The sequence below is a fragment of the Pyrus communis genome, chromosome 5 (assembly GCF_963583255.1).
Source record: "Pyrus communis chromosome 5, drPyrComm1.1, whole genome shotgun sequence".
Taxonomy (NCBI): Eukaryota; Viridiplantae; Streptophyta; class Magnoliopsida; order Rosales; family Rosaceae; genus Pyrus; species Pyrus communis.
Genome location: NC_084807.1, coordinates 15,089,543 through 15,161,631, shown reverse-complemented (window position 1 = coordinate 15,161,631; position 72,089 = coordinate 15,089,543). Strand labels below are relative to the sequence as shown.

At 37.1% G+C, this 72,089-nt stretch overlaps 2 protein-coding genes across 2 annotated transcripts; both read left to right on the top strand.

Moving 5' to 3' along the window:
* The first annotated feature begins 41,787 nt into the window (after positions 1–41,787).
* LOC137734973 (TMV resistance protein N-like) lies at positions 41,788–48,043 on the top strand. Its single transcript, XM_068474320.1, has 5 exons — positions 41,788–42,693; positions 42,799–43,888; positions 44,017–44,289; positions 45,167–46,941; positions 47,075–48,043. Coding segments are annotated over exons 1-5 (3,633 nt in total). The 5' UTR covers positions 41,788–42,199; the 3' UTR covers positions 47,076–48,043.
* Positions 48,044–58,616: 10,573 nt separating this feature from the next.
* Positions 58,617–64,907, top strand: LOC137734703 (lysophospholipid acyltransferase LPEAT2-like). The gene is made up of 14 exons (XM_068473964.1): positions 58,617–59,158; positions 59,663–59,843; positions 59,957–60,016; positions 60,611–60,774; positions 60,860–60,923; positions 61,028–61,096; positions 61,230–61,331; positions 61,444–61,488; positions 62,225–62,295; positions 62,935–63,001; positions 63,690–63,740; positions 64,035–64,145; positions 64,257–64,304; positions 64,412–64,907. Exons 1-14 carry the CDS (start codon positions 58,695–58,697, stop codon positions 64,580–64,582), a joined length of 1,668 nt encoding a protein of 555 aa, XP_068330065.1. The 5' UTR covers positions 58,617–58,694; the 3' UTR covers positions 64,583–64,907.
* Positions 64,908–72,089: the final 7,182 nt, after the last annotated feature.

Genomic DNA, 72,089 nt, shown 5'->3' with positions numbered 1-72,089 from the left:
CCAACACTTGGGCTCCAAGCATAAGCTATCCGCCCTTAGCCCAATAGTGCTCCAAAACACTCCACAATGCATCCTTTCGTCAAACATGTCTTATTATCCTGAAAACACACAAAAGAAGCATAAAGGACTAAACTAACTAAAGAAACATAACGTAAATGTACGAGAACAAGCCATTTAAGTCGCATGAATATGCTCCTATCAAATACCCCCACACTTAGCTTTTGCTAGTCCTCGAGCAAAACAGAAAAAAAAACAAAATAAAACGAAACGAAACAAACCAAACACAATCTTAAACCTTCCAACGTTGCCTCAGGGATTTCCAATGCACATGACATGTTAAAAATCATTATTCCCACAGATTTTGGTTATCTTTACACTTAAGTACATACTTAATCATAGTCACCACATACTAATTCACAATTAAGCATTTAAAACTATATTTTGAATGTAGTAACATGCCTTTAGAGAATTTGCTCAATTCCTTACAAGATATGTACTCAATTTTCACTCAGATTTTCTGACTACACACCCTAATCTAGTTACATGTGAGAAGATTGATGTAAATATGAAAACGAACACTCACATATATGTATCATAAAGAGAGCAATTTCTGGAGTTAATAAGCATGTTTAGATATGATCTCATGAATGGAATGCTCCTACTTAGATGCGAGAACCAGTGACACCATATGCTCATACCAAGTTCAAACTCCACAAATTGAAACACATAACACTCAAGATAGAAGCATAAGGGTTGAAACGGAGCAAAAGGTGTTTGGCTAACAAAGAAGGGATATGGAAAACAAAGGTTCTTAAAGAAATAGGGAGCAAAGCAATTGAATTAACGTAGAATTCACTTTTGAATGAAAACTCAACTTTTGAACAAGGGGGAACAAGCTCTTTTTCCTTTCTTTCTTTTCTTTTCTGTTTTTTCTCTTTTTCATATGTTTTTCACAATTTTTTTTTTTTCTTTTCTTTTGACTCTCAAAACATACATAAACACTTAAGAACAAAACATTCTCTCCCCCACACTCATTATCTTTCATAATGTAACTCAAAAGGAATTCATTTAAGTCATGCTCACTATCATTTAAGAACAAGGGTGTGGATTGTCCTAAACTATGCTAGGTCAGGATAATGTGGTTTAACAAAGAATAAAGGCTAAACGAAGCTCAACAGGGTTAAAATTTACAACAAATACGAAATATGGGAAGTAAGGCTATTTGGCTATGGTGGCAATTACACAACTTCATCTTGATATATGTTATGCAATTCAATGTCATGCTTTGAATGAAACGGATATAAGTTCTAGCATTTAGTTCTATCATGATACAATTGCATTCTAAGTAGCAACCAAGCAAGGAATAATGAGATCATGCAACAACTTTAGAAAACAAAGAATCACAGATTATAACTCTCCAAAGAACGTTTAGGCTCAAGTCTCACAAGGTTGTAGCGTTTGTATGAGTTCTTTCCTTCAAGCATGTTACAAAAACGAATTTTTCTTTTATGATTGCATGTGAAGTCATACATTATAACCATAACCAAGCATATACCAAGAGTAAATCAATCTTTCATCCATGTTTATAACTCTTTTTAATAGTCATGCAATTAGAAACCAAATCCTTATCATTGTGTTGGAAGGTGACCTACGACACAAAAACGACTCAAAACACTCTTTTTAGGCTTTTCAAAACATTTTTTTCAAATTTTTATGTGTTTTTCGGAGTTATAAAACAACACACACTAAAACACTCTAAAACAATTTAAAAACACCTTAAAACAGCAAGGAACAACATTTGAAGTTATGGGTGATAAAATCCCACGAATTTGCATTAACAACATTAGTTACCCCCCCACACTTAAATCAAACATTGTCCTCAATGTTTTAAGCATAGATTCACACAAAACATAAGTAAACACACAAAAAAAAAACACTTAAACATACTAAACATGGCAAAATGTAATTAACAAAGAGAAGAGTTTAGGGACGCAAATCTGGTTATGGAGTGTAAATTCCATCTTCTCTTTGTTGATTGCATTGAGGCTTGATCTTGATGATTCCACAGGCTTACTCTCGAACTGGTTGCCGCCCATCGTTGATTTTCCTTTGTGCTACTCTTGATCTGGGCAGCAGGATGGTTCTTTTGGTTTCCCCCGAAGGTCTGAGCTTACCCCTTTTATCTGTTTCTTTGTTCAATCTTTGCAGGAGTGGTCCCTTCTCTGGAAGTGTATCAACCGTTGAAGATGACTACTCGAGAGCAACGCTAGGTAAGCAATCAGGAATAGATTCCAGGCAGTTGGCTCCAGATCGGAAGACTGACTCCAAGTGCCGGCTGATTGCTTCTTTTACTTTGCCATGCGAGTAAGAACAAGGACAAAGAAAAAGACAGGGAAAGAGCATGATATGAGATACTTTTGCTTTTGACCTTGATGATATGAGATACCTTTGCTTTTGAAGAAGCGGTGAATGAATCAACACATGTATTTGTTGTGCTGTTTCCTCCTGGGTCATCTGTACTCCAGGCATCTGGTATCATCTTTGGGGAAGAAGAAAGAATTGAGTATTTCGAAAGGCTTTGCTGGGAGTGCGCGCTCAGAGGTGAGGGAGAGTTGGGCATTTTCTTCAGGTTTGCCCTGCCATAAAAGATGAAGGTCGACATATATAGAGATAATATCAAGTGGTGGTACTTTTTACCTTTGTCGACAAACGTTTTGATCCCGCAAATCCGGCTTTTTGAAATAGTGGCGCCTCTTCGATCTCTGAGCAGGCGCCCCTTCGATTTCTGAACGACGCCCCTTCGCTTTCTGAACGACACGTGGTAGTGCAGATGCGGCTCCTTTTGACAAAGCTGCACGCGTCTTCTGAAAAGCAGAGAAAGCGTCGCCGAACTTTGCGCTTGTCGGCTAAAGATGTGTAGTTGCGGTGATGGCCTCCACGTGTTGTCTGAAAAGCCGAGAAAGCGTTGCCTAAATTACGCCGGAAATTCCGGCTTTTTGAATCGATGGACGCGTCGCCTTGGCTTTTTTTATTGAGTTATCGATCACCGCCAACATACACACTCTGAAGATCTCCCATTCTTGAAAATCGTCTCCGGCCCTTCGAAATTTAACTCCATCCACCCCTTCTTTTTGAACACTTTTGAAAAATGGCAAACTCATCGAACCTTAGCTTGGAATTGAGCCTTAGCAGTGATACGGGCGCGCCGCGTCAAGGTAACGTATGGCGCCCTTCTTTCTTTTCTTCTAACGGTCCTCTCACAGGTGAAGACTCCGTGATGCAGGACGCCACAACAGCTACAATAGTAGCTAGGAACCTCCTCACTCCGAAAGATAGTAGGCTGCTGTCAGGACGGTCCGATGAGTTGGCCGTTCAAGAGTCCCTCGCACTTAGTGTTCAGTGTGCGAGTTCTGTGTCCAACATAGGCCAACGCCTGCTTGCCCGCTCCCGTCAGGTGGAATCATTGATGGCAGAGGTGGAAAGTCTTAAGCAAGAGATCCAGCAGCTTAAGTACGAGAATAGAAGTTTGCATGTGCTTGCAAATAACTATTCGTCGGGCATGAAGAGGAAGCTTGATGAACTGCAAGAGTCTGAAGGTCGGATTCAAAGTGACCGTCAAAGGTTTTCGTCTTTCCTCCAGAGGCACCTTTTTCCTGGATCATCGAGCGCTTGGCCAAGTATTGATGCCTGGAATGCTCTAGCTCCGATGCCTCCCGCTTCTCTGCCTTCCGCTCCGATGCCTTCCGCTTCGATGCCTTCCGCTCCGATGCCTTCCGCTCCGACGCCTCGTACTGGGGCTTCACGTAAACATCCTTTGTGAAGGCTCCATCTTTCTCCATGTTTAGTATCTTCTTTTTTTTTTTTCTTTTTTTTTTTTTTTTTTTTTTTTAATCAAATCGGAGATCAATGGACAACTTTATTTTATTCAATGTATTGGGTTGCCTCCCAAGTAGCGCTTTCTTTTACGTCTTGCAGCCGGACGAAATCTTCATTTCTCACTTAGAGCCCACAGCATGCAATGGAATCTCCTCCATAACATGATCCTTCATTTCTTTGCCATTTGTAATGACCGTTTCGCCATGTATTTGATCAATGTGTGCCTGCGCCAAAGAATCAAGAATATCAATAGAGAAACATGAGTGATCATCATTCGGAAATTTCATAGTTTCAGAAATATTAAAATCAATCACTTCCCCATCGAATTCCATTGTTAAAGTGCCTTTAAACACGTCTATCTTAGTTCGGGCCGTCTTTATGAATGGCCTCCCAAGAAGAATCGGCAAGGATGGAGCATGGGTGGTTTCCTCCATTTCAAGGACATAGAAATCCGCCGGGAAGATCAAATTATTCACCTGCACTAAGACATCTTCCAATACGCCCTTTGGATAGGCATTAGATCTATCGGCCAACTGAATAATCACACCATCATTTTTCAATTCACCAAGGTTCATTAAGGCATAAATAGAGTATGGCATGACGTTAATTGAAGCTCCTAAGTCTAACATAGCATGTTCGAACTTAGTTTGACCAATAAGACAAGGGATTGTAAAGCTACCTGGATCTTTGCACTTTGGTGGTAACTTTCTTTGTAAAATAGCGGAAACGTTCTCACTTACCCTTACCACCTCCTTGTTTGAAATCCTCTTCCTCGTTGTGCAAAGCTCTTTTAAGAACTTGGCATACTTAGGGACTTGCTTGATTGCATCAAGGAGCGGAATGTTGACTTGAACTTTCCTAAAGGTTTCCAGAATGTCCTTTTCACTCTCCTCCTTCTTTGATTGCCTAAACCTGCTAGGAAAGGGCACGTTTAGTGGAATAGAACTTGACAAAGTTGAATTTGGACTTACCTTAGGCGTGTTGGACGGTTTTGGCACAATAGGGGGTTGCGGCAAAGTTTCTTTCACCCTTGCCGTGGCCTTCTTTGCTCGTTCCTCCTCTTCTTGTAGTAACATGTCCTCTTCTTGACTGGATTTTGGTGGTTGTGAGGTGGTTCCAACTTCCCTGCCACTTCTTAAGGTGATTGCATTGGCGGTTTCGAAACCATCCTTTGGATTGACTACCGTAGTGCTTGGTAACTTACCATTTTCACGGAATTGTCCCAAAAATTCGGCCATTTCACCCATTTGCTTCCTTAGCTCATTAACCTCCTTTGCTTGGTTCTGCATTCCCTGCACCATTGTGGTTAGTAACTGATATGTTTTATCGTCATTCATAGACGTACCTGAGTTGGTTTGGGATGATTGTGCTTGAGGAGGTGGTTGTGGTGCCATTGGCCTTGGAAAGAAACCTGGGGGTTGTCGGAATCCACTTTGTTGGGCAGGTTGTTGTGCATCTCTCCATCTGAAATTTGGGTGGTCTCTTCAACCCGGATTGTATGTATTAGAATATGGATCATTCCTTGGTTGATTTTGGCTTGGAAATCCAATGGCGTTTGCACTCTTCCACCCACCATTCTCAATCAATTGAGGGCACTTTTCTGAAGGATGACCTTGAATAGAACATACGCCACATACAATTGGACTTTGGATCTTCATTCCTTCGGCCATCTGAGACACAAGAGAAGTAAGATTAGCTACTTGAGTTTGAAGGTCGGATTGAGAACTTACCTCATTCACTTGTTGCCGTGGGGGGTCCCTTTGCCCAAGTCCTTCATATTGTTGTGCATTTAGAGCACGGTTTGCAATTAGGGTCTTGGCTGCCATAGGTGTTTTGTCCACCAATGCACCTCCCGCCGAAGCATCGAGCATTTGCCTTTCAATGGGAAGAAGGCCCTCATAGAAGTATTGAAGGAGAAGCTCCTCCTTCATTTGATGTTGAGGACATGATGCAACAAGGGCTTTAAAACGCTCGTAGTATGCCGGAAAAGATTCTCCTTGACTTTGTTGGATTCCGCTAATTTTCTTCCTCAAGAGAATGACTTTTGAAGTAGGGAAGAACTTCTCCAAGAAGGCTCTCTTCATGCTCTCCCAAGAAGTAACGGTCCCGGGTGCCAATTCATAAAGCCAATCCTTAGCCTTTTCCACAAGAGAGAATGGAAAAGCCTTCATCATCAGAATGTTCCCATCGACATTTATGGGTGTCATGCTCGAACAAACAACCTCGAACTCCTTGAGATGCTTGTTGGGATCTTCCATGGAAAGCCCATGGTACTTCGGAATGTGGTGCAACAAGCTTGACTTCAATTCGAATTCATCGGTCTTGTCTTGGGCAGCCGCGGGGTATTGAATGCAAAGAGGGGCTGCATTGGCCAAACCTGAGGCAGAAAGCTCTTTAATGGTTCGATTGTCCACGGCCATGGTTGGTACTTCCTCTTTAACCCAATCCGTGGCTTCCTCTTCTACTTCAGGTTCGGGACTAGGAGGATTAGACTCTTGCAATTTCTTGTTCCTTCTCAAAGTCCTCTCGAAATCACCGTCAAAGTCGGAGATATGCTCACGAACAGGTTGTGAGCTACGGGTCATAAACTAGTACCTACACACAAGTAAGAAAATAAAACACACACACACGGTGCAAAACAAATTAAAACAAAACAGAACTGAACAATTTAAACAAGACTCAAGACAAGGGATTAGCAACTTTGCCAATCCCCGGCAACGGCGCCAAAATTTGATGTGTGATTTATACGCACACAAATTAAACCCTCTTTTTGTCAAATTGTAGTAAGTATGTAAGTAGGGATCGTTCTGGACCGGGGATTAGGAGGGATTCCAAATCTCTTGGAAACTAACTCAAAAACGTAAAATAAAGTTTAAAACACTAAGACAAACCAAAAACTCAAAATGCTTTAAAAACACAAACTAAATTGAATTCTAACTAAAATGAACATTAAAGCAAAAGGGGGATTGAGGTTTTTACGAAAATTGAAATAACGAAACAAGTTAATAAACTAGACAGAATGTAAATATGAAATTTATGGATGAATGCTAGCTAAGGGGTTCATCTCCATACATGTTACACTTGCATACAAGATTGATTCTCAGTTGGTCTTTCGATAAATTATGAAACTCAACGCCCCGAGTTAATTAGGTCCGCTTAAATTAACCGTCAAGTTTTCCTTAAGTTAATGAATTGGATGGGTTTGCGCAACGCAATTCACAACATTCTCCAAAAGTCCTTTATGTGAACAGCACAATAAAGATACAATCAAAGATCATTAAGCATTATGAAAACTATAAGTGTTGACGAGGCATTCTTTACTATGATGAGCATGAAACTCGTGCCAAGAATTCATTTAACGCGATTGTTTATAAGCAACCTCCACTACTTGTGAATATAAGTTCATAACGATTAGGTGAAACTCACTTATATTCTAGCGTCATATTCATGCATGAAAATTAAGCGCGCATTCTCAATAAACATACATAAATAAGTTATCAATCAAACGGTTAAACAAATTGAATCCACAACTTATGAAATTCCAACGAAAGTTAATCAATTCATATTGCAAATATAAACATAGTTTCGAATCACCCCCTAGTTAAAGGGGGTTTAGTTCGTCATAACTTTGAAATCAAAGAAACACCTAAACATTCCAACAACTCAAACTTGAATTGTATGAACGTTTAGGCACTCTTCTCTTCCATTCCTCATACGTACAAAACAAAGAGAATTGAATTTAAACATTGAAATCAAAGAAACACCTAAACATTCCAACAACTCAAACTTGAATTGTATGAACGTTTAGGCACTCTTTTCTTCCTCGTTGTTGTAGCACAAGGTCTAAGGTGAGCTTTGGGGATTATGTGAAGTGTTTTGGAGGGATGGGAAGTGGTTGGATAGTGGCTGCAATGGAGGAGAAAAACTGCACAGAAATGGAAGAATATGCACGGCAAAGGGGAAGTGTTTGTGTTGTGAATTGTGTTGTGAATTGAATGAATTGAGATGGAGTGGGGAGTGAATGAATGACAAATGAATGAGAATGCAAGGGTTTTTATAGGAGGAATGGAGATGTATATGGCTGTTTGTTTAGGATGCAAGTGGCTAATTAATGATGGAAAATAGTTAGGAAAGCATGTGAAAGCTGGAAATGCATAAGGGGTACACGGCAATGATGCTTGTTGGTGCTGAAATTGCATGTGTGTGAGGTGTGTAGGTGCTGAAAATGCATGTGAATGCATGGCATTTGAAGTGATTGTTGTTTGGAAATGAATGTGAAGACATGTGAAAGCTGGAAATGCATGTGAAGATGTTGGAAATGGGAATGAAGGCCACGGCAAAGGAGGAATTTGTGGTGCAATGATGATGTTTTGTGGCTGAATTGGTGGTGGAATTATGATGGGAATGCTAGATTGGAAAGCATGTGTTTGCTGAAATTGGATTAAAGAATGGGAATGCTAGGTTGGAGAAATGATTATGGATGCATTTGTTGAATGATTTGTGGTGCAATGATGAAGAGAAGTTGCTGAAAATCTAAGGGGAAGGCACGGCAAAAAGGATTTCAGGATGCATGTGTGTGTAGGCCACGGCATGGTTGAATGATTATATGTGTTAAATGAATTAAAGGGTGCATGTGTTGATTTGAATGTGCATGTGGGTGAATGTGAAGGGAATGCATGTGAAGATGCTAATAAATAATGCATGTAGGGTTAGGAAATAAAAACATAACTTAAAGGGGAATGATTAAAGGGTGTTGAAAGGTTTTGCATGGCTTTAAAGTGATTGTGGATTGGGCTAGGGTTTAAGTACATGAAATGGACCCAAATTGCTCCCCCTTGCATGGCAAGAATGGTGTTTGTGTTAAGCCCAAGGCAAGGTGAATGTAATTGGGTTAGGGCCATTGTTTTGTGTCCTCAAGTGCTTACAAGGCCTTCAATTTCATCCAACACTTGGGCTCCAAGCATAAGCTATCCGTCCTTAGCCCAATAGTGCTCCAAAACACTCCACAATGCATCCTTTCGTCAAACATGTCTTATTATCCTGAAAACACACAAAAGAAGCATAAGGGACTAAACTAACTAAAGAAACATAACGTAAATGTACGAGAACAAGCCATTTAAGTCGCATGAATATGCTCCTATCAAAATTCAATCTCAATTAGCTAATCTCACGTTGCTTGTGTCTCAAGTTTTTGAAGGATCCAAAGTGTAAGGAAGTACACCAAGTGTGTGTGGTGTGTGCTCTATGCAAGGGCACCTCAATGATCAATGTCCTCAATTGATAAAGAATGGAGGATGGGAAAACACGAATGTCATAGGTTATCAAGGCCAAAATCCGCAAATGAATGATCTATACTCAAATACATACAATCCGGAATGGAGAGATCACCCAAATTTCAAGTGGAGGGAGCCTCAACAACCTCAACAAACTCACGGCAATGGAGGAGGATTTCGTCCACCACCTCCTTGGATATATCAAAAGCCATTCACACAATCTCAACCTCAATCACAACCTACCCAACCAAATTTAGGTTTGTCAATGAATAATGATAATGTTCTTCAATTACTAACTACCTTGTCGTAGGGCTATCAAAATTAAGCCAAGGAGATGGGAGAATTGAAGAAGCAAATGGGGCAAATGGCTGAATTCATGGGCCAATTCAGAGAGGAAGGTAAATTGCCTAGTTCAACAATTGTCAATCCGAAGGGAGGTTTTGAAACTGCCAAGGCAATCACGTTGAGAAGTGGTAAGGAGGTTGGAACCACCCCATAACCGTCCAAAACAAGCCAAGAGGAGGAAAAGTTGCTGCAAAAAAAGGATGAACAATGAGCAAAGGCCACGGCAAGGGTGGAACAAGCCTTGCCGCAACCCCCCTAGTGTCCCAAAACCGTCCCACACCACCAAGGTAAGTCCAAATTCGAATTTTTCAAGTTTTATTCCACTAAATGTGCCCTTTCCTGGAAGGTTTAAGCAATCAAAGAAAGAAGAAAATGAGAAAGACATTCTGGAAACCTTTAGGAAAGTTCAAGTCAATATGCCGCTCCTTGATGCAATCAAGCAAGTTCGTAAGTGTGCTAAATTCTTGAAAAAGCTTTGCACAACAAGGAACAAGATTTCAAACAAGGAGGTGGTCCAGGTAAGTGAGAATGTTTCTGCAGTGTTACAAAGAAAACTACCACCTAAATGCAAAGATCCGGGTAGTTTTACAATTCCTTGTGTTATTGGAAATACTAAGTTTGAACATGCTATGCTAGACTTAGGAGCTTCAATTAATTTCATGCCTTACTCAATTTATGCATCTATGAACTTAGGAGAGCTTAAAAACGATGTGATTATCCAATTGGCCGATCGTTCTAATGCCTATCCAAAAAGAGTTTTGGAAGATGTTTTGGTGCAGGTTAACAACTTGATCTTTCCAGCGGACTTTTATGTGCTTGACATGGGAGATTCAACCATTCTACACCATTGCTGATCCTACTTGGGAGACCTTTCATGAAAACAGCCCGCACCAAGATCGATGTGTTCAAAGGAACTTTAACGATGGAATTTGATGGGGAAGTTATTGATTTCAATCTTTTTGAAACTATTAAATATCCTAAAGATGATCATTCTTGTTTCTCTATTGATATATTTGATTCATTGGCGCAGGACTTTCTTGATTCGTTGGACAAAGATCCCTTTAAAACAACAATTGCTGAGGGATTGGGCTTAAAACCTAATCTGGCCGTGAATGATGATGAAGTTGGCGAGATAGTGGCTGCACTTGAGTCATCGCCACAATATCAAGGTAAGCCCTGATGCGATAATTATTCGCACACAAACTAAACCCTATTTGTGACAATTGTAGTAATGATGTAAGTAGGGATCGTTCTAACCGGGGATTAACTAGGGATGCTAAATACTTGACTCAAATAAATAAAACTAACTTTTAAAACACTAAGACAAACTAAAAGACTCAAAACAAGTTTAAAAGACTCCAAATACTCAAAAACATAAAATAAGACAAATCAAATGATTAAGACTTAACAAAATAAGGGGGGGTGATTGTGGTTGGACGAGATTAAATTAAACGGACAGATTATAATTTAAAACAGATAGTAAAGATGAATGTGATGAAAAGATGGATGATGAAATAGCTAAGGGGTTCTTCTCCACACATGTTACATTTGCATACAAGATTGATTTTCGGTTGGTCTTTCGATAAATTATGAAACTCAATGCTCCAAGTTAATTAGGTCCGCTTAAATTAACTTTCAGATTTCCCTAGATTCATTGGATTGAATGGAATACGCATTACAACCAAATTATTCTTAATCAAAGTCCCTAACTATGGAATACGCATGATAGAGACATTCAACAAAGATCATTAAGTTCAACGGAAATCATAAACATTGACGAGGCATTCGTTACTATGGAATACGCATGAAACTTATGCCAAGAATTCGTTTAACGCGATTGTTTATAAGCAACCTCCACTACTTGTGAATATAAGTTCGTAACTATTAGGTGAAACTGATAGGAGCATATTCATGCGACTTAAATGGCTTGTTCTCGTGCATTTACGTTATAGTTCTCTAGTTATTTTAGTCCTTTATGCTTCTTTTGTGTGTTTTCAGGTTCTAAGGGCAAGGTATGCAAAAGGATGCCTTTTGGAGCCTTTTGGAGCAAATTAGAGATTGGAATGGATATCATATGCTTGGAGCCAAGAGGATGGACGAAATTAAAGACTTGAAGTAGGAAAGTTAAATCCTAAAAGACCTCATGTTTAAGCATCATTGAAGACTCCTACGCATTTTAGAACACAAAAACAACATTCCTTGCAACCTTAGGACATTGTCGGGTGTTTCCTTGTGTCCCCCTTCCTTGCCATGCAAGGAAGGGCTTTGTTCCCTATTTTAAACACTTAAAGCATTCACTTATCATATCATTCACTTATCACTCACCACATATCATTCATTTATCACTTATCACTTCCACTCACTTATCACTTATCAAACCATTCACTTATCACTTCCATTCACTTATCACTTATCACTTCCACTCACTTATCACTTATCAAACCATTCACTTATCACTCACCACATATCATTCATTTATCACTTAACATATCATTCACTTATCACTTATCATACTCATAATCATCTACACATTTCAACCATTTAAACATATGCATTTCAACTCACATGCACACCCACCTCTTTCCACATAATCCACATGCATTCACACACATGTACATCATTCATTCTTCTTCCTAGCCGTGCATCCCCTTAGCCATTTCCAACCACATTCTTCCACTTCCCACTTCATCATTACACCACCTAATCCACATGCACTCCCATCCATTTCATCATTTCATTCATCACCAAAGAACCAACAACAAAGCCGTGCATTACTCATCAATTCCAGCCACATTCCACATGTTTTCACAACCTAATTCACATGCACATTCAGCCACCTTTCTCCCAAAAATAGTGCACATGCATTCATTATTCATTCACTTTGCATTCCCTTTGCAATTACACCCCACATGTCCATTTAATCATTCAACCACATTCCCATTAACCACAAAACAAATCACACAACACTACCCAATGCCGTGCATCCCCTTCCATTTTCTGCACCTTTCCTCCTTGCAATTCCACATGCATTCATCATCATAACCTAGCTATCATTCCACTCCTACCCATGCCATGCATAACCCACCTTCATCCCTTTAATTCACATGATTTCCCAACACACAAATCAGCCACTCACATGCATTCACACACACTTCACACAAACAACAAGTCTAATCCGTGCATTTCCCTTGCCATTTCCAGGTTGTCTAATTCATCATTTTCAGCCACATATCCACCCACATGCACCCTTTAATCATTCAACCATAAAGCCACATGCAATCTCATTCATCCACCACACATTGCACATGCTTTCACAAGCTTTAACCAACAACAAAACCATCACACAACCTGCCATCATTCACAAAACTGTCTTTGCCGTGGCATTCATTCTCCTTTCCAGCTTTCCTAGCTGTTTTCCACCACATTCCAGCACATGCATGCTTAAACAAACAGCCATATGTTCCCTCCACTACTCCTATAAATACCCTTGCATTCATTCATTCAAGCATCATCTCAATTTCCATTGTACATACCACAACACAAACACACACCATCTTCACATCCTGAAATTCCCTTCCTTGCCGTGGGTTTTGATAGGAGCATATTCATGCGACTTCAATGGCTTGTTCTCGTGCATTTACGTTATGTTTCTTTAGTTATTTTAGTACTTTAAGCTATTTTCGTGTGTTTATAGGTCCAAAGGGCTAAAGGAGCAAAAAGATGCATTTTGGAGACTTTTGGAGCACTTTTGGGCTAAGGATGGATAGCTTATGCTTGGAGCCAAAGTGTTGGACGAAATTGAAGACCTAATTGAAGACCAAAGTGTTGGAACCTTGTTCTCTTTAGTTTTAGGACATTTAAAACCTTTCCTAATCCCAATCATGCCATGCATAACACACATCCATTCTAACACATTGTCATTGCACATGCATTTCCTTCATTAGTTAATTCACATGCTCCATACTTATCATCACCACTCATTACTTATCACATATCATCACCACTTATCACTTATCATTCACCACTTATCATATCATACATTCATTTATCACTTATCATAATCATTCACTTATCACTTAACATATCATACACTTATCACTTATCACTCATAATCATCTACAACATCCACCTACTTCACCTACAACATCCACCTACTTCACCTACAACATCCACCTAATTCACCTACAACATCCACCTACTTCACCTACAACATCCACCTACTTCACCTACAAATGACATAGCCATATGTTCCCTCCACTACTCCTATAAATACCCTTGCATTCATTCATTCATGGAGATCTCATTTTTCATACACAACACACCACAAACACTTCCATCTTCTCCCTAGCCGTGAGTCTCTCCATTTTCTGCACCATTCCCTTCCCTTTCTCCTCCATTTCTTCCATTTCCATAATCCCCCAATCCATTCAACACACCAACAACATCCCTTAGTCCTTGTGCTACAACGAAGACGAAGAGAAGAAGGCCTAAACGTTCATACAATTCACGTTTGAGTTGTTGGAATGTTTACGCGTTTCTTTGATTTCAATGTTTAAATTCAATTCTCTTTGTTTTGTAATATGAGGAATGGAAGAGAAGAGTGCCTAAACGTTCATACAATTCAAGTTTGAGTTGTTGGAATGTTTAGGTGTTTCTTTGATTTCAAAGTTATGAGGAACTAAACCCTTTTTGGCTAGGGGTGATTTCAATACCATGATTATTTATGTGATATGAATTGATGAATTCCGGTTATGAACTCTTGATTCGTGAATGCAATTGGCTTAACTATTTGATGATTAACTTATTTGTGTTTGTTGATTGAGGGTCGACACTTAATTAGCATGCATGAATATGTGGCTAAAGTTTAAGAAGGTTTCACATAATCGTTACTAACTTATACTTGAAAGTAGTAAAGGTCGCTTGTCACGATCGCGTTAAGTTTAATTCTTAGCATGAGTAACATGATGTCATAGTTGCAAATGCTTTGTCAATGCTTATGGTTTTCATTATTCTTAATGATCTTCGATTGTATCTCTATTATGATGACATGTAGGGAACTTTTGAGAATGTTTTGGGTTGTCGAATGATGCCATCCAATCCAATAATATAAGGAAAATCTGAGGGTTAACTAGTGATGTCACGGTTAATTTGGGGCATTGTCGTTCATAATTCAATGAAGGAATAACTGGAAATTGATTCATATGCATAAATATCATGTGTAGAGAAAGAACCCTTAGCTAGCTTCCCATCCATTCATTTCCGTCAAATCCATATTTACAATTTGTTTTGTTTCCAAGTATTCATTTTAGTTTAAATTCGTCCAAATCCAATTCCCCCCTATTTCGTTGAAGTCTTAGTCTTAATCTTTCTTATTTTTAGTTTTGCTTTCTTCGAGCATTAAATAGTGTTTTATATTGTGTTTTTATGTTTTTAAGTCAATTTAGAAGGTTTTAGCAAGCCCTCCTAATCCCCGGTCTAGAACGATCCCTCACTTATCCATTCTACTACAATTGTCAAACGAGGGTTTAATTTGAGTGTCAAGTAAATCTCACATCAAATTTTGGCGCCGTTGCCGGGGATTAGCAACTTTGCTAATCACTTGGTTCTTTTCTTTTTTTTTTTTTGGTTTAGTTGTTTTCGTTTTAGTTTCTAACTTAGTGTTGTTTTCTTTGTTTGTTGTTACTTTTGATATTTGATTTAGTTCTCTTTCTTTGATTTTAGGTACTAGAGAAGTAAGATATGGATTTTGCTAGCATTCAAGCTCAATTGGCAAATCTTACTTCTAAATTGTTGCCGTATGCCGAAAGGACCACAATGCAGAGTGTCCCTACATTTAGTGCTTCATATAGGCAAGGATTTCAAGCCAATCAATGTCCACAAAGAGATTGGAGGGATCATTCAAACTCTATATGGTGGGAAGATCAACAAGTTCAACGTGAAGCATATTGGCAACCATATGAGGAGTTCTATTCAAGACCTATGCAGCCACCACAACTTCATATGCAATATGCTCAATTAAATTCAAGTTCGCCAATAGATTATATTCAAATTCTTAATGAAATAAATTCTTTGGCGCAGGGGTCACAAAATCAAGCCAAGGAGGCTCAACAAGAAGCATATTGGCAACCATATGAGGAGTTCAATACAACACCTATGCAGCCACCACAACCTCCCCCACAACAATTCCAATCAAGTTCAAGTATGTCCATGGATAATGATAAAAATTTTCAATTACTAACCTCTTTGACGCAGGACGAACAAAATCAAGACAAGAAGTTGGGTAAATTGGACGAGCAATTTGGGCAAATTATGGAGTTCATGAAACAAATTCAAGAGCAAAGTGAACTTTCCAACTCAACTATTGAAAACTCGAAGGAAGATTTTGAAATCCATAATGCTATCACTTTGGGAAGTGCTATGGAGGTTGGAGCTGACCTAAAAATGTCCAAACATAGCCTAGAAGTGGATGAAGAGCTGCTAATTGAGGAGGAGGAAGAAGACATGCACACGGCAAGGGTAGAACAACCCTTGCCGCAGCCCCCTAAGCCCTCTAAACCACCCACCACCAGTAAGGACGTCCCAATTCCATGTTATTCTGATGTTATTCCACCCAATGTCCCTTTTCCTAGCAGGTTTTTGATTCCCAACCAAGAAGAGAGTAAAAAGGACATCGTGGAAGCCTTCCCAAAGGAGCAAAATGCTATTCAAATTCTTGGTGCAACACAGCAAGTTTTAGATGGTGTTGAATTCTTCAAAGGACTTTGTACACCAAGAAGAATGATTCAAGAGAAGGTAGTGGCTGGAGAAGATGTAGAAGGCATCAAAGAGGACATATTTGAAACCACAATTCCCAAGGAAGTTGGATTTTATGACACGGGACAAGTCATAACTTTCGAAGGGGTGTTTATTCTGGAGTTCATTTTGGAGCACACAGGTAAGCCGCCTTCCCGAATTTCAATTTTCTTTTATACTAACATGTGGTTAATGATTCAGGCACCCAATCTGGAATTTAAACTATTACCGGATCATTTCAAGTATCACCGCCCATTCAAAGATAAATTCCATGCCGTTTGATTTTATTTATGTAAAAAAAAAAAAAAAAAAAAAAAAAAAAGATACTAAACATGGAGAAAGGTGGAGCTTCACAAAGGTTGTTTACGTGAAGCCCCACTACGAGGCGCAGAAGCGGAAGGCGCAGAAGCGGGAGGCATAGAAGCGGGAGGCATCGGAGCGGAAGCCATCGGAGCGGGAGGCATCGGAGCTAGAGCATTCCAGGCCTCAATACTTGGCCAAGCGCTGGATGACCCAGGAAAAAGGTGTCTCTGGAGATAAGACGCAAGCCTTTGACGGTCATTGTGAATTCGACCCTCAGATTCTTGCAGCTCATCAAGCTTCCTCTTCATGCCCGACGAATAGTTATTTGCAAGCACATGCAAACTTCTATTCTCATACTTAAGCTGCTGGATCTCCTGCTTGAGACTTTCCACCTCTGCCATCAATGATTCCACCTGACGGGAGCGGGCAAGCAGGCGTTGGCCCATGTTGGACACAGAACTCGCACACTGAACACTAAGTGCGAGGGACTCTTGAACGGCCAACTCATCGGACCGTCCTGACAGCAGCCTACTATCTTTTGGAGTGAGGAGGTTCCTAGCTACTATTGTAGCTGTTGTGGCGTCCTACATCACGGAGTCTTCACCTGTGAGAGGACCGTTAGAAGAAAAGAAAGAAGGGCGCCATACGTTACCTTGACGCGGCGCGCCCGTATCACTGCTAAGGCTCAAATCTAAGCTAAGGTTCGATGAGTTTGCCATTTTTTTTCAAAAGTGTTCAAAGAGAAGGGGTGGATGGAGTTAAAATTTCACAAAGGGCCGGAGTCGAGTTTCAGGAATGGGAAATCTTCAGAGTGTGTGTGTTGGGGTGATTGATAGCTCTATAAAAAGCCAAGACGACGCGTCCACCGATTCAAAGAGCCGGATTTTCCGGCGTAATTTAGGCGACGCTCCCTCGGCTTTTCAGAAAACGCGTTCAACTTTGTCAAAAGATTTCTGACAAAGCTAAAAACACGTGGAGGCCATCATCGCATCTACACATCTTTAGCCGACAAGCGCAAAGTTCGGCGACGCTTTCTCTGCTTTTCAGAAAACGCGTGCAGCTTTGTCAAAAGGAGCCGCATCTGCACTACCACGTGTCGTTCAGAAAGTGAAGGGGCGTCGTTCAGAAATCGAAGGGGCGCCTGCTCAGAAATCGAAGAGGCGTATTCAAAGATCGAAGAGGCGCCACTATTTCAAAGAGCCGGATTTGCGGGATCAAAACGTTTGTCGACAAGGGTAAAAAGTACCACCACTTGATATTATCTCTATATATGTCGACCTTCGTCTTTTATGGCAGGGCAAACCTGAAGAAAATGCCCAACTCTCCCTCACCTCTGAGGGCGCACTCCCAGCAAAGCCTTTCAAAATACTCAATTCTTTCTTCTTCCCCAAAGATGATACCAGATGCCTGGAGTACATATGACCCAGGAGGAAACGGCGGATTGAAGCATGTGCTGATTCATTCACCGCTTCTTCAAAGCAAAGGTATCTCATATCATCAAGGTCAAAAGCAAAAGTATCTCATATCATGCTCTTTCCCTGTCTTTTTCTTTGTCCTTGTTCTTACTCGCATGGCAAAGTAAAAGAAGCAATCAGCCGGCACTTGGAGTCAGTCTTCCGATCTGGAGCCAACTGCCTGGAATCTATTCCTGATTGCTTACCTAGCGTTGCTCTCGAGTAGTCATCTTCAACGGTTGATACACTTCCATAGAAGGGACCACTTCTGCAAAGGGGAGCGAGTAAGGCAAGTGAAAATGATACATTGAAGCATGTGGAGACAAACTTAGGCTGAGTTATCCTCCAACCCTTTTCAATACGAATTGGAAAGATTGAACAAAGAAACAGACCAAAGGAGTAAGCTCAGACCTTCGGAGGAGACCAAAAGAACCATCCTGCTGCCCAGTTCAAGAAGTAGCACAAAGGAAAATCAACGATGGGCAGAAACCAGTTCAAGAGTAAGCCTGTGGAATCACAAAGATCAAAGCCTCAATGCAATTACCAAGGAGAAGATGGAATTTACACTCTATAACCAGATTTGCGTCTCTAAACTCTTCTCTTTGTTAATTACATTATGCCATGTTTAATATGTTTAGTTGCTTTTTGTGTGTTTACTTATGTTTTGTGTGAATCTATGCTTAAAACATTGAGGACAATGTTTGATTTAAGTGTGGGGGGTAACTAAACTAAGTATATTTAATGCAAATTCGTGGGATTTTATCACCCATAACTTCAAATGTTGTTCCTTGCTGTTTTAAGGTGTTTTTAAGTTGTTTTAGAGTGTTTTAGTATGTTTTGTTTTTATAACTCCGAAAATCACATAAAAATTTGAAAAACATGTTTTAAAAAAAAAGCCTAAAAAGAGTGTTTTGAGTTGTTTTTGTGTGTTTGTGTCTTAGGGTACCTTCCAACACAATGATAAGGATTTGGTTTATAGTTGCATGACTGTTAAAAAGAGTTATAAACATAGATGAAAGTTTGATTTACTCTTGGTATATGCTTGGTTATGGTTATAATGTATGACTTCACATGCAATCATAAAAGAAAAATTCGTTTTTTTGTAACATGCTTGAAGGAAGGAACTCAAACAAACGCTACATCCCTGTGAGACTCGAGCCATTACCTTCTTTGGAGAGTTATTTTCTGTGATTCTTTGTTTTCTAAAGTTGTTGCATGATCTCATTATTCCTTGCTTGGTTGCTACTTAGAATGCAATTGTATCATGATAGAACTAAATGCTAGAACTTATATCCGTTTCATTCAAAGCATGATATTGATTGCATAACATACAATAAGATGAAGTTGTTAGTCAAGCCAAAGCCAAAAAGCCTATCCCTTTTCACATGTATTGTAGGATTACCCCTTTTGAGCCTTTTCAAGCTTATTTTCTTTGTTAACCCCTTGTTCTTAAAGGATAGTGAAGCATGACTTAGAATGAACTCCTTTTGATCAATATACTGCAGAAAATAAGTGTGGGGGAAGATAATAGGGCACGGCCAAAGAATGAAATAAAGAAAAAAAAAATTGTTGAAAAGAAAGAAAAAAAAAAAAAAAAAAAGAGTTGAAAAATAAGTGAGAATGATCTCACAAGCATTGGTTATTGAAGGAAGGGTCCAAAAGAGTGAATTTGACCCTAGTTGTTGCATGAATCTTCCCTTGTGTTTAAAAGTTGATTTCTGCCATTAAAAGTGAGTTTAAGTGTCAATTTCATTACTTCGCTTCCTATTACTTTAAGAACCTTTGTTTTACTTTACCTTTCTTCGTTAAACCATTACCCTTAGCCCCGTTACAACCCTCAACTTCTATCTTGATGTTATGTATTCAATATGTGGAGTTTGGAATTGATATGAGCTTATGGAATCACTGGTTCTCATTCTAAGTAGTAGCATTCCATTCATGAGATCATATTCATGTCATTATCGTAAATCCAGAAAATGCTTTCTTTATTATAACATATGTGAGTGTTAGAATTCATATTTACATCAATCTTCTCACATATAACTAGTGTAGGGTGTGTAGTCAGAAAATCTGTGTGAAAAACGAGTGCATATTTTGTAAGGATTTGAGCAAATTCTCTAAAAGCATGTTACTACTTTCGAAATGTGTTTTAAATGCTTAATTGTGAACTAGTATGTGGTGACTATGATTAAGAATGTACTTAACTGTAAAGATGGCTAAAAATCTATGGGACTAATGATTTTTAACTTGTCATGTGCATTGGAAATCTGAGACGATTGTTGGAAGGTGTAGGTTGTGTTTTGTTCGTTTTGTTTTGTTTTTGGTTTCTTTTGTTTTGTTTTGCTCGAGGACTAGCAAAAGCTAAGTGTGGGGGTATTTGATAGGAGCATATTCATGCGACTTAAATGGCTTGTTCTCGTGCATTTACGTTATGTTTCTTTAGTTATTTTAGTACTTTAAGCTATTTTCGTGTGTTTATAGGTCCAAAGGGCTAAAGGAGCAAAAAGATGCATTTTGGAGACTTTTGGAGCACTTTTGGGCTAAGGATGGATAGCTTATGCTTGGAGCCAAAGTGTTGGACGAAATTGAAGACCTAATTGAAGACCAAAGTGTTGGAACCTTGTTCTCTTTAGTTTTAGGACATTTAAAACCTTTCCTAATCCCAATCATGCCATGCATAACACACATCCATTCTAACACATTGTCATTGCACATGCATTTCCTTCATTAGTTAATTCACATGCTCCATACTTATCATCACCACTCATTACTTATCACATATCATCACCACTTATCACTTATCATTCACCACTTATCATATCATACATTCATTTATCACTTATCATAATCATTCACTTATCACTTAACATATCATACACTTATCACTTATCACTCATAATCATCTACAACATCCACCTACTTCACCTACAACATCCACCTACTTCACCTACAACATCCACCTAATTCACCTACAACATCCACCTACTTCACCTACAACATCCACCTACTTCACCTACAAATGACATAGCCATATGTTCCCTCCACTACTCCTATAAATACCCTTGCATTCATTCATTCATGGAGATCTCATTTTTCATACACAACACACCACAAACACTTCCATCTTCTCCCTAGCCGTGAGTCTCTCCATTTTCTGCACCATTCCCTTCCCTTTCTCCTCCATTTCTTCCATTTCCATAATCCCCCAATCCATTCAACACACCAACAACATCCCTTAGTCCTTGTGCTACAACGAAGACGAAGAGAAGAAGGCCTAAACGTTCATACAATTCACGTTTGAGTTGTTGGAATGTTTACGCGTTTCTTTGATTTCAATGTTTAAATTCAATTCTCTTTGTTTTGTAATATGAGGAATGGAAGAGAAGAGTGCCTAAACGTTCATACAATTCAAGTTTGAGTTGTTGGAATGTTTAGGTGTTTCTTTGATTTCAAAGTTATGAGGAACTAAACCCTTTTTGGCTAGGGGTGATTTCAATACCATGATTATTTATGTGATATGAATTGATGAATTCCGGTTATGAACTCTTGATTCGTGAATGCAATTGGCTTAACTATTTGATGATTAACTTATTTGTGTTTGTTGATTGAGGGTCGACACTTAATTAGCATGCATGAATATGTGGCTAAAGTTTAAGAAGGTTTCACATAATCGTTACTAACTTATACTTGAAAGTAGTAAAGGTCGCTTGTCACGATCGCGTTAAGTTTAATTCTTAGCATGAGTAACATGATGTCATAGTTGCAAATGCTTTGTCAATGCTTATGGTTTTCATTATTCTTAATGATCTTCGATTGTATCTCTATTATGATGACATGTAGGGAACTTTTGAGAATGTTTTGGGTTGTCGAATGATGCCATCCAATCCAATAATATAAGGAAAATCTGAGGGTTAACTAGTGATGTCACGGTTAATTTGGGGCATTGTCGTTCATAATTCAATGAAGGAATAACTGGAAATTGATTCATATGCATAAATATCATGTGTAGAGAAAGAACCCTTAGCTAGCTTCCCATCCATTCATTTCCGTCAAATCCATATTTACAATTTGTTTTGTTTCCAAGGATTCATTTTAGTTTAAATTCGTCCAAATCCAATTCCCCCCTATTTCGTTGAAGTCTTAGTCTTAATCTTTCTTATTTTTAGTTTTGCTTTCTTCGAGCATTAAATAGTGTTTTATATTGTGTTTTTATGTTTTTAAGTCAATTTAGAAGGTTTTAGCAAGCCCTCCTAATCCCCGGTCTAGAACGATCCCTCACTTATCCATTCTACTACAATTGTCAAACGAGGGTTTAATTTGAGTGTCAAGTAAATCTGGGCGTAAATTGAAAGAATAAGTGATTGAAGAAAGGTTCCAAAACACCAATTCTGGGCGTAAATTGTCTAAATTCTCCCTTTTTGTTCAAAAGTTGAGTTTTCATTCAAAAGTGAATTCTAAGTTGATTCAAATGCTTTGCTCACTATTTCTTTAAGAACCTTTGTTTTCCATATCCCTTCTTTGTTATCCACATACCCCAAGCCCCGTTACAACCCTTGACTTCTATCTTGAGTGTTGTGTATTTCAATTTGTGGAGTTTGAACTTGGTATGAGCATATGGTGTCACTAGTTCTCGCATCTAAGTAGTAGCATTCCATTCATGAGATCATATCTAAACATGCTTATTAACTCCAGAAATTGCGTTCTTTGTGATACATATATGTGAGTGTTCGTTTTCATGTTTACATCAATCTTCTCACATATGACTAGATTAGGGTGTGTAGTTAGAAAATCTGAGTGAAAATCGAGTGCATATCTTGTAAGGAATTGAGCAAATTCTCTAAGGCATGTTACTACATTCAAAACATGGTTTTAAATGCTTAATTGTGAACTAGTATATGGTGACTATGATTAAGAATGTACTTAAGTGTGAAGATGACTAAAATCTGTGGGAATGATGATTTTTAACGTGTCATGTGCATTGGAAATCCCTAAGACAGTTGTTGGAAGGTTTAGGTTGTGTTTTACTTGTTTTGTTTCGTTTGGTTTTGTTTTGTTTTTATTCTGTTTTGCTCGAGGACTAGCAAAAGATAAGTGTGGGGGAGTTTGATAGGAGCATATTCATGCGACTTAAATGGCTTGTTCTCGTGCATTTACGTTATGGTTCTCTAGTTATTTTAGTCCTTTATGCTTCTTTTGTGTGTTTTCAGGTTCTAAGGGCAAGGTATGCAAAAGGATGCCTTTTGGAGCCTTTTGGAGCAAATTAGAGATTGGAATGGATATCATATGCTTGGAGCCAAGAGGATGGACGAAATTAAAGACTTGAAGTAGGAAAGTTAAATCCTAAAAGACCTCATGTTTAAGCATCATTGAAGACTCCTACGCATTTTAGAACACAAAAACAACATTCCTTGCAACCTTAGGACATTGTCGTGTGTTTCCTTGTGTCCCCCTTCCTTGCCATGCAAGGAAGGGCTTTGTTCCCTATTTTAAACACTTAAAGCATTCACTTATCATATCATTCACTTATCACTCACCACATATCATTCATTTATCACTTATCACTTCCACTCACTTATCACTTATCAAACCATTCACTTATCACTTCCATTCACTTATCACTTATCACTTCCACTCACTTATCACTTATCAAACCATTCACTTATCACTCACCACATATCATTCATTTATCACTTAACATATCATTCACTTATCACTTATCATACTCATAATCATCTACACTTTTCAACCATTTAAACATATGCATTTCAACTCACATGCACACCCACCTCTTTCCACATAATCCACATGCATTCACACACATGCACATCATTCATTCTTCTTCCTAGCCGTGCATCCCCTTAGCCATTTCCAACCACATTCTTCCACTTCCCACTTCATCATTACACCACCTAATCCACATGCACTCCCATCCATTTCATCATTTCATTCATCACCAAAGAACCAACAACAAAGCCGTGCATTACTCATCAATTCCAGCCACATTCCACATGTTTTCACAACCTAATTCACATGCACATTCAGCCACCTTTCTCCCAAAAATAGTGCACATGCATTCATTATTCATTCACTTTGCATTCCCTTTGCAATTACACCCCACATGTCCATTTAATCATTCAACCACATTCCCATTAACCACAAAACAAATCACACAACACTACCCAATGCCGTGCATCCCCTTCCATTTTCTGCACCTTTCCTCCTTGCAATTCCACATGCATTCATCATCATAACCTAGCTATCATTCCACTCCTACCCATGCCATGCATAACCCACCTTCATCCCTTTAATTCACATGATTTCCCAACACATAAATCAGCCACTCACATGCATTCACACACACTTCACACAAACAACAAGTCTAATCCGTGCATTTCCCTTGCCATTTCTAGGTTGTCTAATTCATCATTTTCAGCCACATATCCACCCACATGCACCCTTTAATCATTCAACCATAAAGCCACATGCAATCTCATTCATCCACCACACATTGCACATGCTTTCACAAGCTTTAACCAACAACAAAACCATCACACAACCTGCCATCATTCACAAAACTGTCTTTGCCGTGGCATTCATTCTCCTTTCCAGCTTTCCTAGCTGTTTTCCACCACATTCCAGCACATGCATGCTTAAACAAACAGCCATATGTTCCCTCCACTACTCCTATAAATACCCTTGCATTCATTCATTCAAGCATCATCTCAATTTCCATTGTACATACCACAACACAAACACACACCATCTTCACATCCTGAAATTCCCTTCCTTGCCGTGGGTTTCTTTCCATTTTCTATCTTTCCTCATCCATTTCCATAATTCCCCAATCCATTCAACACACCAACAACATCCCTTAGACCTTGTGCTACAACAACGAGGAAGATAAGAGGGTCTAAACGTTCATACAATTCAAGTTTGAGTTGTTGGAATGTTTAGGTGTTTCTTTGATTTCAAAGTTTAAATTCAATTCTCTTTGTTTTGTACGTATGAGGAATGGAAGAGAAGAGTGCCTAAACGTTCATACAATTCAAGTTTGAGTTGTTGGAATGTTTAGGTGTTTCTTTGATTTCAAAGTTATGAGGAACTAATCCCTCTTTAGCTAGGGGGTGATTCGAAACTATGTTTATATTTGCAATATGAATTGATTAACTTTCGTTGGAATTTCATAAGTTGTTGATTCAATTTGTTTAACCGTTTGATTGATAACTTATTTATGTATGTTTATTAAGAATGCGCGCTTAATTTTCATGCATGAATATAACGCTAGAATATAAGTGAGTTTCACCTAATCGTTATGAACTTATATTCACAAGTAGTGGAGGTTGCTTATAAACAATCGCGTTAAATGAATTCTTGGCACGAGTTTCATGCTCATCATAGTAACGAATGCCTTGTCAACACTTATAGTTTTCATGATGCTTAATGATCTTTGATTGTATCTTTATTGTGCTGTTCACGTAAAGGACTTTTGGAGAATGTTGTGAATTGCGTTGCGCTAACCCATCCAATTCATTAACTTAAGGAAAACTTGACGGTTAATTTAAGCGGACCTAATTAACCCGGAGTGTTGAGTTTCATAATTTATCGAAAGACCAACTGAGAATCAATCTTGTATGCAAGTGTAACATGTATGGAGATGAACCCCTTAGCTAGCATTCATCCATAAATTTCATATTTACATTCTGTCTAGTTTATTAACTTGTTTCGTTATTTCAATTTTCGTAAAAACCTCAATCCCCCTTTTGCTTTAATGTTCATTTTAGTTAGAATTCAATTTAGTTTGTGTTTTTAAAGCATTTTGAGTTTTTGGTTTGTCTTAGTGTTTTAAACTTTATTTTACGTTTTTGAGTCAGTTTCCAAGAGATTTGCAATCCCTCCTAATCCCCAGTCCAGAACGATCCCTACTTACATACTTACTACAATTTGACAAAAAGAGGGTTTAATTTGTGTGCGTATAAATCACGCATCAGAAACTCACTTATATTCTAGCGTCATATTCATTCAAACGGTTAAACAAATTGAATCCACAACTTATGAAATTCCAACCAAAAGTAATCAATTCATATTGCAAGCATAAACATGTATTTTGAATCACCCCCTAGCTAAAGGGGGGTTTAGTTCCTCATAACTTTGAAATCAAAGAAACACCTAAACATTCCAACAACTCAAACTTGAATTGTATGAACGTTTAGGCACTCTTCTCTTCCATTACAAAACAAAGAAAATTGAATTTAAACATTGAAATCAAAGAAACACCTAAACATTCCAACAACTCAAACTTGAATTGTATGAACGTTTAGGCACTCTTCTCTTCTTCGTTGTTGTAGCACAAGGTCTAAGGTGAGTTTTTGGGGGATGAGGAGTGGTTGGAGTGGTTGGAATGAAGAGAAAATATGCAGAAAATGAAGGGATATGCACGGCAAGAATGGAGGATTTTGTGTTGTGTGTTGTGTATGAAAAATGAGATGATATTGAATGAATGAATGCAAGGGTATTTATAGGAGTAATGGAGGGAACATGACAGCTAGGAGGTGGGTGGAAATGTGGCTGCAAGTTTGGTGAATGATTATGAGTGAATGCATGTGAATGTGGCTAGGTTGGAAAGCTGGAAATCTGAAAATGCAAATGGGAATGCTGAAATGCAAAGGTGGCCACGGTTTTGAGTGTGTTTTGTGTTGGAAATGCATGTGAATGAATGTGAATGTTGTTTGTGTGAAGTGTGTGTGGGTTAAAGAGTGAATGGTGGTGTAATGATGAAGTGTGATGGCTGAAAATGTCAAGGGAAATGCATGTGATTGCACGGCAAAGAATTTCAGGATGCATGTGTGTTGGTGTGTTGTGTGATTGTTTTGTGGTTGAATGATTAAGTGGCTGAATTAAAGAATGGGAGTGCATGTGGCTTAGGTGATGTAATGATGAAGTGGGAATTGAAAGAATGTGGTTGGAAAGTGGAAGGGAAGGCACGGCACAAAGGGGGAAGTGTTGGAAATGCATGTGATGCATGCCAATGTTGTCTTTTGGTGCATGTGTGTGTTGAATGGTGTCCTTTAATTATGCACGGTTTAGGGCTGTTAAGGGGAGAGAAATGGGAGTGAATGTGGCTTAATGATGAAGGGGGAAAGCTTGGAAAGCATGTGGCAAGGTTGGTTGCATGATGATGATGCATGTGAGTTGAAATGCATATGTTTAAATGGTTGAAATGTGTAGATGATTATGAGTATGATAAGTGATAAGTGAATGATGTATTAAGTGATAAATGAATGATATGTTAAGTGATAAATGAATGATATGTGGTGAGTGATAAGTGAATGGAAGTGATAAGTGATAAGTGAATGGAAGTGATAAGTGAATGGTTTGATAAGTGAATGATATGATAAGTGAATGCTTATAATAAGTGAATGATATGATAAGTGAATGATTTAAGTGTTTAAAATAGGGAACAAAGCCCTTCCTTGCATGGCAAGGAAGGGAGACACAAGGAAACACACGACAATGTCCTAAGGTTGCAAGGAATGTTGTTTTTGTGTTCTAAAATGCGTAGGAGTCTTCAATGATGCTTAAACATGAGGTCTTTTAGGATTTAACTTTCCTACTTCAAGTCTTTAATTTCATCCATCCTCTTGGCTCCAAGCATATGATATCCATTCCAATCTCTAATTTGCTCCAAAAGGCTCCAAAAGGCATCATTTTTCATACCTTGCCCTTAGAACCTGAAAACACACAAAAGAAGCATAAAGGACTAAAATAACTAGAGAAACATAACGTAAATGCACGAGAACAAGCCATTTAAGTCGCATGAATATGCTCCTATCAAGCCCCCCATCCCAATTTAATTCCCGTTTCTACTAACAAGTTGTTACCTTCGGTGATTCAGACACCCATTCTTGAACTTAAACCATTGCCAAGTCATTTGAAGTATGTCTATTTAGGAGACAAAGAAACGTTGCCTGTCATTGTTTCTTCATCACTCATGGTAATGGAGGAGGAAAAATTGGTTCAAGTGTTAAAAGAGCACAAAACAGCCATAGGATAGACCTTGGCCAACATTAAGGGAATTAGCCATACAACATGCATGCATTGCATACTTCTAGAGGAGGGGGCTAAACCAACTCGAGAGGCTCAATGTCGACTTAATCCTCCAATGATGGAAGTTGTGAAGAAAGAGATTATCAAATTACTTGATTGTGGAGTGATTTATCCTATCTCGGATAGCCGTTGGGTTTCACCAGTTTAAGTTGTGCCAAAGAAATCCGGAGTGACGGTGGTGAAGAATGCCGAGAATGAGCTTGTGCCAACATGTATCCAAACAGGTTGAAGAGTTTGCATTAATTATAGAAAGCTCAACACCACCACAAGGAAGGACCACTTCCCTTTGTCGTTCATTGATCAAATGCTCCAAAGGTTAGCCGGTCATTCTTTTTATTGTTTTCTTGATGGTTATTCGGGATATAATCAAATTCTCATAGCTCCGGATGACCAAGAAAATACCACTTTCACGTGTCCCTCTGGTACTTTTGCTTATCGTCGCATGCCATTCGGTTTATGCAATGCACCTGCCACATTTCAAAGATGCATGGTAAGTATATTTTCAGATTTTGTGGAAAAGATTATTGAAGTTTTCATGAATGATTTTAGTGTATTTGGTGATTCGTTTGATGATTGTTTATATAATCTCACTTTAATCTTGGAACGATGCATTGAAACTAACCTTGTTTAAAATTGGGGAAAATGTCATTTCATGGTAAAACAAGGCATAATTCTAAGGCATATTATTTCGGCCAAGGGTATTGAGGTTGATAAATCAAAAATAGATCTTCTACGCTATTTACCCTCTTCTACTTCGGTTAGAGAGGTTCGTTCTTTTCTTGGACATGCAAGATTCTATAGGTGATTCATCAAGGACTTTTCTAAGATTTCCAACCCCCTTTGCCAACTTCTCCAAAAAGATGTCCCATTCAAGTTTGATGAGGAATGTGAGAAGGCCTTCAAACACCTCAAAGAGATGCTCACTTCGGCCCTATCATTGTTCCACCAGATTGGAGCCTTCCTTTTGAGCTTATGTGCGATGCCTCAGATTATGCATTAGGAGTTGTTTTAGGCCAAAGGAAGAACAAGCAGCCACATGTCATCTATTATGCATCCTGGACCTTGAATGATGCCCAATTGAACTACTCCACAACAGAAAAAGAACTTCTTGATGTTGTTTTTGCTTTAGATAAGTTTTGTTCTTATTTACTTGGTACTAAAGTTATAATTTACACTGAACTTGCAGCATTGAAGTACTTACTCACTAAAAAGGAGGCCAAACCAAGGCTTATTCGATGGATGCTTCTACTTCAAGAGTTCGATATCAAAATCCGGGACAAGAAAGGAAGTGAAAATGTGGTGGCTAACCAATTGAGCCGTATGGTGCATGAAGAAGATGTCGTGCCTATCCCAGAGACATTCCCAGAGGAGTAGATGCTGTCCATTGAGGTAAGTGAGCCATGGTATGCCGATTTAGTGAATTATTTGGTGTCTAAACAAGTTACAAGCAACCTAAATAAGCATCAACGTGATAAACTTAAAAATGAGGCTCGGTGTGGGATGATCCTTATTTGTGGAAATATTGCGCTGATCAAATCATTCGTAGGTATGTGCATGAATCAGAGTTCAATTCAATTTTAACTTTTTGTCACACTTATGCGTGTAGAGGTCACTTTGGCACTCAAAGGACTGCATGTAAAGTACTTGAATGTGGTTTTTATTGGCCTAGTATCTTTAAAGATGCTAGAACTTTTTGCATAACATGTGACCATTGTAAAGAACCAGAAATATAGGTCCAAATGACCAAATACCGCAAACACCTATCTATAGTGTCGAAATTTTTGATGTTTGGGGCATTGATTTTATGGGTCATTTTCCTTCATCTCATGATTTCCTTTATATTTTACTTGCGGTTGATTATGTGTCGAAATGGGTGGAAGCAAAAGCCACCCGTACTAATGATTCCAAAGTGGTTGCAGATTTTGTCAAAACTAACATATTTGCTAGATTTGGAAAACCAAGAGTTCTAATAAGTGATGGAGGGTCTCATTTTTGCAATCAAACCATCGAAGCATTGCTCAAGAGATATAACGTCACACATAAGGTGGCAACACCTTATCATCCTCAAATAAGTGGGCAAGCCGAGGTTTCTAATTGGGAAATCAAGCAGATTTTGGAGAAGACCGTTGGGCCAAACCGGAAGGATTGGAGCTTGCATTTGAATGTTGCATTGTGGGCATATCGTACGGCCTACAAAACACCAATTAGAATGTCCTCATTTTGGCTCATCTATGGGAAACCATGTCATCTTCCCGTTGAATTAGAGCACAAATCACATTGGGCTGTCAAAACACTCAACATGGACATTGATGCCACTAGAATCCATAGGAAGCTTCAATTGAATGAGCTTGAGGAGATAAGGCATGAAGCGTACAAGAATGCTTTTATTTACAAGGAGAAGTCAAAGGCATTCCATGATAAGATGATTCGTAGCAAGACATTTGTTCTAAGGCAGAAAGTGCTACTCTTCAATTCCCGCCTTTGCTTATTTCCAGGTAAGTTTCGTTCTAAATGGATTGGCCCGTTTGTTGTTACTAATGTATTTCCTTATGGTACAGTTCAAATTCAAAGTTTAAAAACAGGGCAAGAGTTCAAAGTGAACGGACATCGTTTGAAGCCATACTATGAGAACTTTGAAGAGCATGTCGTGGATGGTGCAAGCTTCCATGTCGTGGGCTCCAATGAAGCCTAAAAGGAGGTATTGTCCGGCTGGAAGACATTTAAGCAAGCGCTTCTTGGGGGGCAACCCACGCAAATAAAGAAGAACTAGGAAACTCCAACACTCCATAACCAGATTTGCGTTCCTAAACCCTACTCTTTATTGCTTTTACTTTGCCATGTTTGTCATGTTTGTTAGTTGTGTTATTTGGTTGTTTGTTTGTGAGTCTTTGTTTGAAACATTGAGGACAATGTTTGGTTTAAGTGTTTGGGGGGGGGGGGGGGTAAACAAGGTGTTTGTGCATGATTTTCGTGGGATTTTATCACCTATCACTTCTAAAGTTGTTACTCACTGTTTTTAAGTGTTTTGGAGTGTTTTTATGTGTCTTAAACAGAAAATCCGAAAATTTGAAAAAAAAAATCGAAAAAAGTGTTTTAAAACCCAAAAAAAGTTGTTTTTAGAGTCGTTTTTGTGTTTGTTTGTGTCTTAGGGTACCTTCCAACACAATGATGAGGATTTGATTTTTATTTACATGACTATTAAAGAAAGTTACAAACATGGATGGAAGTTTGATATGCTCTTTGGTTTATGCTTAGTTGTAGTTGACTTTTACAAATTCACATGTAATCACAAAGTAAAAAATCAGTTTTGTAACATGCTTGAAGGAAGAAACTCAAACTAAGGCTACAACCCTGAGAGACTTTAGCCTAAACTTTATTTGGAGAGTCATTAATCTTGATGTTTTTGTTTTCTAAAGTCGTTGCATGATCTCATCATTCTTTGCTTGGTTGCGACTTAGAATGCGTTTCATCACTATAGTTCCAAATACTAGAACTCATGCCCATTTCATTCAAAGCATAAAATTGATTAGCATAACAAATAATAAGATGAAGTTGTTTAGTTAAACCAGAGCCAAAAAGCCTTAACCTTTGCATATGTATTGTAGGTTTAACCCCTTTGAGCCTTAGTTAGCCTATTTTCTTTGTTAACCACATTATCCTTACCTAGCTTAGATTAGGACTATCCATACCCTTGTTCTTAAAGTATAGTAAAGCATGACTTAGAGGGAATTCCTTTTGATCTAAAAATTGCAGAAAAACAAGTGTGGGGGAAGGATTTTTGTGGGAATCTAGGAGGATGTATGATTTATGTGCCAAAGAAAAGAATAGGGCATGAAAAAGGAAAAAATAAAAAAAATAAAAAACGTGAAAAAGAAAGAAAAGAGTTGAAAATAAGTGAGAATGAACTCACAAGTGTTGATTGTTGAAGAAAGGGTCCAAAAGTTTGAATCTGGCCCTAAGTTTTGTGTGAATCTTCCCTTGGTGTTCAAAGTTGATTTCTGCATTCAAAAGTGAATTCTAAGTGTTTATTTCATTACGTTGCTTACTATTGCTTTAAGAACTTTTGTTTATCCTTACCTTTCTTTGTTAGCCAATACCTTAGCCCCGTTACAACCCTTAAACTTCTATCTTGATTGTTATGTGTTTCAATATGTTGAGTTTAAAATTGGTTTGAGCATATGGTATCCTTGGTTCTCGCATCTAAGTAGTGGCATTCCATTCATGAGATCATACACATGTTAATAATTCCAGAAAGTGCCTTCTTTGATTATACATATGTGAGTATTAGTCTACATATTTACATCAGTCTTCTCACATATACTTAGTGTAGGGAGTGTAGTCATAAAATCTATGTGAAAATAGAGAGTATATCTAGTGAGGAATTGACGGAATTCTCTAAGGCATGTTACTACATTCACAATCATGTTTTAATTGATTAAATGGGAGCTAGTAAGTGGTGACTATGGTTAAGTATATGCTCAAGGATAGGGATAACTAAAATCTATGTGAGTGGTAATCTTTAATATGTCATGTTGCATTGGAAATCCCTGAGGCAATTGTTGGAAGGTTTAGATTGTGTTTTGTTTTGCTTATTTCGTTTTGCTTGAGGGCTAGCAAAAGCTAAGTGTGGGGGAATTTGATAGGAGCATATTTATGCTACTTAGTTATGTTGTTTCCTTGCATTTAGTTAGTTAATTACTACTTATTATAGTCTTTTAAGCTATTCTCATATGTCTGTAGGTCCTGATGGCAAAAGGAGCAAGAAAGTGCATTTTGGAGCCATTTGGAGCAATTTTGGGCATGGATTGGATAGCTTAACTTTGGAGCAAGGTCGATGGACGAAATTGAAGTCAAAAGAGGCTAAGAAATGCTACAAATCTAGAGAAAGAAGTTCAAATACAAAGAGGATAAGGAAAGAGCAAGAAATAAGGAACATTAACCAACCTTATCTTATCATATCCTAACCAACTTTATCCTTTCCTAACTCTAGCATTATCCTATCTTATCTTATCCAAATCTGTTTGTGCCTTGATTCTAGCTATTTAAAAGGGATTAGTTATACATTTAAGCACACAATTCAGATTCTAGAAGCCTAATCCCTTAGGTGCCGCACCCTTTAGCCTAAGATCTTCTAGAAATCTGCCCTTTATCCCTTCTAGAAGTCCAATTTCTGCCACAAAACACATTGTTTCTAGAAACCCTGCAAAGGTGACGCCTCTCTCTCTTCTAGAAGCTCTAGAACCTGCAATCCTTTTCCCTGTCTTCCTTGGTCTTTGCCTTGGAACCCTAGTCCTTTTCCCCTAGGATTATGCAAACCTTTTCCCACCTGATTTCTACCACACCCTAATCTGACTTCCTTAGGGTTTAAGCCCTATAAATACAAGTGTTTGCCGCACCATTCAAATCATCCATTCACTCATCCATTCAATCATTCATTCATTCATACTTTTAGCCATCAAACACCATAATTCACATCACATCACCCTAGTGCCACAAGCAAGGAAGGAAGGAAAAGAGGACTTATGCAATCTGCCATCTAAGGGAGTGCCGTGCATGCCATTGGAGTATGGAACGTTTCTTGGTTCTTTCTATCCTTAGTTTTAGTTCAATATTTATGTTAATTGGGTTTTCAATTATGATGAACATGTGGAACTAATTTTTTTTTAGTTAGAGGTGAATACGAAGCCATGATTATATGTTTTATATGAATTGATTACATCCAATAATTGTTTCTTGAGTCTTGAATGTGATTTGCTTATCTAAGTTATCAAAACTTGTTTATGTGTGTTGGTTGAGGGTCGACACTTAATTTGCATGTATGAATTTGATGCTAGAGTATAAGGGAGTTTCATGTAATAGTTATTCACTTACATTCACAAGTAGTGGAGGTTGCTAGTCACAATCATGTTAAGTGAATCCTTGGCATAAATCTCATGCGTTTCATAGTGATGAGTGCCTTGTCAATGCTTATGATTTTCACAAAACTTAATGACTTTTGATATGTATCTTTGTTATGCGTTTCATATAAAGAACTTGAAAAAGATAATTTGGTTGTAATGCGTATTCATTCAATTCAATGAAATAAGGAAAATCTGATGGTTGGTTGTGCGATGCAACTAATTTGGGGCGTTGTCATTCATAGTCTAAAGGAATAATAACTGGAAATTGGTTTGTATGCATATATCATGTGTGGAGAAGGACCCTCTAACTAGCCTTTCACCCATTTAATTCACCCAAATTCGTTTTTACAAAGTATTTTATACAAAGTTTCTGTTTTAAGTTTTAAATTCGTCAAAAACAATCCCCCTTTCATTTAGTCTTGTTATTTGAGTCAAAATCTGTTTTCTTTTAGTTTTTATGAGTCAAGTTAAGTTTTATTTTCGTCAAAATCATTTGTTAGGTATAGAATTGAGTCTTTTTAATTGTTTGTTGTTGTTTTGAGTGTTTAAAGATAGTTTTGAGTCTATAGAGTCTAGTTAAGTGTTTTTAAGTTTTATTTGTGTTGATTAGCATCCCTAGTTAATCCCCGGTCTAGAACGATCCCTACTTGCATATATACTACAATTGTCATCAATAGGGTTTAATTTGTGTGTCAAGTTAATTTTCACATCACGGTCCCAATTTTTTAGAGAGAATAAATGGGGTCGGGCGACATGATGACCTTTTTGGGGTAGGTTGACCTAAATATTTAGAAAAACTGACCAAATATTTAGAAAAACAGGGCCTCTTATGGACCTGTTTCTTGTTATAATGAACAGATGAGATTGAATGATAAACTATCATCCAATCTCAACCGTTAGTTTTTGTCCATCATCCTCTACTCGAGTCCAAAATCCCACTCGACTCTATCTCATCTCCTCCCACCGACACATTCTCCATCTTTATCACTCATCTTCTCCACCTCCCAAAATATCAATCTGTCACGAGTCTATGAAAACACCCAATCCCATTCTGACCTTGATATATGGAATCGTCTTGCGTTATATGTACTGAGATTGTTTGGGAGACATGGTCCAAGCTTGGTATAGCATAGGAATATAAGAGTCCTTTTATAAAAGCCATATTTTAATGAAAAAGAACACTACCATGTTAGGCTTGGTGATAGGAGTATATTCATGCGACTTAAATGGCTTGTTCTCGTGCATTTACGTTATGTTTCTCCAGTTATTTTAGTCCTTTATGCTTCTTTTGTGTGTTTTCAGGTTCTAAGGGCAAGGTATGCAAAAGGATGCCTTTTGGAGCCTTTTGGAGCAAATTAGAGATTGGAATGGATATCATATGCTTGGAGCCAAGAGGATGGACGAAATTAAAGACTTGAAGTAGGAAAGTTAAATCCTAAAAGACCTCATGTTTAAGCATCATTGAAGACTCCTACGCATTTTAGAACACAAAAACAACATTCCTTGCAACCTTAGGACATTGTCGTGTGTTTCCTTGTGTCTCCCTTCCTTGCCATGCAAGGAAGGGCTTTGTTCCCTATTTTAAACACTTAAAGCATTCACTTATCATATCATTCACTTATCATATCATTCACTTATCATATCATTCACTTATTATAAGCATTCACTTATCAAACCATTCACTTATCACTTCCATTCACTTATCACTTATCACTTCCATTCACTTATCACTCACCACATATCATTCATTTATCACTTAACATATCATTCATTTATCACTTAATACATCATTCACTTATCACTTATCATACTCATAATCATCTACACATTTCAACCATTTAAACATATGCATTTCAACTCACATGCATCATCATCATGCAACCAACCTTGCCACATGCTTTCCAAGCTTTCCCCCTTCATCATTAAGCCACATTCACTCCCATTTCTCTCCCCTTAACAGCCCTAAACCGTGCATAATTAAAGGACACCATTCAACACACACATGCACCAAAAGACAACATTGGCATGCATCACATGCATTTCCAACACTTCCCCCTCTATGCCGTGCCTTCCCTTCCACTTTCCAACCACATTCTTTCAATTCCCACTTCATCATTACACCACCTAAGCCACATGCACTCCCATTCTTTAATTCAGCCACTTAATCATTCAACCACAAAACAATCACACAACACACCAACACACATGCATCCTGAAATTCTTTGCCATGCAATCACATGCATTTCCCTTGACATTTTCAGCCATCACACTTCATCATTACACCACCATTCACTCTTTAACCCACACACACTTCACACAAACAACATTCACATGCATTCACATGCATTTCCAACATAAAACACACTCAAAACCGTGGCCACCTTTGCATTTCAGCATTCCCATTTGCATTTTCAGATTTCCAGCTTTCCAACCTAGCCACATTCACATGCATTCACTCATAATCATTCACCAAACTTGCAGCCACATTTCCACCCACCTCCTAGCTGTCATGTTCCCTCCATTACTCCTATAAATACCCTTGCATTCATTCATTCAAGATCATCTCAATTTCCATTATACATACCACAACACAAACACACACCATCTTCACATCCTGAAATTCCCTTCCTTGCCGTGGGTTTCTTTCCATTTTCTATCTTTCCTCATCCATTTCCATAATTCCCCAATCCATTCAACACACCAACAACATCCCTTAGACCTTGTGCCATAATAAAGAGGAAGAGAAGAGGGCCTAAACGTTCATACAATTCAAGTTTGAGTTGTTGGAATGTTTAGGTGTTTCTTTGATTTCAAAGTTATGAGGAACTAAAAACCCCCTTTAGCTAGGGGGTGATTCGAAACTATGTTTATGTTTGCATTATGAATTGATTAACTTTCGTTGGAATTTCATAAGTTGTTGATTCAATTTGTTTAACCGTTTGATTGATAACTTATTTATGTATGTTTATTAAGAATGCGCGCTTAATTTTCATGCATGAATATGACGCTAGAATATAAGTGAGTTTCACCTAATCGTTATGAACTTATATTCACAAGTAGTGGAGGTTGCTTATAAACAATCGCGTTAAATGAATTCTTGGCACGAGTTTCATGCTCATCATAGTAACGAATGCCTCGTCAACACTTATAGTTTTCATAATGCTTAATGATCTTTGATTGTATCTTTATTGTGCTGTTCACGTAAAGGACTTTTGGAGAATGTTGTGAATTGCGTTGCGCTAACCCATCCAATTCATTAACTTAAGGAAAACTTGACGGTTAATTTAAGCGGACCTAATTAACCCGGAGTGTTGAGTTTCATAATTTATCGAAAGGCCAACTGAGAATCAATCTTGTATGCAAGTATAACATGTATGGAGATGAACCCCGTAGCTAACTTTCCATCCATTTGTTCTTTCTTTTCTTGTTTCTGTTTTCATGTTTAATTTAACTTGTTATTCAATTATGTTAAACATGTGAAACTAATTTCTTTTTAGTTAGAGGCGAATTTGAAGCCATGGACATATGTTGGTTATGATTTGATTTACTCCGGTTATGAATTCATGAACTTTAGATGTGGGTTACTTTTCTGTTTTGATTAAGAACTTGTTTATGTATGTGGGTTGAGGGTCGACACTTAATTTGCATGTCTAAACTTGATGCTAGGATATAAGGGAATTTCACCTAATCGTTATGAACTTATATTCATGAGTAGTAAAGATCGCTAGTCACGATTGTGTTTAGTAAACCCTAGGCTGGATTAACATGCGTATTCCATAGTTATGAATGCCTAGTCGATGTTTATGATTTCCGTTGAACTTAATGATCTTTGTTGAATGTCTCTATCATGCGTATTCCATGGTTAGGGACTTTGATTAGGAATAATTTGGTTGTAATGCGTATCCCATTCAATCCAATGAATCTAGGGAAATCTGAAAGTTAGTTTAAGCGAACCTAATTAACTTGGAGCATTGTCATTCATCGTTTGTTGAAGTCACAACTGGGAGTCAATTTATATGCTTATGTTCATGTGTGGATAAGGAACCCTCTAACTAGTTTTTCTTCATTCTATTCCATCAATTTTGTTTGTACAATCTGTTTTGTTTCCAAGTTTCTATTTTAGTTTAATTTCATCCAAAACCAATCCCCCATTTATTTTAAAGTGTTAGATTAGTTAGAAATACATTTAGTTTGTGTTTATAAGTGTTTTGATTCATCTTATTTCCCAATTTCGTCCAAATTCACCAAAGTGCTCAAAACTGCCCAGAAAGTGATTTTAAGGCAGTTTTGAGTGTTTTGGGTGATGTTTGAGTCTTTTGGTTTGTTTTAGTGTTTTAAAGTTTAGTTTTGCATTCTTTGAGTCTAGTATAGTGTTTCATATTGTTATTTTACGTTTTTGAGTCAAATTCAAGTGGTTAACAATCCCTCCTAATCCCCGGTCTAGAACGATCCCTACTTATACATATACTACAATTTGACGAAAAGAGGGTTTAATTTGTGTGCGTATAAATCTCGCATCACTTGGACCGCCTACTGGATTTCAAAAATAAAGATCTCTGGATACGAGAGTAGAGGTATTCGTGCTATTGCCTTTTCGAAGAGGTTCTTTCTGAGCATTCGTTCTTGGCGAAAAGAGTCCCATATGATCCTAAAGAAGTCTTTTTTTTTATTTCATTTTCGAGGTGCGAAATGGGCTGAACACCCATCAGGAGTAGAATCCTGGGGAAAATGACTTCTGAGAACTAGAATTTTTAAGTGGACTTAAAGATAGTAGTTCCCAAGTATGAGATGAAATAGGAAGGAAAAGAGTAAGGGTCTTGTCCTACTCTAATACAAGTAAGTAGCTAACGCTACCTTAATCCTCTGAAGTACAAATTTTGAAGCTCATGAGCAAGAGTAAATGCAGTTGCGGGCCGTAACTGCTGGTAATTCGAGTTCTAGTTCTTTACAAGACAGATGTGAATTGTAGTATTTTAGTGAGATTTTGATGCTTTATTATGTATTGTCAATGTAGGATATGTGAATCCTTTCTGAGCTTAACGTAATCAAATGATGTAATTTTGAATGATTCCAATTGGAGCGGGTTCATGAGTCTATCAAGAAAGTTGTGTCAACATTTCATAATTTAAACTCGAAGTATCTAATTGTGGCGAATTAATTTTTGCCCAGCGCGTGGTGTTGGCAAATTGAGCTGCAAAGCTTATTTGCGACTTTTGGGCTGGAAGATGATGGATTTTGGACTTGGACTCTTCTTGGAACTTGAAGAGGAGGTCCTAATCTTTAATTCAAGTTGTTTTAGACCTGCTTTGGAGCCCTAAAGGTCCAAAAACGGGGGTATTTCTCTGCTGGGCAGATTTCCTAGTCAGGCTTGGAGTGTGTTTTTAAGTTATCATTTTATTATTTTGTTTCCTTATTTTTTAATAACCTTTTCTATGAGGGATTTTAATTTGTGGTAGTATAAATAAAGCTTTTTAGCCATCAGGGTTCTCTACACATGACATTGAGACAACTTAGCGAAGTTTTGCAGAATTTCAGATTTTTTTACCTATAAGGTGTTTTCGATCTTTTTTCTAGTTAATGATATTTTCTTTAGTTTTTATGTTGATTATGCATAACTAGTTCTTTTCCTAGTGTGAGGCCATAAGCCTTAACAAGAATATGTGATTTTATTAATTTTCTTATGAATGGATGCATGCTTGCTTTGAATTATTAATCACCATGTTTAAACTATCTAATTGTGTTAGTGACTCGTGATCATGAGGGTAATTAGACAAGTAATTTGATGTAATTTTTGTTGGAACATCACCCTGAAATTGAGGAGGTTTTCTTGTGATTAGTAACTGTGTGTTCACTACATCACGCTTTTAAGGGTTGCATGATTTTTCAAAAGGGTTTTCACAAACCTTAATAAGTTTTGCATGTTGATATTTGATCTGAACATCACATACGAATTGCATGTTAGATATACGTTTTCACTTAAACATCACGAGAAAAATATGCATCAGGAAAACATAACATTCAAAGCATATATATGGAAACTCATAAGTAATTGGTAAAATTGCATAGGATTGTTAGTAGTGACAGCGGAACCCTAGTGTTTAAATTACTTTTTTTTTCTTTTGGAATCGTGTTTAAATTGCTTTCCAAAACTGTTTTCTTTTGTTTTATGTACTTTGCTAATTTCTTTAATTATTTTTATTTAAATTCGTTTTTATTTTTAAATTTTAAAATCAACCTTTTCGAAACTTTGTTTCAAATAATTAGCTAAGGATTAGCTTAAATACAAATTATTCATTCAATTCCTAAAGAGAACAACCCTGCTTGAGTCATTTATACTACAACTACCTCATTCTCTTACAAGTATTTTTAAGTGTTTTTATTCCTACTTTTGCAGGTGGTAAAAATCCTATCATGTTGCCCAAATGAAGGAAGGATTCATCAAGTGCGATAAGATTAAACACATATCTTCAAAGTTTTTCAGTGCGCATGAGCTTCAGAAAGCTAAGGTTATTGAAATCAGACAAATCTGTTCCAATGAAAATCTGGCAAACCTATTTACCAAATCTCTACCAAAGTGCACGTTTCAGAAACTAGTGCATGGTATTGGATTACATTTGCTTATCAATCAGTCAAATTGAAGAATGCGAGATCAAGGGGAGCATTCAAGACACATGCATGTTGTACTTTTTTTCCTTCGACTAGGATTTTTCCCACTGAGTTTTTCCTATCAAGGTTTTAACGAGTCAACATAAGCATACTTAACATTATATCAATAATTCAAGCAAAGTTGTACTCTTTTTCCTTCGCTACGGTTTTTTCCCACTAGATTTTTCCTAGCAAGGTTTTAACGAGACAACTGATATTGATATGTGGGCATCCAAAGGTGAGTATTGTAAAAGTTGTGGGTTTGAATGCCTACATGGTCTAATCAAAAGTTAAAAAGTAAGGATAACTAATATGGTTGTATTGTTGGATGACATGATTTTCAACATGCCTTAATTTGCCTTGTAGAATTATGCATGTAAAAGACTCTGTATAAAAGGCATGCAGTGTATGATCAAACAACACATATGATTAAGTGTGAAAAGCAATAATACTAATATCCCTCTCATTTCTTTGCCTGCATCATTTATGAGATACATACTCGTTTCACTTTTATCTTTAGCAAAGATTATCTCTCTCACTTTTGTCTATTATAATATTTAAGAGCTACTTTGTAAAGTGGGTGTGAAGAAACGCATGCACTTGCTAAAGTAATCATAAATTCAAGGTTTTTTTTTTTTTTTTTTGCCAAAATGGTCCCTGAGATTTGCATAACTCATCACCTTAATCCTTGAGATTTGAAATCAATAGAAGTGGTACTTGAGTTTGATCACCATCAATTATTTTGGTCATTTCATGAAAAATTATATTAAATAAATATCAAAATAATAAAAATATCCTCAATTTAATAAACAATGGACCATATGATTTGACAAAAATTAAGGGTATTTTTGTCATTTTAGCCTTATTTAATGGAGATTTTTCATGGAATGACCAAAGTGATTAATTGTGGATAAACTCATGAACTACTTCTATTGATTTTAAATCTTAGAACTAAAATGAAAAGTACCTTATGAACTATTTTGACTAAAAAAAAACCTATATTCAAAGTTAATACGACAGGTTACGATTTTTCACTACTAAAGCGAGAAAGAAGGTTTTCACCAAATCTAATAGTACTTTTTAGTCCCTACGCCTTCAAGCTTGAGCTCACAAACCAGTAATCTTCTGGGTCAATGTAGTTTTACTCCTCCTTCACCTCAATCATGCAGTCAGCCGTGCTCTTCCATTAACCCATTGGCCCAGCTTGGCTTTTGCCACCAACAACCGGATAGTTATGAATGCCAATTGCCAAGTTTGGTGACTTATTACACCATGCCTACCAACCGTTCGATGAAATTCCTCTTAGAAGCCTTGGGTCTGGAAACCCTGTTTTTCTTTCGCTGTACGCACTACCCACAATTTGGCCAGCTGAAAATAACGTTTTAACAACTGAAGTAGCGTTGACACCGAGAGTGTTCGGCAATGTCGCGTTTATTTTGTCAAGAACTTTGGAAATTGCTAAATCCCATTTGCAGATTTTGTCCAAACTAACCCTCACAGTCCTTCAATGATCCCCCAAGCAGGCGTTTCTTCTTCTTCTTCGCCGACGCCGCTGTGGACGTACGACGTGTTCCTCAGTTTCAGAGGCACAGACACCCGCACAAGTTTTACTGACCACCTCTATGCCGCGCTGACTCGAAAGGGAATTATCACATTCAGGGATGATGAGAAACTCAAGAAAGGAAGTTCCATCATGGAACTCTACAATGCAGTTGAAGAATCAAGGTGTGTCATTGCCATTCTTTCGAGCAATTATGCCGACTCAACTTGGTGTATGGAAGAGCTTGCAAAGGCTGTTGAGTGCAGGAGAGTAATGGGACAGATACTAGTCCCGGTTTTCTATCACGTACATCCATCCGAGCTGCGAAACCAAACAGGGAATTTCGGGAAAGCGTTTCGTAAGCTTGAGGAACGAGCCGTTAAAGGCAATTTAGAAAAAGTACGGAGGTGGAGAGCTGCACTTGTAGAGGTAGCTGGCCTCTCTGGATTCCATTTGGACGGGTACGTAAACTTACTTTTTTACTTTCTTCTTGTAGTGATATTTAAACTATGGTTTCACAAAATATGAGATGGTGATTTATTACTATTAGTTGTAACCTTTTGCAGATTTGAATCAGAACTTATTCAAACTATTGTCGAAAATATTTCCACCAAATTGAATCAAACAATCTCCAGTGTATTTACGGATTTAGTTGGGATGGATTCTCGCGTAAAAGAAATGCTTTCGGACTTAGAGATGGGGCGGAATAATGTACACATCATAGGGATTTGGGGGATGGGGGGCATCGGAAAGACAACTATTGCCCATGTAGTTTCTGAAAGGATACGTACTCAGTTTGAAGCTTACAGCTTTCTTGCCAATGTTAGAGAGGTAAGTGAAAAACAAGGTCTAGTTCATTTACAAAAGAAACTTCTTTCTGATATATTGCTGGAAAGTAATGTAAGGATGCACAACACTCATACAGGAAGCAGTATAATAAGGGAAAGACTACAAACTAAAAAAGTTCTTATCATTCTTGATGATGTGGATCGGTTAGAACAATTGAAGGCATTGTGTGACCATAGTTGGTTTGGTCAAGGGAGTAGAATCATAATAACCTCAAGAGATAAAGATGTATTGGTCAAAGGTGGAGTGGACAGAATAAATCAGGTTAAGGCGTTAACTAACAATGAAGCTCTTCAGCTCTTTAATTGGAAAGCCTTTAGGAGTGACCAGGTTGGAGAAGATTTTTTCCAGCTATCCAAGAATTTTGTTAAAAATGCTTATGGCCTCCCATTAGCCATTGAAGTTTCGGGTTCATCCCTCTTTCGTAGAAGTGTTGAAGAATGGTCAAGTGCATTGTTAAGGCTAGAAAGAAAGCCTGTTGAAATGCTTTTTGATGTACTTAAAGTAAGTTTTGATGGATTACAGGAAGTAGAAAAGAAAATATTTTTGGACATTGCGTGTTTCTTTAAAGGAGAGGATGAATATCGTATAAAAAGAATACTAGAAAGTCGTTATGGCCACTGTCCAATCATTCATTTTAAAGTTCTCACTGAAAAATGTCTTCTAACTACATTCGGAGGAAAATTGTGGATGCATGATTTGATAGAACAATTGGGGTGGGAAATTGTTAGTCGGGAGCATCCTGAGGCAGGCAAGCGTAGCAGATTGTGGCTTCCCAAAGATATTTTCCCTGTGCTTGTACATAATAGGGTAAGAAATTACTCGAAATACAGATTTAGAGATTGTTAAACTTAAAAAATAATTAGTTGAGTGTCTTGTTATATATATATATATTTTTTGATGCTTGCTACAATTAATTCTGTCTTCTTCTCTATTAGGGAACAACTTCGGTGCAAGGTGTATTCCTGAATTTTGAAAAAGAACAGGAGATTAGGGTTAATGATCCTTTTTCGGAAATGAAGAAACTAAAATATCTCAAAATTTGGAACGGAAACTTTTCTGGGAACACCAAATATCTTTCTAATGAGTTGGCACTTTTGGAATGGCATGAATGTCCTTTAAATTCTTTGCCATCAGGATTTGAATCAGATAAGCTTGTCGAACTCAAGCTACATTCAAGTTGCATCAAACAGCTATGGACGGGGGAAAAGGTAAGATCACAGTTAGTCTTCTGGATGTATATCCTTGAATATAATTTGAAGTTGAGGATACTGTTAGAATCCACTTCCTTGTCTGAAGAAACCCTGCTGCCCTTTTTAGGTTGTATACCATAAAGACTTTTCAGTCTGTCTAGTGCTGAAACATCCATGCAAGTATGTTACACATCATCTTTTTTTCCATAATTTTTATAGATGGAAAATGTTTAGGTAGACATATATCATACAAAACCAATAGTAAACATAAATTTCTATCGAAAAAACAAAGCACATGAAAGTATCTGTGACACATTGTCTTAGTGTAATATAATTCCCATTTACAGATCATGAGAATGTATCCATATTCTCTTAATGTTATACAGTTAAACATTTCACATCATATGGTATCATGTATACATGATGCAACATAACTCTCTTTTATTTCTGGACATTGTCCTCACTGTTTCGTATACATTCTTCTATGTTTATCTTAGGTCTTGTTTGATAGGTTTCATAAAATACAAGTTTATAAACAATGCACATGTAAAATAAAGTTGCATTGGTTTGAATTTAATTTAGAATTATTAATAAACTTTCTAAAAAGTAGTAGTCTAAAAATTACAGGCTACTGCTAGCAACTTTCCCAAAATGTGTACTCATCTCATATAAACAGACACTGTAAGGAAAGATAAGGTATCTAACGTAACAACAACAACAACAAAACCTTTTCCCACCAAGTGAAGGGTCTAACTTAAAATGCAGAAAAAAAGCACTTAAATATTTTAAACCAAAAATTGAACTTTCGAGTTGGTGTCTTACAAGAATGTATTGCCAATTTTTCTACCAATTATTTTTGTTTCAAATCATGCGATTATTTTTCAAATGATTTCAGTGTTGGAGCAGGCTAATTTTCATTGATATGAGTGACTCCCAGTACTTGATCAAGACCCCAGACTTTACTGGGGTTCCAAATCTTGAGATTTTGGTGCTTCAAGGTTGTGCAAGATTGGTTGAGGTTCACCCAACCATTGGAGGTCTCAGAAACCTTATTTCATTGAATATGAGAAACTGCAAATCTGTTGAGAGCCTTCCACCTTTCAAAAGTTTGAAATCTCTTGAAAGTCTTACTCTGTCCGCTTGTTCAAGACTCAAGAAGTTTCCTGAAGTTGAAGGAAATATGAAATGCTTGTTGAGAGTCTATTTGGATGAGACTGCTATAGAGGAATTGCCTACATCAATTCAACATTTGACGAGTCTTACCTTGTTGAACTTAAGAGACTGCAAAAACCTTTTGTCTCTTCCGAATACCATTCAATATTTGACATCTCTGAAAAGCCTCATTTTAGCTGGTTGCTCAAAATTTGATGAGATACCTGAGAATCTGAATTGTGTGGAATGCCTAGAGGAGCTTGATATAAGTGGAACTGCTATAAGAGAATCACCGTCTGTTGTAGGTATGTTGAATCTAAAATATCTATCCTTCCGGGGATGTCGAGATCTGCCTTCAAATTCGTGGCACTCGCTCTTTAATTGTTGGTGGTGCAGAAAGAGCTATGTCCCCACCAGTTTGTTGTTGCTAACCTCATTCTCCAGTTTAACTTCTTTGACAGAGCTAGACTTAAGTTATTGCAATTTAATAGATGGAGCAATTCCCCAAGATTTTGGTGACTTAATCTCCTTAAGAAAATTAAATTTGAGTGGCAATGATTTTGTTCGGCTACCAGAAAGCATCTGTCAACTCTCCAAGCTTGAATCTCTCAACTTGAGCAATTGTCGAAGGCTTCAGTTGCTTCCTGAACTACCGTTAAGTGTTCGGCATGTGAATGCAGAAGATTGTATTTCACTGATGTGTTTCCAAGATAAATTCAAGTTATGGACTTCAGCTGTCTCAGGAATGACTACTGTCAATTCCCACAGTTCATCCGATAATCCAGAATATTATACTTCAGCACCAAGACGTATCTCAAGAACTTACACTTCTGGAGGCTTTGGAATGACTACTTTCAGTATTTCATCTGAAGATCAAGAATGGAAACCATGTGTTGATTCATGGTTACCAACTCAAGTGTTTCAAAGAGACCTATTGGATTGTAGGTCATGCTCCATGAGCTCTGTTTGTGCCCAAATTGAAATCCCAGAGTGGTTCAGCAATATAGTTAATGGCGATTCCATAGCAATCCCAATACCTCCAAATTTGAAAGATAATAAGAAGTGGATGGGGGTTGCTGCTGTTTTTTCAGTCAAGGGACAGCCTTTTGTTTCCAATAGTGAGTCAGATACAGAAACTTCTGATTACTTGTACAGATTCACATTGGGAACTCATGAGTTTCGACTGGAACCATATCTTCTTGACTGGAAGGAAAGTTGCACCCTCGTCAGATCTAGTTCTGATGATTTTCTTTGTTTTTTCTATGAATCTCATATGCGCTTTCCAAAGACGTTAAATGAATCAAGGTCAATATGGGCATTATTGGAAGCCATTAACCCGTGCATGGAGGTCCAGAAATGTGGGATACGTCTTGTTTACAAGCAAGATGTTGCAGGGTTTATCCAGACATTCATGATGTGTTTTGGTGGAGGCCAACATGAAATGAATCTGCAGGAAGTTGATAAAGCTACATTTGAGTCTGGATGGTTTAATCTAGACAATAAGTACATTTTCAGATGGTACAATTTCATTTTCCCTGAACTTTGTTCTTTGCATTGCGTTAAATTTCTTCATTATTGAGGTGACGTGGTCTTCTAAAAAGTTAAAAATTAACTCATTCTTTGATATATATATACATATATCTCTATACAGATGTATGTATATATTTGTGATTGCAGGGATTTTCTCATCATCTCGCGTGTGGACTCCTAAGGGCAGATTTTTACATGGACTTGTATGTACTTATGAAGAAAATACCTTATTGTCATCAAATTTGGGGTTTTACATACCACGGGCACAGTTTTTAGAGCGTTTCATGCTCTCAAATTCTAGTAGCATGAGCTGCATTTTGTTTCAAACCGATAAACCTGGCGCAGAGGTTCAATATGTGCATTGCACATTTTGTACCAACAAGATCGATTGGGGTTTTTCCAGACAATTACCCACTGCATATTACGTGGCTCCAATAGAATCCTTGAAACTTATAATCCATTGGTAGCAGGTGTTCAGATAAATTTGATGAGATTGCAAAGTCCTGCAGTTGATGTAGAGGCAATAGTCTCATGTCAACTAACTGCAGAGATTGGTGTGTGTGGATCCTTTTGTATGTAGCTTCCTTTGGACCAAAGTACCCAAGTGGTTCGTTCTTCTGAGTAAGGCAACTCTGAAAATGTTCAACACTGCCTCAGACTTTGCTCGGTGATAGTAACTGTATGGGCTTTCATCACTCCACAAACATCCAAACATCGATTCTTGAGAATTTTGACACTCCCAATTCATTGTTTCTCTTGACATTTTTCTGTAATATGGTGTTCGGCTGCAGAAGATGGTAATCGAATGATAAAGAGTACAAGGCATCATGAAAGATTGATTCATAAGGCTTACTGATCATGTCTGATGCTCAAGAGCACGGGATTGTAACTTGTAAGTAGCCTTATATCTTTCTCACTAGATCAATTTTGTTATTTTTGGTCTACTTCCCTTTGCTGCTAGTAATTACTGTGGCATTCTAGATGGATAAAGCGATATGATGTATATAACTTTTTCACGTAGCATTACATTATTGATCCAGAATACCGTTGTGACGTAGGAGATTTAGCCAACTTACCACACCATCAAGCCTCAAGTTTTTCTTGGAACTCACAAATAGACCAGCTAAAGCTTTTTATTTTGACATCACATGCAATATGCATTACTTTACTGAATAATCTGCACAGCAAATCGTTTTAATTATATAATTAGGAACATAACCATGTAAAGGATTCCGTTGGATTTGGCTTGGTTTACACCTCACACTAAGTACATAACCAAATCAAATCAATCTGTTCAGGCCTTGTTTGTTTGTTTGTTGTCTACTCTCGAGATTCAATAAAGTTTGCTTCATAGCTTCTCCGTCTTCCACCTTCACTTGGACAAACCTTGCAAGTTGGCATTTGTATTTTTCTTCGACATCTAGTGGGGTTGTCTAAGCCAAGTCAATAAGTCAATACTAAACAGCAAACGTGCTCAGTGATTGATTGTGTTCGGCTAATTTCCTTCTTGAGAAATTAAGAAAATACTGTATTTATCTACATACTATATCGAAAAGGAACTTCGCACAACGAATTGAAGATAACATCTTATCATTGAAAATAGAGAGATTTTGTGAATAAAGCTTTTATTCTTCCGTAAAACTAGTTAGCAATACGATGAGGAGCTCAACTCCTTGTAAACTCATGCAAAGTTCTTCCCTCCAACAATGTGGATTTTATTCTCACCACCTTTTTATGTGACAAATTTTTAAGCCAAACATGTGTACAACACCAAATGGAATGACGTTGAGCAAGTATGACTATTGAACTTTGCGCTGCTCTAGAAATCTATAGGGGTCATCGTCATCACCATTGTGGCATCCTCGTTCGACGCCAGCACCACCACGTGCTCCACCTCCGTCACCATGCCAAGGCCCCACCGCAAGCACCGCCAGAGCCAAATCAAGAGAAGATTCAAGATTCAGATCCGAAACCAAATCCCAAAAAGCCGCAACAAATAGATAAGGATCCACTAACGGTTCATAATCCGGTTCAGAAGCCAGAATCTCTCTCTCTCCGCCCTTCTTTTCTCCACCATGGCCAACGAAAAACCAAGAGTTGGGCTCTCAAACTTTTCGAGGCCGCGACTATTGTGGATGCTACATCTAAAAGGGCTAGCATGGGCTATAGCCTAGGTAGTTTTCAGTGAAAAAATAAAATTTTACACATAATTTTCATTGATTTCCGAATGTAGTTTATCATATATTTAGTCATTAATCCTACTTCTTTCAGTTCAATTATAAAAATATATAATACAGTTACAAACCATCTTTATTTCTTACCTCCTTTCTCATCGCTTCTTGTACATATATGTTTCAAGTTTTATTTGTTTGAATTTTAACACGTATTTGTTTAATAACGAAAATTTTTTGGCTCATCTTATACAAATTTTCTTAAGCTAGCTAATAGCGTAAAAAATACAATATCGGTTTTCTTTGTTTACAAGATTTAAATCTTTAAGTTAGCCCATCCCGTGGAAAATCGCCATTAGCAGCTGGTAGAGCAAGAAGCGAATGAAGTTAACAACGACATGAATGAAACACTTGCTGTAAAAGACGCAGCTCTGGCAGTGCTTGTGGCGAACCCTGTGGTTCCTGAACCGGATCAGGAATCGTTAGTGGATCCTGATCCGTTTGCTGTGAATTTTCGGGATTTGGATTCGGCTCCTGAAGTGACTTATGAAGCAGCTCTTGGCGTGATGACGAAGGTAGAGTACGTGGAGGTGTTAGCGGCGAACTTGGATGTCGATGCCGATGCAAAAAGCCAGTGGTGAACCACGTCTACGAGTCAATTCAGATTCGGATCCGGATCCAAGTTTCGAAAAACCGCAACAAATGGATCAGGATCCTTATGAACGGTTTTGGAACTGATCCAGGAGCCACAAGTGCTGGCGTGCCGTCGCAAGCACCGCCAGTGCCACATCTTTCGCAGCAAGTGTTCCATTCATGGCATTGTTAGCTTTATTCGTTGCTTGTTCTGTCGACCATGCAACCTTTATTGACGCAACAGCCACAACAACTGCGACCTCGAGAAGTTTGCAAGCCTACTCTGGTTTCCCGTTTCCCGTTTCCCGTTGGCCATGGTGGAGAAAGGAAGGACGACAAGAGAGGGAGGACATGGCTCCTGAACCGAATGCTGAATTGTTTGTGCATCCTTATCTATTTGTTGAGGCTTTCAGGATTTGGATCCGGATCTAGATCCTAAATCGGCTCCTAATCCGGCTCCGGCAGTGCTCGCTGTTGCGCTGGGCGTGGTGACGGAGGTGGAGCACATGATGGTGCTGGCGGTAGACTCGGACGCCACAACGGTGATGACGATGACCCCATGCGGATTCCTAGAGGGGCACGCAAAGATCAAGACATTAATATGTTTAAAAGCTCATGCAATATTTGTTCTCTCAACTTCTTAATTATAAGCTCATGCAATATTTGTTCTCTCGTCAATATGATATTCATTCTTTAACATTTTTAGAAGAACAATGATGATGTCGAAGTCGAATGATTCATGATTTTAATTTAAGGTTTAAGCAGTTCAAATAGGTCAAACTAAATCAAACCAAACTAATTGCGGGCTATTTCAAATCAGTCCAGTACTACATGTTTTTTCTAATGTCAAAACCAGATCAAATTGGTTCGAATATTTTTGTTGTTGATATAATGATATTTTGACATTAAAGAGTGGAGAAATAAATTGATTGCGAACTTACTATTAACGAGATTAGAACTTAAAGCCTCTCACTTACAAGTGAAAAATAATCCTCCTAAATTAAATGAGTTTTCAAATTGGTTTTATTTGGTTGATTTGAACAATTTCGTTGTTTTTCACCTACACCACTAACCCAACCTTCCAATTGCATCATACTGCATATCAACAAAGTGGACATCTCCTATCACAAAGCAAAGCTTTATTTATTTATTTATTTGGCTCGAAACAAAGCATGTTTCAAAAGTTAGCAGTGGCCCAGTGAGACTGGCTTTAGTGACGTTGTGAAGCTGCTGCTGCGGCCGCGCGGCTTTCGCATCCCTAATGAGAATTTTCTATAGGAGGTTTTATCTTTTAGAGGTATTCATCAATTTTCCTTCTGAATTTGTGACCATTAGCCAATTTTTCTCCTCAACTCTCATAATTAGTCAATTTCACCCTTCAACTTTAATTTAGCCAATTTTCCCCTTCAACTCTTATAATTAGTCAATTTGCACCATACTGTTAATTTTTTAATTTGATCATAATTAAACAAGTGTGTGTAAGAAACTGAATAAGATGTATGTTAATCATGTTCCTATATCTTTATCCTATTACAAATAGATTAAAATTTAGAATTTTACAATTTATCATAGATAGTATTATTAGTCATAATAAATCAGTATGGAGTAATTTTATTTGATTTTTGACCATACAAAATTGATAACGAAAAGGATTGATGTGTAAATTTTTGTATGTGAATACAATTTTCTTTACAAAAGTGAAAGCTAAGTGATAGGAGCATATTCATGCGACTTAAATGGCTTGTTCTCGTGCATTTACGTTATGTTTCTTTAGTTATTTTAGTCCTTTAAGCTATTTTCGTGTGTTTGTAGGTCCAAAGGGCTAAAGGAGCAAAAAGATGCATTTTGGAGACTTTTGGAGCACTTTTGGGCTAAGGATGGATAGCTTATGCTTGGCGCCAAAATGTTGGACGAAATTGAAGACCAAAGTGTTGAACCTTGTTCCCTTTAGTTTTAGGACATTTAAACCTTTCCAATTCCCTTATGCCGTGCATCTCCACCTTTCTCCCAAAACCATACACATGCATTCATTATTCATTCCCTCACATGCTCCCATTACTTATCATCACCACTTATCACTTATCATAACCACATATCATATCACTTATCATCACCACTTATCACTTATCATAACCACATATCATATCACTTATCACTTATCACTTATCATCATCACTTATCATAATCACTTATCACTTAACATGCACCCATCACCTAACACAAAACCTTGCAGCCACATGCATTCCCCTTTTGCACATGCTTTCCCATTTCATTATTCATTCACCTTAATCATTCCCTCACATGTTTTCCCAACCCATTGCAGCACATGCACATTCACCCTTCATTATTTCCATCCACATGCATTTATCATCATTCACCCAAGCTTTAATTCACATGCAAACACATTCATATCAGCCACATGCATCTCCCATCTCATTTCCAGATTGTCCCCTTGCACATGCAGCCACTTATTCAAAGCACATGCATTTCCACCCTTTAATCACATGCATAAATCAGCCACATGCATCTCCCATCACCATTCCAGATTTCCACCACCCTCCTAGCTGTCATGTTCCCCCCATTTCACCTATAAATAACCCTTCATTGCAGCCACAAGGAGGGGGGGATCCATTCACCACAGAAATAAGGCCTTTGTGCCAGAAATTCATCCATTCCAAACACTCTTCCATAAACTCATCCATTGCAGAAATGTAGACATCAAACCACCCTTGTGCCGTGCCTTCCCTATTAATCCAAACACCACTCCCCAAACCATTCACACCATCAAACTATCCTTAGACCTTGTGCTACAACAACGAGGAAGAGAAGAGTGCCTAAACGTTCATACAATTCAAGTTTGAGTTGTTGGAATGTTTAGGTGTTTCTTTGATTTCAATGTTTAAATTCAATTCTCTTTGTTTTGTACGTATGAGGAATGGAAGAGAAGAGTGCCTAAACGTTCATACAATTCAAGTTTGAGTTGTTGGAATGTTTAGGTGTTTCTTTGATTTCAAAGTTATGAGGAAATTCGAAATATATGTTTATGCTTACATTTTGATTTGATTACTTCTAATTGCGTTTTCATAAGTTGTGATTCAATTTGTTTAACCGTTTGATTGATAACTTATTTATGTATGTTTATTGAGAGTGCACGCTTAATTTTCATGCATGAATATGACGCTAGAATATAAGTGAGTTTCACCTAATAGTTACGAACTTATATTCACAAGTAGTGGAGGTTGCTTATAAACAATCGCGTTAAACGAATTCTTGGCATAAGTTTCATGCAATCATAGTAACGAATGCCTCGTCAACACTTATAATTTTCATAGAGCGTAATGATTCTTGCTTGTACCTCTTCTATGCATTCATGTTGAGGACTTGTGGGGAATGTTTTGAATTGTCGCATGCATCATCCAATTCAATAACGTTAGGAAGATTTGAAGGTTAATTAGTGCATCACGGTTAACTTGGGGTGTTGAGAATTAATGGTTTATTGAAATGCAATTGGAAATCATTTTATTATGCAAGTGTAACATGTGTGGAGAAGAACCTTTTAGCCATTCTATCATCCATTCATTCCATTCCATCAAATTCGTTTTACAATCTGTTTAGTTTATTAACTTGTTTTGTTATTTCAATTTTCGTATAAATCTAAATCCCCCTTTACTTTAATGTCCAATTTAGTTAGAAATCAATTTAGTTTGTGCTTTTAAGTGTTTTGATTCATTTTATTTCCCAATTTCGTCCAGATTCACCAAAGTGCTCAAAACTGCCCAGAAAGTGATTTTAAGGCAGTTTTGAGTGTTTTGGGTGATGTTTGAGTCTTTTGGTTTGTTTTAATGTTTTAAGTGTTTAGTTTTACATTCTTTGAGTTAGTTTAGTGTTTTATATTGTGTTTTTACGTTCTTGAGTCAAGTTATTACTTAATTTCGTCCAAATTTGTGTTTGTTCTCAAATCTGCCCAGAAAGTGGTTTTTAGGCAGATTTGAGTGTGTTTGTGTTGTTTTGAGTCTTTTGGGTTGTCTTAGTGTTTTCAAGTTTAGTTTTGCATTCTTTGAGTCTAGTATAGTGTTTCATATTGTTATTTTACGTTTTTGAGTCAAATCCAAGTGGTTAACAATCCCTCCTAATCCCCGGTCTAGAACGATCCCTACTTATACATATACTACAATTTGACGAAAAGAGGGTTTAATTTGTGTGCGTATAAATCCCGCATCACTAAGTTCAAGTAAATTGTGGAGAATCGAGCTTTAGTGAAAAAATGGCTAGTCTATTCATAATTTTCGACTCCTTATTAAGAATAACCCATTTTATTGAAATAGGTCTGGTCCATGAGTTTAGGATTATTATTTCTTTTTGTTATTATTTCTTCTTCTACATGCTTTAAACCCGATTCATAACTTTTTCTTATAATCAACCCATATCACATACTAACTGTATTATGTTTTGTACATTTGACCCTATATTATGCAGGTGAGTTTATGTTAATTTTAGTACTTTGTTGGAAGTTATTAGAAAGATTGAAAATTAAGAAAAGAATAGATGGAAAATTAAAAAAAAAAAAAAATATTAAGAGTAGGGTGCAAATTGACTAATTTTGAGAGTTGAGAGGGGAAATTGGCCAAATTAAAGTTGAGGGGGGAAATTGACTAATTATGAGAGTTGAAGGGGCAAATTGGCCAAAATTAAAGTTGAGGGGGGAAATTGGCCAATGGTCACAAGTTCAGGGGAGAAATTGATGAATACCTATATCTTTTATGAGGCTATTACATTTTAAGTATTAGTGAGAAATTTTATCACAAATGAGTTGAAAATTTGGGCTAGATTCACCACTTGGGCTAGCAACTTACTTTCTTGAACAACATAAAATTGGGCTACATCTAGCCTCAAAAAAATAGTGGGTCCCACAAAAAATAGCAACTCATGTGAGCAAAATTCTATCACTCTCCATCAACTTGCGAATACACTTATACTCTCCTTTTATTATTTTTTTAATTTTCTTTTCTTGCATATTTTTCATGCAATTTGGCTAATTAGTGATTGTTTTAAATTCCATAAGAATTAAATTTCCAAATTGATTTAACGTTCATGGGCATTAGTGGGTGAAATTTTCAAATTTTTTTTTTTTCAAAATTGTATGATACTAATTTACCAATAGGTGCTAGGTAAATTGTTGTGTTGAACGCAAAAATCAAACTATTTCAGATGGCGAAGTGAGGGTTTATTTCTCTTAACGGATGAGATTGAGATAAAAGAATCTAATCCAACGAACAGTTCATAAGTGATGAAATCTAACTTTGTCAGAATTTGAACCATTTTAGATTGAAAGGTTCATAAAAAAATTTAAGATAACACATCCAAAAATCAACTTAAGAAAAGTTAGCACAAAAAAAATATTATCGCATAATAAAATTGCATAAATAAATATATATATTGTAACATCCCACATTGACCAAAGGAGAGGGGATGATGTGCCTTATATGCACATGCCCACCTCCTATAGCATGAGGCTTTTGAAAACTCACTGACTTCAGATTCCATCGGAACTCCAAAGTTAAGCAAGTTCGAGCGAGAGCAATCCTAGGATGGATGACCTCTCGCATGAGTTCCCAGAAACAAAATCGTGAGGACCCAAAACGATCAATATTCTGCTACAGCGGAGCCGGTCTGGGATGTGACATATAGCCCATATATAGCCTGAAATAAATAGCCCCTCATTGGAAAAGATTCTTTTATAAAGCCCTATAGATTCCTCAGAGCTCTAAAATTGGCTATATCCACCACTTTTTCAGCCTCATATAGAGCCCCTCACTGGGGATGCTCTAATGAGGGGTCTTATATAAGGCTGGAAAAGTGGTGGATATACTCCAATTTAGAGCTCCAAGGAACCTTCAGGGCTCTAAAAAAATCTATCCCAGAGGGGTTATATATTTTTCGAGCTGCATATAGAGCTATATATTTATATTATGTAGTAATTTGATTATGCAGTAAATTTTATTTTTTTCCTTAACTTGTCTTAAGTTGATTTTTAGACATGTTATCTTAAATGTTTTCATGAACATTTCAACATTAAAAAAGTTCAAATTTTGATAAAGTTAGATTTAATCACTTATGTGCGTGGTATCTTAAAATTCATCACTTTTTTTTTATAAATTTTTAACCTAGGCACGCAATTAAACTCAAAGCACAACACTTTCTTTATCAATAACACAAAGTACAATATTTTTGGATAAGTATAAACACAAACACAAACTACAACATTAACAAACTATATTAGAACAAGCACATAAAAATCAAATCTCTCCATGACACTCTTCCGATGCAAATGGGAGTTGAAAGGCGTGCAGTTTTTTTTTTTTTTTATTTTTTTTTTTATGAGAACTAAGTTTTGTTCCTCTTATCCACTCCTAGCCGGAGTCTCAATCTTTGATGTTTCCGTCATCATAAGCTTAAGCTCTTGTTTGTTGTCAAAACTCTCTTTGCAAGCCATGAACGAGTTAGCTAAAAGTTTTGCTTCTTCGCCAATATCATGCGCAATACCGTTTTCTTTTTGTGCTTTAGCTTTTTTGTTTCCAATAGGCCTTTGATGTTGGGTTGAAGTTTGCGCACTATTTTGAGTTTTCAGAACCGACTCCATAAGATCCTCATTGTTGATAGAAAAACTATTTGCTATTGGAGATAACTCATTAATGAAGAGTGTTTCATTCCACTTCGGGGAAGGTCATAAAATCTCCCAACATTTCATGAACCGGAATGATTTTCCCTCTTTCTTATAATATGAGGACTCTACATCTTCTATCTATGAATGTGTGGATTAAAGTTTAAAATTAGTAAATAAAATAATATACTAAAATGCAAATAAATTACCTAAACAAGTAAAACCAATAAAAACTCACATGGTTTTTTTTCTCAACTACCACTCTTGGGCCTCCGTTTAATGTATGAAACTTTGAAAACCAAGATACTTCAAGGTAGTAATTGAGAATTACCCTTCATTTATTTTGTCAAAATAGGAAGAAAAAAAAAAGAAAAAAAAAAAAAAAGATGTACATATGTTTATCCTTTGGGGAATTTACTTGTCCACTCATTTATGACCAATGTATTTTTATCAGACAAACATCCTAATCAGAACTATTCATTCTCTTTACTATTATTTAAAGATCATCTTTACCAAATATCATTCAATTTGAAAATGTTTAGTCATCTATGTGTGTCAAAGAAATTAACAATTTTGATTACAAGTAGCATTCCCAAGATGACCTGTCTATTGTTTAATGCATATTGATGGCTAACAAGTAGCATTCCGAGTATAGATTGTCTTGCATCTCCAATTTGAAGTCGAAATATAAATTTGGAATCGATATGAGATTTGAGTTGAAGGTGGATCCCGTGCCAAATAGGAAAAATATTATTCAACAAAGAAAAATGAGATTTGAGTTTTGAGTCAAATTATCTCCTATGCACATAACCAAATTGTTAAACTCAAATATGAGTTGAGTCCAATGTTTTCTTCTCTAATTTAAAGACTCAAATCTTAAAACTCAAAATTATGTTTGATTTTTAGGATTTGAGTCCTTGCATTGGAGAAGAAAACCAAAATGCATAAATCTCTTACGTTTTTTGGACCCAAATATAAAATAGAATAACGCTAAGGAGAATATTTATATGTGGGAACATGAATTTTTAGGCCGAAATAAGGAGGATCAAAATACAAGCACCTCATAAATTTGGGCATGGACTAACCGGCTCCAATTATGTTGGACTGTGTAAATGGACCGACTGTGGCAACACACCTATTAGGCTCCGAAATAGTAGGTAAGGCTTGCAGATCTTATCGAGAATGATCATGCCTACTCTACAAAGTACAGAGGTTTGTTCCGACGAACTCGTTTCCTATAATATTGCAGATGCCTACAATTTAGAAATTGACTTAAGCCTCAAGTAATAACAATCCTACAAGGAAAGAATATCTATTGCTAGATATTCTTTAGGATCTCCCGGTTTATTTCGGATATCACTATCCAAAATGACTCTCTCTCGACTGGTATAAATACATCTCCCTAAGATTTAACATGGGTAACACCTACTTTGTTCTCAATTGCTCTCTTGCCTACCACTTGGGTTTTAAGGTTTTTATATTAACTTGACCGTCAAAGAAACTTTGCCCTGTATCACCCCGGTACCTTAGTAATTTCATGGTTGCTTGTTCATTCTTGTAGATGACTATTCTTGCTTTCCTCTATACACGGGAACAAAGTTGGTTCCAACATATACCAAATTGGTGTACCAGCGCTTGCCACACGAATGTTGTATAAAAATGTAAACTTCCTAGCATTTTCCATAAGGATGTAGGCCAGAATTTGAGTCATGTAGAGGTGCTCTTCGATGATGACAAAGAATATATGATTCTAATTATAAAATTGATACAATAAAAATTATATTGATCACAAGTGGGTGGATAAGCAAATTTCTTGATCACATTACATAAGTAAATTTGTATTCTCCAATAAAATATTAAGAAAACGCGACGAAGTAAATAATATTAGGGAGACTAAATTTTTAAACAAAACTTTGTAAACTAGATAATGAGAATGTTGATGATTAGTCATTACTTAAGTGTTATTAACGTACTTATTTATTGGTGATGCATTTTTTTTTTTGAACAAACAATATTATTTACGAGAACGAGACTATCATTAATGTGATTCAAATTTGATAACACGTATTTAATTTGTAAATTTAATTTAAAAAATTTGATCTTCTCGTCACCGAATAATATTCCGCCGCATGTAGAGAGAGAGATCCATGCCTTCAATAGCGTTGTATGAACCCCTTGTAAATATTTGTTTCTCTCTCTCTTACCTACGGAAGCTAGCGTGGAGCTTCATTAGCCTTACTGCTACTCTGCTCCCCCAAGAAAAAACACCCACAGTAATGGCAGACCACGATCTCACCTCCCCCTTCCTCTCTCCTCCACCTTCCGATCACCCCCACTTGATCCTCACCATCCAAGACGACACCGATACCGAATCCCACCACAACCACAACGGCATTCACACCCATCAGAGCACCAGCGCCGACCACCACCACCACTCTCGCAACCCATTTGCATTTCTCGGGTCCGATGGGTTGACCGTGCCCGTTTCCACCACCGCGGACCCGTTTCGGAACCACACGCTCGAGATTACGGGTATTTACGAGTGGTTAAAGATCGGAATTTGCCTGCCCATTGCGCTGGTTCGGCTGGTGCTGTTTGGGGCGTCTTTGCTGATTGGGTTTTTGGCGACGAAATTGGCTCTTCAGGGGTGGAAGGATAAGAAGAGCCCTATGCCGAGGTGGAGGTGCAGGATTATGTGGATCACTAGGGTCTGTACTCGATGCATTCTCTTCGCTTTTGGGTAAGTTTAATGATAATTTTTGTTGGGTTTTTGTTATTTTGTTTGTTATTCTGTTCTGGGTTGGTTTAGCTGTGTTTGGTTGCTGGGAAAGTGGAGGAATGGACTAGAAAGTGGAATTTGGAATTTTTATTTTAATTGAAGTGAAGTAGTTAGTTTGATTGGAAGGGGTCAGATGGAAGCCTAGGATTCTGGTCTGTTTGGATGCTGAAAAGTGAAAAATTGAGCAAGGAAAGTGAACTTTGATTTTTGGAGATTTAATTGCTGCAATCGAAGTGAAGTGAATGGTTTTATTAGATTCAATTGAAAGGAAGGATAAGGAGAGTATTGGAGTAAACTATTAAACTCTCTTGGAAAATTGAAAAATACAACCTGGAGCGGAATGATAACCGGTGGTAATCGTTTGATAGTTTATCTCTTTCATGTTATAGTTGATTTTCGTTTTAATCTCTGTTTCCTCGTAGTTTTTAAAAATTTGATTTTTCCCTTTTGCACCTCTTGTTGCAGCTACCATTGGATAAGACGGAAAGGAAAACCTGCTCCCCGAGACATTGCTCCAATAGTTGTTTCTAACCATGTGTCTTTTATTGAACCTATCTTCTATTTCTATGAATTATTCCCTACAATTGTGGCATCCGAATCCCATGATTCCCTACCTTTTGTTGGGACGATCATCAGAGCAATGCAGGTAACTTCACAGTAATTCTGCACTTCATTTGCTAGCAAACTTTTTACATTCTCTTTAGTTGATGGAATTTATATTCTGTTCTCATTGTTTGCCTTATTGTTTTACGTTCTCAGGTAATATATGTTAACAGGTTTTCAGCATCATCAAGGAAGCATGCTGTCAGTGAAATCAAGGTAAAAAGTTTCTGTTAGTTCTTGGTTATCCCTATTTTATTAGTAAGTTATAAACCCGTTTAGAATCATAGGTTGGCAACCATTGTCACTGCCTGTCGTTTATTATAGAAGTAAGCTTCTGTGTTCCTTCTTATAATTACTAAGTTTTTTTTGTTTTATGTTTTATGTTGTTGTTGTTGTTTTTTTTTTTTTTTTTTTTTTTTTTTTAAGTTTGGATGCCCTTGAAACATCTCTCTTTCAACTGTAAATTGTTGTTTCCTTAAAACTATAATTGTATTCCTTGTGATGTGGTCTAGTTCTTAGATGTCTTGACTTGGATACTGTATTCTGTGAGATTTTAGCCTTCATCACTATGTTAATGTATTTCTTACTCATGTGTTCCATAGAATGTAGTACATACACGCTTTTTTAGTCCAACTGCAGCTGGAATACTTGTACTTCACCTTTTAGGTATTTATCTTCGGTTAATTAGTTGCATGTTGGATGTAATTGTATGAACCTATAATAGTGTAGGAGATAAAAAGTCAAGTGTTTTTATCACTTTTATAAGCTATTTGATACAGAAATATGCTTTCAAGGATCTGAAATATACAGAGAAAAGCTTCATGTGGTAGATTTCCTCGAGTTCTTTTATTTCCCGAGGGAACCACAACCAACGGGAGATATCTCATTTCATTTGAGCTTGGTGCATTCATCCCTGGTTTCGCCGTCCAACCAGTAGTTGTACGATATCCCCATGTACACTTTGATCAATCCTGGTAGGACACGTTTCTAATTTGAAACTTTCTGTTGGTGCTGTCTTCAGTGGCATCTATTAATGTTTTCATGTGAAATACCGTTCAGGGGGCACATTTCTTTGGCAAAGCTCATGTTTAGAATGTTCACACAGTTTCACAATTTCATGGAGGTAATCTCTTTCTCCTCTTTGATTGTGGTTGATGCACTGTGTGGTGTTATAACATTTTGTACTGCATCGGCATTGATTTAGGTATTTTGATCTGAATTGAACAGGTAGAGTACCTTTCTGTTGTTTCACTCTTTGATAACAAGAAAGAAAGTGCTACCCGTTTTTCGGAGAGGGTGAGAATCTTGGTGAAATTAATCTGCTGTCTGTTTTTCTTGAGCCATGAGTTTAGTTTTGCATTGCACATTTTCTGTTCTGCCATTGTTTTGTAGATTATTAATAGAAGTTGGCACGTATGAATATGTGCAGACTAGTCATGCTATTGCAACTGCACTCAACGTTGTACAGACGTCTCATTCATATGGAGATTTAATGCTTCTCGTGAAAGCATCTCAGTTAAAATTGAAACTGGTAAACATCTTGGTTAATTAAATGAGCTTCTATTTCTTAATTTATGTTTAAATGGTTTAAGAGCTATTCACAACCTATTTATAGTACACTAAACGTTTCTATATGTTCACAGGAGCAACCTTCAGTGTATATGGTTGAAATGGCAAGTGTAAAGTCAGTAAGTGATTGCATATAATTGCTCTCTCTCTCTCTCTCTCTCTCTCTCTGTTTATACATATATAATATTATAAAACTTCAAGAGAATTCATAGCTGTGCATCCTGGTCTGTAGATTAACATATATAGTTTTAGATAATAGAACTGATTTTGGACATGTCCACAGGAGCGACATTCAGCTTATGTGGTTGAAATAACTTCCGTCCTTTTCTGAGAAAAAAGTTACATTTGGAGATTCATCTAATATTTTCTTGCACCTCATATATTTCCTCTGAATACTTTTCAAATTGTGGATGATTTGCAAAATCAGCCATTAACACTTATAGATCTGATCAAATATGCCCTATAAAAGCATTCAGTAAATAAGGGCAAGTCTGTTGAAATGGTATAAGATGACTATTTAATTCCCTTGGTCATGACCGTGTTGCTTGTGGGACTGTATTTGAAAACAGAATAGTTCACAAGTATACCAGGGTGAGGATAAAGTTGCCAATATTATCCTACTTAGTTCATTGATTCAAGGCATTGACAAGTTATAGTAGTTTGAAATTCTACCAGAGTGGCTATAGCTCTTTTAATGGGCTGATGCATTAACTTTTTACATGGTATATGCTATTTCTATCTGCTGCCAGTACAAGAGTGTCTAAGTTTTATGTCCTTTATCTATTCGTTATTGTGCCCTTTGCTTTGTTTAACGATATACGTGAGACCTGATAGAGTTTATGTCTTGTTTTTCAGTTACTCCATATAAGCAGCATGGAGGCTGTGGACTTTCTAGATAAGTTTCTTTGTATGAATCCAGACCCAAGGTATTCGTGAAACTATTATTAAAGTGAAGTTGTCCCTACATCGCCCTTTTGGCTAGTGGTGTTCGTCAACTATTATTATTATTTTTATTATTAAGAAAATGACGCGGTTATTTAAATTTAGCATCTGTCATCTGAATAGGGTTCATATATAGTTTTTATCTCCACCTTGTTTCTTGTAAGTATATTCCCTCCCCCCATATGATCTTACCACGTATGGTGGAAATTCTTGTTAGATAAATGCAATTAGTTATGGTAAGATTGCTTGTTCAAGACAATATATTAAATGCTATTGGGCAAATATCGGTCCTTCTGCCAACCAAGAAAACCAAAAGGGTGCATATGTATGTGTTCATCCTGCTTCTATTTTGTATGCGTTTTGACAATGTTTTTTTTCTTTTCATGTTTGTACAATGTCATTCGTGAAGCTTGTCTTATGTTTGCAACTTCGATACTTCACTTAACAATGCTGACAACCTTGAACAATGCATCTAACATCATTTAGTAATTAGATTTGTAGCTAATAATTTAGTTAAATGCTGCGCCATTTGACATGCTTAACGTACTAGAGCTTTGAATCTATGCAAAACCTATTGCAAACACAAGACATGTAGGATTCTTATTGTTGTGTCCTGTTTGCAGAGGTCATGTTCACTACCATGATTTCCTAAGGGTGCTAAGACTCAAGGCTTGTAGCTATTCCAAAGAGGTCAGTTGCCGTATAGTTTTGTGCTAAACAATTTCTCTTATCTCTTGGTTTGCTACCACTTGAACTTAATGCTGAGTTTTAGAGTTTAGAAAGGTTATATGATATGTTCTAGCTTTTCTGATATGAACTTTGGCATATAATATAAGAGATATCCACATCAGAATCATGTGTACATGTATGGGATTTAGAATAGTAAGAGTTGGTAGACGTAACATGAATTGATGCTTCAAAGCACCCTAATTTTTTTTCTCCTCTAGGATAGAAATATGGTTGCGTGGCTTTTGATACCATTCTCTTGGCCCTTGGGTGAAGTTACTTTTTTGTCTATATGCTGCAATTGTTTGCTCCAAGTGTTTGTCCTCCTCCTGTGGACTTACTTCAGTATCCTCTATTACAACTAGCTTAGTGGTTAGTGTGTTGGAATGGTGTCTAAATGTACAAGGACAGGGGAACATGTTGTACAAAAGGCTTTAATTATGGGGAGAATGCATGATAACTTTTCTGCTATTTTTATTTTTTATTTTATTTTGTCTGTTGTCTTTTCCTTATTTTAACTACCATGATTGCTTTTTGTTTCTGACTGTACAAAGTATACACGTGATTGGGCATCACAGCATGTCAAATGTTTTCACGAATGGATTTAACTTTCAATTCTCCGTCATTCTCATTGAAAGATTTTGTGTCACAGATATTTGCATTCATGGATGTTGAGAGAAATGGAGTAATAACGTTTAAGCAGGTAATCGAACACCCCCAAGCCCTCTTTCTAGAAATCCACAAAGTGACTTTAGAGAGTTCAATACATGTTGACAGGCATATATTGAACTACCGTAATAGCTTTGTATATTTCATATTTGGTTAGATACCAAATAATTTAGTTTCACAACTGGAATAACTTATTACTCGCGCATATATGAGAATTGGCTATAGATGCAATTGTTTGCGCATCTGTTTTGGTTTTGGTTTTTCTTTTCTAAATGCTAAATGCCATGATACCAAGCTGAGCATAATCATATCATTCTGTTGCTTTCAGTTCTTATTTGGATCAGCGCATGTTGTTAAGCGGCCATTGTTCCGCAGAGCCTGTGAATTAGCCTTTTCTGAATGTGTTTCTGGGGAGAATGACTACGTTTCAGAACAAAACGTATGTTGCTTGCACTGATTTCCCTTCTTTTTTCCTTTTGCAAGTCCCCACATAACTTTTTTATGACGAATCAACATGTGGTTCCTTGTTTCTTAATTGCTTTTCAATCAGTTTGGAGAGTCCATCGGACATGCAATCCCGGATTTGAATGAGGATGAGGTGATGGCCATACCCTTTTAGGCTAGGATTTTCAAGATATATTACCATGAAACATCTTCAGGTTGCCCCTTTTGCAAGATGACTAATGTTTAATTGAGTGCTTGCAGGTCCGTGGACTGTGCAATCTATTTGATTCTGATAATGATGGAAGAATCAGCAAGGAAGATTTTTTGACCTGCCTAAGAAAAAACCCACTACTGATTGCGGTTTTCTCGCCTTGTTTGCTTAACAAAGACATTTCAGAAGATGGAAATAGGTTGGTGGAGGAGATTGTGTAGTGGATGGGTTTCTCTATTAGGTTTTGTGGAGATTTTGTGCAGCATTTGTAACCTCCGATGGTATGGTATTATTTTGGGTGGAGAAGGGAGTGGAAAGGGGCGGAGCTTCGGGATTGCTAAAGTATAGAGGAGGGAGGAGGGGGCATAATATTCTTACCTTGCACCCTTAAGCTGCTCATATCATACCAGAGTTTTGATTTAATTGCTGTTTCTTTTTATTTGTAAGTTTGTATAATCATTGCTTGTAACCAGTTGGACATTAATTGAGAGAAATTCTTTGTAGCAACCTTGACTGTGAAATTTGCAATTTTTCTCCCATTAACGTGTGGAATTTGGGAAGATACATGATCTTGTTATTTGTCCTGGAAATTGTCGTCTTGTATTCTACCTCCCCAAAATTGTTACTTAGGGGTGTATTCAATTGGAATTTTGAGGGATTTTAATTCTTTTAATAAATCTAGGGATATTCAATCAGGATTTTAAGTGATTTTCTGAAATTCAATGTGTATTCAATCAGGATTTTAAGATGGTTTATTAAAATTCTTAGAAATTCAGGTGTATTCAATTAGAATTTTAAAGAAGTTTATAACATTTTAGGTGTATTCAATTAGAATTAGAATTTAAAGAATTTGGAAAAGTTGAGGAATTAGAGGGAATTAGAGAAATTTTATAGTGTATTTTAAGCATTCACAAATCTCACTCCATGAGATTTCTAGAGAATTGAATTAAAATTTTACATGGAATCTTTACAAATTAGTTAAACTCCGTAAAAATCTATGGATTTATAAATCCATTAAAATATCTCAAATTCCTAATTGAATACATCCCCCTTAGATTCCATTTTAAGCAAATGCATGTGAAAGGGGCAATAATGGAAAACAATGGTTATCCACCCCAAACCAAATTCACATAAGGGTGCGTTTGTTGTACCGGATTATCTCGGGCTAGACTAACTTCAGGGACTAAGTTGGACTGACTTAGAATAGACTAAGCTGGACTAACTTAGTGATAACATTTGGTGTAGTATCGGACTACAAGTAGGATAATAAAAAGTAATTCTATTTTTTTTTCTTTTTGTTTTTTTTTTTTTGTCTTTTCCTATTCTCGAACTATCTCCCTCTCTCGTGAAACCTCTCTTTTCCTTCTCCTTCTACCTCTTTTCCCATCAAACCCGATCTCTCGCTTCTCATGAATCACAAAACATAAAGCCCAAATTTTACAAGTTTCTCACAGATTACAATATTCAAATGCCAAATTTCACAACTTTCTACTAAATTTCACAAGTTTCTTAGCTTCTTCGCCACCACAGACAAAAACCCCAACTGGTACTTGGGCATTTGGTACGCTTTCGGTCCCGACTTGTGCTTGGGTCGCGCGCGAACGCAGAGATCGACGTCGAGCTTCTGGTGATGGTCGTGTGGTGGTGGTTTGGTGGTTGCAGTTGAGCAAGACAAGGAGAGAGGGAGAGAGTGTTGATGGTTTGATGGTGTTTTCTCGCCGAAGAGAGGACAGAGAGCAAAGAGGGGCCGGAGTAAAAGAAAGGACATAGCAGAGACGAATCAAAGGTCTTAGCTAGTCCTATGGTTTTCTGAGGGGACTCGCTAAGAACCTCTAGCGACCCTATTAGTTTGGACGAGTCCCGGCTAATCCCATTAGGGGGTTTTGTTTGACCGGATTAGGGGGACTGGATTAGACTAGACTGTAGTCCCTTGTTTGGCCTGGACAAGGATTAGGTTTAATGAGCTTAGGTCGGACTCGCTCGGATTATACACCTCGCTATGAGTTCTTAACGAAGATCCCCAATTTCGGCCGGACTCATAAGCCCTTCTGATAGAAAGAAAATCGCGAGATAGTCGCTCGTCCAAGAACCCCAACGTCGCTCGTCCTACTCGTCGCACATCACTCCCTCCTTGCCCTGCTCCCTCATCATCATCCTCCTCACCCTCATCTCTACGTCTTCCCTCATCTACATCTGCTCGCCCTCATCTGCTTGCCCTTCTCCCCATTTCTCTCTCTCTTCTCACTTCTCCCTTAGTCGCAGAAATTAACCTCTCTATCTGAAACTCTGATTGTGCCTCTTTCGTCCCACTATTCTTTACAGATGATATGAACCTCTGCAAATTGATACGGCCTAGAACGACTTGAACCTACAAACGTTTTTAATTCAAAATTACCGATTCAGCTTGAAATTAATTGTTGGAGGCCTTGATTTTGGTCAAGTTCGACGCAGATTTGCGGTCGAGCATCTTCTCCGTCTCATTTTTTAAGTTGCAAACAAGATTGGAATATGGATCTGGGTTTCAGATCAGATTGAACAAGCCCCGAGCTTGGAGAGGAGCACTAGCAATTAATTGGGTCTTTTTCGGGTATTTTTTATTTGTAATAATCAAAATTTTCTCTTTGTTATTGGAAATTTGGATCTCTGTTTTCTGGGCCTTGATTGGGGGGTTAATTTTGTTATTGAAAATTCAATAATTCTCTAAGTTGCAGAGGAGCACCAGCAATTCGTGAGGAAGAAGAAGCAGAGCGCCATGCCCTTTTATTTTTCCCTATATTCATTTTAATATTTTAATAGAAAATAAATTGAAATATAATAATAATTTGTTGTTAGTCCAGTTTCTTAGTCTAGCACTACTCCAAATGTTTCACTAAATTAGTTCAGCTTAATCTAGTCTAAGCTAGTCCAGTCTAGTCCTTAAAGCTAGTCCAGTCCGATATAGTCTGACACAACAAATGCACCCTTAAAGTTTGTCCCACATGGTAACAAACACGGGACTGGGTAATTGTTATGGCAGCCTCCTTAACAATTTTTGGGAGCGTTATTCATATAAGTTTTTCCTTTATAGTGATTTGTATTCTTAAAGCTTGAGACTGGATTATTCCTTAGACCCTGGTTATAACTATGAAAATCCTGGATTTTACCAATTTCATTCCATTGGCCTCGTTTATGGTCACATCCTTGTCTGTAGCTACTGCCAGGAAAGGAGGTAGTGTTTGCTTCAAGGGAAGCAACATTCACTTTTGAGTATGGCATTGATCTACTTGATCGGAACAAATGATTTTTCATCAACACCTCATTGTTCTGCTTAACTACAAGGAGTACTGTTATCGGTTGATTGTACTTTATAAAATCGTGTTATCTATATATTGCTGCTGAATGTTTTTTCCAGAATGTTTGCTTCAATGACATTCTCCCCATAAATTTTCATTTGGGAGCTGATTCTAAACATTGTAGAATTATACTTAGCGACTGACTTAAAATCTTAATTTTGTAGGTGCCCAATCATAATGAGCTCTTGGGAGAATCACCGTTATTCTGATGATTATATCTATCTCTCAAGGTATTCCAAAGAGCCAATGGGTCTTCAATTGTTAGGTATTGGGTTTTCAACCGTTAGGTATTCGCCCCTTGATAGGAGCATATTTATACTACTTAGTTATATTGTTTCCTTGCATTTAGTTAGTTAATTACTACTTATTATAGTGTTTTAAGCCATTTTCGTGTGTTTGTTGGTCATAATGACAACGTTGGCAAGAAAAGACAATTTTGAACCTTTTAGAGCAGTTTTGGGCATTAATTGGATAGCTTATGAGTGGAGTAAGATGGATGGACGAAATTGAAGACCAAAGGTGTCTAGGAATGTGCTAAAGAGTTGGAGAAGCAAAATTGGAAGTTTTGAAGATAAGGAATCAACTACAAATAAGGAACCTTATCCTATCTTATCCAAAACATTATCCAAACAAACCTTATCTTATCCTATCCTAACCAACCTTATCCTTTCCTAAATATTATATTATCCTATCTTATCTTATCTTATCCAAATCAGTTTGTGCCTTAATTCCAGCTATTTAGAAGAGATTAATTATACATTTAAATACATAACTCAGATTCTAGAAGACCTTATCTGATCCTAAATACATGCCGCACCCTTTATCCCTTCTAGAAGTCTAATTTTTGCCACAAAACACATTGTTTCTAGAATCCCTAGAAAGGTGGCGCCTCTCCCTCTTCTAGAAGCTTTAGAACTTGCAATCCTTTTCCCCAAGGATTGTGCAATCCTTTTCCCTTCAGATTTTGGTGCACCCTAGTCATTTTCCCACCTGATTTCTACCACACCCTAATCTAATTTCCCTAGGGTTTTAGCTGTGTATCACACACACACATATACATATATATATATATACACACACACATGCTTATGCCGCAGAAAAGATCACCATCCATTCACTCATTCATTCATACATTCAGCCATCAAACACCATAATTCACACCACAAACACCTAATTCACCCTAGTGCCGTAGCAAGGAAGGAAGGAGAAGAGGACTTATGCAATCTGCCATCCAAGGGAGTGTCGTGCATGCCATTGGAGTGTGGAGCGTTTCTGGGTTCTTTCTATCCTTAGTTTCAGTTCAATGTTTATGTTAATTTGGTTTTCAATTATGATGAACATGTGGAACTAATTTCTTTATAGTTGGAGGGGAATTCGAAGCCATGATTATATGTTTTATATCAATTGATTGCATCCAGTTATTGTTTCTTGAGTCCTGAATGTGATTTGCTTATCTGAGTTATCAAAACTTGTTTATGTATGTTGGTTGAGGGTCAACACTTAATTTGCATGCATGAATTTGATGCTAGAGTATAAGGGAGTTTCACGTAATAGTTAATTGCTTATATTCACAAGTAGTGGAGGTTGCTAGTCACAATCGTGTTAAGTGAATCCTTGGCAGGAATCTCATGCGTTTCATAGTGATGAATGCCTTGTCAATGCTTATGATTTTCATAAAACTCAATGACTTTTGATATGTATCTCTATCATGCGTTTCATATAGAAAACTTGAGAAAGATAATTTGATTGTAATGCGTATTCATTCAATTCAATGAAATAAGGAAAATCTGATGGTTGGTTGTGCGATGCAATTAACTTGGGGCGTTGTCATTCATAGTCTAAAGAAATAATAACTGGAAATTGGTTTGTATGCATATGTCATGTGTGGAGAATGACCCTCTAACTAGCCTTCCACCCATTCAATTCAATCAATTTAGTGTCTAACCTGTTTAGTTTGCAATCTACCTAGTTTAGTTAATTTCATCAAAATCAGTCCTATTTAGTGTTGTAGCTTAGTTAGAATCTGTTTAAGTTTAATTCTATTAGTGTTTTGAGTCAAGTAAAGGTTAAAATTCGTCCAAATACCTCATTAGTTCTTATTTGTGTTAGTTTTGTTCAATTCGTCAGAATCTGTCCATATTGAGTCTTTTGAGTCTTTTTAGTTCAATTGTCGTTCAAATCACTTTCTAAGACCTGTTTTGACTCAATTCAATTTAGTTTGTGTGTTTTGAGTCTATTTAGCTTGTTTTGAGTTCTTTGAGTCTAGTTGAGTGTTTTTAAGACTAGTTTTGTGTTTTTGAGTCAGTTTTAAGTAGATTAACATCCCTAGTTAATTCACGATCTAGAACGATCCCTACTTGCATATATACTACAATTGTCAACAATAGGGTTTAATTTGTGTGTCAAGTTAATTTTCACATCACCCTTCAATCCTTAATGGATGTAGCGACGAAAGATCATGGCTTTCACCCAATCTTGAGATCTATGACTCATGTAAGGTAATTCTTTCCAGTGATGTCAAGTGCGACAAAATCAAAATTTTCCAAGTTCGTCACCATATTATTTTTCCAAAAGAAAAATGAACTATGTAAGAGAGAATGCAATGTTACAACTTTTGGTTCTTATGAAAACAAATTGTCATAAGAACCACAACTTTCTTCATGTTAACAAAACAAATTGTCTTATGTGTGAAGTTTATCGGCCACATATGCTTTATGACACTTGATTTGTATTTTTCACGTGCTAGGCTTAAAAATTCACCACATATGAGAAATGTGTAGAGAGTATGAATCTAACATTTGTAAAAGAATATACCTGCATATATTTATAAATAATTGAATTGAATCTAACATTGGAAAAAAAAAAATGAAAACTAATGAAAGAGCTTGAAAACTTTAAGTTTTAATAATAAAGACAAAATAAAGGGTAGAGTGAATAGTATCAGGATTGACATTTTAGTGTAAAAATGTTGTTTTTCGTTAAAGTGAACAATACAACAGATTTTTCGTTAAAACTTCAAAAAAAAAAAAAGAAAGATATTTTATGTATTTTTAAGTAATTATAAATAATTGAGTAGCCCTCCGTATTGCGAATTTCTGCGGGTGTACTTGATTCATGACATCCAACCAATCCATCAATTCAAATGATAAATATATATATATATATATATATTTATTATTTTGGCATTATAAACGTTAAAGGACCAAAACTGGGGAAAAGGGGAAAATGTGATGTGCCAGACAATGTGGTGGGCGGTGGGGACTGCACCCATTATATTTTGAAAGGGCAACTAATGATATAGGATTGTTGCGTTTTCGACTTCTAATTGGCTGGAGGAGTACGATTCGTACGGACGACGTTGATGTATTGCTAACATTGTACGATCTTTGCCATTTTAAACTCTACCCCTCCAATATTTTATACTTTCTTTCTTTTCTGTTTTTGCCCTTTTCCTTTACTTTCATTTGTGGGCGGCTTTCTTTAGTTAATTGTCCATCACAAGAAACCAAATAAAAATCAACGCACCATACCATTAATATCAAAAGTTAATGTGAAAATGATGAATATTTATGGTGGTTGGGGATTTAGATCTTTTCCTTGGATCCTTCTGGTCAAGAATTGTGAACTGTTAGATTTTCATTTTAACGGTTATAATTATTATAACTTTAAAGGAATTTCTCTATTTGTAGCCGTTGGATGAAAATCTTACGGCCCACAGTTCTTGATCAGGACGATCATCTCCTTGGGCTCAGGAGATGATCTAAATCTGGTGGTTGGGGTCTTTTTAGTTAAGACTCTGTGATTCAAATTTAAATTTTTTCGTTTTTTTTTTGGTGTCAAATATTAATTTTAATAAAGAAAATAAATTGTTATTTAGTATTATGATCTAATGATATTTTTCTTCATTTGTAATCAAGAGATTTAGGTTTGATTCTCGCCAAAGACAAATTTGAATTACATTATTGCTAACTTATTGTGCGGCTAAGAGTAAATAATATCGTTTGTTAAAAAAAAAAAAATTCAGTACATACTAAACAATAATAATATGGGTAATGCTAGAGAGATTAAAGTTTTAAACCAAACTTACAAACCAAATGATATCTCACTAATAAAAAAATAAGCATGTTAATCAATAATTAAGTAATAATCTAATCATCAACCATCACATTATTTAGTTTACAAATTTAATTTAGAAAATTTACTTTCCTTAAAACATCATCTAAAAAATATTAATAGAATAACGTACCAACCCAGAAACTCAGTACCTTTCTTTAGTTTTTCTTCTGAGAACTTTCATCAAACAAGCACTTTTATGTTCCTTGCTTTCTCCATTTCACAAAAAAAGTTCCTTGCTTTCTCGTAGTATTTGCCTTTTGTGTCCACAATTTCTTTTTCT

Bases quoted from the DNA above. Each gene is read 5' to 3' on its own strand.
- LOC137734973 (XM_068474320.1), top strand. From the start codon at position 42,200: ATGATCCCCCAAGCAGGCGTTTCTTCTTCTTCTTCGCCGACGCCGCTG. The intron at 43,889-44,016 runs GTAAGAAATTAC...CTTCTCTATTAG, and splicing joins CTGTGCTTGTACATAATAGG to GGAACAACTTCGGTGCAAGG. The intron at 44,290-45,166 runs GTAAGATCACAG...AAATGATTTCAG, and splicing joins AGCTATGGACGGGGGAAAAG to TGTTGGAGCAGGCTAATTTT.
- LOC137734703 (XM_068473964.1), top strand. From the start codon at position 58,695: ATGGCAGACCACGATCTCACCTCCCCCTTCCTCTCTCCTCCACCTTCC. The intron at 60,775-60,859 runs GTAGGACACGTT...AATACCGTTCAG, and splicing joins GTACACTTTGATCAATCCTG to GGGGCACATTTCTTTGGCAA. The intron at 64,146-64,256 runs GTATGTTGCTTG...CTTTTCAATCAG, and splicing joins ACTACGTTTCAGAACAAAAC to TTTGGAGAGTCCATCGGACA.